At 42.9% G+C, this 70,994-nt stretch overlaps 3 protein-coding genes, 17 non-coding genes and 2 pseudogenes across 20 annotated transcripts; 3 read left to right on the forward strand and 19 right to left on the reverse strand.

The window, feature by feature from the left end:
- The first annotated feature begins 266 nt into the window (after nucleotides 1-266).
- LOC127316171 (putative F-box/LRR-repeat protein 9) lies at nucleotides 267-3,959 on the forward strand. The gene is made up of 2 exons (XM_051346608.2): nucleotides 267-799; nucleotides 3,055-3,959. Exons 1-2 carry the CDS (start codon nucleotides 414-416, stop codon nucleotides 3,722-3,724), a joined length of 1,056 nt encoding a protein of 351 aa, XP_051202568.1. The 5' UTR covers nucleotides 267-413; the 3' UTR covers nucleotides 3,725-3,959.
- A 1,235-nt stretch (nucleotides 3,960-5,194) lies between these two features.
- On the forward strand, nucleotides 5,195-12,591 carry LOC127316254 (uncharacterized). Its single transcript, XM_051346684.2, has 11 exons — nucleotides 5,195-5,341; nucleotides 5,420-5,485; nucleotides 5,569-5,757; nucleotides 6,612-6,743; nucleotides 7,125-7,264; nucleotides 7,903-7,986; nucleotides 8,344-8,472; nucleotides 10,904-11,011; nucleotides 11,803-11,973; nucleotides 12,063-12,142; nucleotides 12,366-12,591. Exons 1-11 carry the CDS (start codon nucleotides 5,314-5,316, stop codon nucleotides 12,415-12,417), a joined length of 1,179 nt encoding a protein of 392 aa, XP_051202644.1. The 5' UTR covers nucleotides 5,195-5,313; the 3' UTR covers nucleotides 12,418-12,591.
- A 4,877-nt stretch (nucleotides 12,592-17,468) lies between these two features.
- LOC139834035 (uncharacterized) lies at nucleotides 17,469-25,181 on the reverse strand (annotated as a pseudogene).
- Nucleotides 18,799-18,906, reverse strand: LOC127328027 (small nucleolar RNA SNORD14; annotated as a pseudogene).
- Nucleotides 18,962-19,098, reverse strand: LOC127328011 (small nucleolar RNA snoR2/U65). Its single transcript, XR_007868924.1, has one exon. It is a non-coding gene; the product is annotated as a small nucleolar RNA snoR2/U65 (small nucleolar RNA).
- Nucleotides 19,142-19,302, reverse strand: LOC127327982 (small nucleolar RNA Z112). Its single transcript, XR_007868897.1, has one exon. It is a non-coding gene; the product is annotated as a small nucleolar RNA Z112 (small nucleolar RNA).
- Nucleotides 20,021-20,112, reverse strand: LOC127327984 (small nucleolar RNA Z152/R70/R12). Its single transcript, XR_007868899.1, has one exon. It is a non-coding gene; the product is annotated as a small nucleolar RNA Z152/R70/R12 (small nucleolar RNA).
- LOC127327955 (small nucleolar RNA snR60/Z15/Z230/Z193/J17) lies at nucleotides 20,447-20,538 on the reverse strand. The gene has a single exon (XR_007868871.1). It is a non-coding gene; the product is annotated as a small nucleolar RNA snR60/Z15/Z230/Z193/J17 (small nucleolar RNA).
- LOC127328049 (small nucleolar RNA R38) lies at nucleotides 20,903-20,995 on the reverse strand. The gene has a single exon (XR_007868956.1). It is a non-coding gene; the product is annotated as a small nucleolar RNA R38 (small nucleolar RNA).
- On the reverse strand, nucleotides 21,176-21,288 carry LOC127327998 (small nucleolar RNA snoR80). Its single transcript, XR_007868911.1, has one exon. It is a non-coding gene; the product is annotated as a small nucleolar RNA snoR80 (small nucleolar RNA).
- On the reverse strand, nucleotides 21,352-21,445 carry LOC127327978 (small nucleolar RNA Z157/R69/R10). Its single transcript, XR_007868894.1, has one exon. It is a non-coding gene; the product is annotated as a small nucleolar RNA Z157/R69/R10 (small nucleolar RNA).
- LOC127327994 (small nucleolar RNA snoR100) lies at nucleotides 21,895-22,006 on the reverse strand. The gene has a single exon (XR_007868908.1). It is a non-coding gene; the product is annotated as a small nucleolar RNA snoR100 (small nucleolar RNA).
- On the reverse strand, nucleotides 22,164-22,243 carry LOC127327975 (small nucleolar RNA Z155). Its single transcript, XR_007868891.1, has one exon. It is a non-coding gene; the product is annotated as a small nucleolar RNA Z155 (small nucleolar RNA).
- LOC127328023 (small nucleolar RNA SNORD14) lies at nucleotides 22,543-22,663 on the reverse strand. Its single transcript, XR_007868932.1, has one exon. It is a non-coding gene; the product is annotated as a small nucleolar RNA SNORD14 (small nucleolar RNA).
- On the reverse strand, nucleotides 22,847-22,966 carry LOC127328021 (small nucleolar RNA SNORD14). Its single transcript, XR_007868930.1, has one exon. It is a non-coding gene; the product is annotated as a small nucleolar RNA SNORD14 (small nucleolar RNA).
- On the reverse strand, nucleotides 23,152-23,272 carry LOC127328020 (small nucleolar RNA SNORD14). Its single transcript, XR_007868929.1, has one exon. It is a non-coding gene; the product is annotated as a small nucleolar RNA SNORD14 (small nucleolar RNA).
- LOC127328024 (small nucleolar RNA SNORD14) lies at nucleotides 23,669-23,789 on the reverse strand. The gene has a single exon (XR_007868933.1). It is a non-coding gene; the product is annotated as a small nucleolar RNA SNORD14 (small nucleolar RNA).
- On the reverse strand, nucleotides 23,993-24,113 carry LOC127328025 (small nucleolar RNA SNORD14). The gene has a single exon (XR_007868934.1). It is a non-coding gene; the product is annotated as a small nucleolar RNA SNORD14 (small nucleolar RNA).
- Nucleotides 24,264-24,384, reverse strand: LOC127328022 (small nucleolar RNA SNORD14). The gene has a single exon (XR_007868931.1). It is a non-coding gene; the product is annotated as a small nucleolar RNA SNORD14 (small nucleolar RNA).
- On the reverse strand, nucleotides 24,780-24,864 carry LOC127328010 (small nucleolar RNA snoR27). The gene has a single exon (XR_007868923.1). It is a non-coding gene; the product is annotated as a small nucleolar RNA snoR27 (small nucleolar RNA).
- On the reverse strand, nucleotides 24,936-25,030 carry LOC127328009 (small nucleolar RNA snoR26). Its single transcript, XR_007868922.1, has one exon. It is a non-coding gene; the product is annotated as a small nucleolar RNA snoR26 (small nucleolar RNA).
- A 301-nt stretch (nucleotides 25,182-25,482) lies between the features above and the next one.
- On the forward strand, nucleotides 25,483-26,467 carry LOC127316340 (uncharacterized). Its single transcript, XM_051346766.1, has 2 exons — nucleotides 25,483-25,624; nucleotides 26,190-26,467. The coding sequence occupies exon 2, from the start codon at nucleotides 26,192-26,194 to the stop codon at nucleotides 26,426-26,428; it is 237 nt and encodes a 78-aa protein (XP_051202726.1). The 5' UTR covers nucleotides 25,483-25,624; nucleotides 26,190-26,191; the 3' UTR covers nucleotides 26,429-26,467.
- The last annotated feature ends 44,527 nt before the right edge of the window (nucleotides 26,468-70,994 follow it).

Here is a 70,994-nt window from a genome sequence, read left to right on the forward strand (position 1 = left end):
CTCTACCTCCTTGCTACCAACCTTGACAACAACAGCCGCATCGTGCCATCTGCCACATTCTTTGTCGCCACACACTTCATCTTCTTGACAACAATCTTAACCCTAAACCCTAAACCATATGCCACATTTTGATTTGATTTAATTAATCAAGATGTGTACACTAACTAGTCTAAAAAAAAAAGAGAAGATATAGCTAAAACAAAATCCGTGTTTATGTTTCTCGCGTAAATTTGCGGCACAGAACGATACCAAATTGCACGAGCACACACTATAATTTCGCAAGAAAACGACGGTGATTTATTTTCCTGATGAAAAATAGGGAAAACACATATCCGTGAGAACCGATCAGCCTAGCAGTCCATCAAACCAATTCGATCTCGCCCGGTTGACGCCACAGCTCCACATCGTGATCGATGCCGCTGTTATCGCCGCCGCCACCGCCGGCTCCCAGGGACGGAAGCTCGCGACGGCTGAGTCGGATCCGAAGGAGACGATCCAGGAGGAGGAACTGGGCGGCTCTGCCGCTGGATGCGCTGCTGCACGTCTTCCACAAGCTGGACCATGTCGACCTCATGTTCGGCGGAGCGTCGAGGGCGTGCCGGTCCTGGCGCAGCGCCGCGCGCGAGCCCGAGCTGTGGCGCCGCATCGACTTGCGCGGACACTCCCTGCTCTTCCGCGAGACTATCAGCCTCAACAGGATGGCGCGGTTTGCCATCTGGTTCAGCGCTGGGCAGTGCATGGAGTTCACGGGCGACCATGACTACGTCGATGAGGACCTCATCCTTTTCCTAGGCAATCAGTAAGATTTCTGTTCAACCCACCACCCGCATCTCTATTCATTACTATCATTAATTTGTTCTTCCGTCCTCGATTTGGTCTAAATGCATCGAGAAATTTGTGGTATATTTATGTCTATCGATTAGGTACTTCCTCTTCTCACTGCAAAAGAAGAATAAAAAGAAACACCTTTTCTTTACAAAACAAAGGCTTAATGCTTTGGAGTCGTGTCTAGCAGACGTAGTAATGTACGTTTACCAATGAATAGATATAGACAAGGTAGAGCAATACCATGCTTATATCCGTATAGCTCGGTGGGTACAAAACTATACCACACCGTATCAACAAGTATAAAACTTTGCACACACCATACATGGCGGTTACCCATACCTATTGGATACCGAACAGGCAGATCAAACAGGATATGAATGTTCACGATTTTACATTTATCAAATAGCATATTTAACCAAAAAAAATTAATTATTTCAACTTAACAACATATACATGAAAATTATCAGAGGCTTTGACAAACCCTTGCGCTCGTGTGTTGTTGGGCTGCATTGGTTGGACCTCTACGGTTCCACATGATAGGTATAAACGGGGCAGGGTATAGATGTCCTATCCATGACTTGACATATAGGGCATGTGTAATATCCACGGATATACAAATGCACTCATATCTTACCCACATATAGGTACGGTGCCTATGTGTACCTTTACCTATGGGTAAAATTACCATCTTTAGTTTTGTATAAATAGACGATGCCAAGAAAATCATGTTAAAATGAATACATAAATATGTGCATAGAAGTAACTAAAACTATTTTAAAAAATGAAAGAGTGTTCTCCGTTTACATTTTCTTAAATAGAACCTATGTAAGTATGTGACAAAGTAATGTATAAAAAGATATTTTCTTAATTAAACTCAGCGTAACACCATGTTTTAACAAAAAAATATGTGAATCATGAACTATATATGTTTGCCTAATCGTCCAACATATATACCATCAATGCAAAATTTAACATGTGACTAATGGGCACGGCTTCATTTCCGTGAATAAAAGGCATCATGACTTGATGATGTGGCATTGTTCACATGGATTGATTAATGCTGAAAAGGTAACTCATGGATACATGCATGACTCGCTCATATCACACCACTTCGATCACACGGCTATCAATAATTAAGGTGACGTGGAAGAATTAATGTGCAAAGAAATCTAAAAGAGTAAGACTAGTCACAATGAGAAGTATCATACACTAGTATCATGCACATGATACTAGTTTATGATACTACCCCACAATGCATAGTATCATAAGGTAGTATCATAGTATCATCATATTAAATGTTTTGTAGAATCTCAATACAAATTGGTGTACATGATGTGTTTGCTATTGAGTTTTCTAGTTTCACGTGCTATGACACGGTATCATATTATGATACCACTTCCATCTCTCACCTCATTAATTAGTGCGCCACATCAGATTTTTGCCAACATGACATGCATGATACTACTTATGATACTCTCATTGTGGCTAGTCTAACTTATGAAGTTATGGGTACATGTCTGACTTGCTTGCTGATATCACACAATTTCGACCGAACGGCTATCAAATAATTAAGGTGACGTGGAAGAACGCATGCACAAGGAAATCTAGCACAACTAGCTATTTACATATAGAAGATATGTAACCCATGTCTCTCAAAAGCATATACTACCATTAGGATTGGAACTCTCATTGTCTAAGTTCTGAAAATGTAGCACAATTTTGATAATGTTAGAAACAATACGACAACCATAATATTTAACAGAATAAGATTTTTTCGCTCGCCTTGTTCTCAGGGCGACGACATGATAAAACCCTAGCCATCGCCCTGTCCTCCTCCCACACTCCCCTTCTCACTATCAGTCACCCGTGATTGGCGGGTGAGCCTCACATAGGATAACCGCGGTTGCTGGAGAGGCGGCCCCAGCCTGGATTGATATGGGAAGGTCGCTGCAGTTAAGGATCATAGACAAAAAGTAATGCTAGTATTTGTCGTGCTTGATCATTGCAAACTAAATGTACTCCTTAAGAAACAATTCTATGAAAATGCAATGCTTGAGTATCCATAAAGTGATTTTTCTAGAGGAGCAGTAAGTGTTATTTTCCTTCTTCTGGATATTTCTCTTATTTCCGATTGCTCCCTGTGATTTTTTACTCTTTGGTCAATCGTGATGTTGTATATTTGACTGGCATATTACAAGCTACTTAAATCACGTGCTATTCTTGCAGGGCGCCCTTATTGAAGAGCCTTCGTCTTACAGAATTCTGTGTTAACAGTGGAGCATTCAGAGACGCAACAAAGAAGTGGCCCTTGTTGGAGGAGCTGGAGCTTTACCATTATTATGGTGGATGTGTCGCAGGGATTATTGAGCATGTTGCCACCACTTGTCCGCAACTGAAGCACTTGAGATGTTACAAAGGAGCAAGATACCCTCCCAACAACAGCGAAGCATTGGCCATTGGAAGGTTGCACGAGCTACGCTCCCTGCAGCTTTACGGCAGCAACCTTGACAACGAAGGACTAAAGATCATCCTTGACAACTGCCCTCACCTTGAGTTTTTTGACCTCCGTGGTTGCTACAATGTCCATATAGATAGCAGCCTGCGAGCCAGGGTCAAGACGATGAAGCTATATCACTATGCATATAATGACTTCGCCAGGTACTTCGAGACCGGTAGCCATCATTACTATGGTTATCACACATACTACAATTGCCTTGATGAGGGTGACTGTGACTTTTTGTACGCCGAGGGCTATTTGTATGCCGAGGGTTATGACTCCGAAGACTCCGACCACTCTTGCTGCTTTAGTCATGCTCAAGAGACCGATTTTGAAGAGCATGAAAGGAGTTTTGACAAGGTTCCACGTAGACGTCGACATAGGAACCTTAGAATCTAATTAATTGGTGATTTGAATGTTCGGATGGAAGTGCCTGACCGGATGCTTCTGCCTTCCACGATGTCCGGTATATTCTTGCGAGGATTTGAGTTTTCAGCTTGGGGATTTATTCACCTCTCTGCGTGGTGTTTAAAGCTTGTTCAACTCATCTATTTATGTAAGCAAGACAATAAGTGATATTGAGAACAACAAAAAATAGATTAGCAATGTTCTGTTCAGTTCGATAGGAGACTAGCAGCTTTACCCTTTCTGAACCAGAATTCTATATCTACTCTCGATCGTATCATCCGCTGCAAATAAATATTCATTCAAACCATGCAGGTTAATCAAAATGCATCAAATTAGTTCCAGTAGATCAGTTATATATATGTGCTTTTGATTTCGTCAATAAAATGCGTATGCCTTCGTATTACAAGTAATTTATGATATGATCACACGCAAATCTTTGTACTGACATGGGCTTGTCAGACTACACTTTTTGGGAGCATGCAGCATCATCATTTTGTAAGCGAATCTGTTTTATCTTGTTGAAATGCGAGTACGTACTACTAGTCTGTTTGACGTATCAGTTGTTTCCTTTTTATTTGTACGGGAGGCAGTGGATTCCCTTCAACATTTCAATACTTGCTCCAATTGTGGATTTTTTGTCGGTTCTAGTCAATTGTCTCAGGGTCTGAATAGCTTGTGTAGGTTAGATTTCTGTATCTCAACATAGAAATTTCAAAGATGAACCGCGCCCCACATCACAAGTTCCTTATGCAGATATAAGTAAACAAGACTCTCACCATTTAGCAGACACTAGTATGCATACACGGGTAATGCACTAATGCATGGTGTGAATTTGGTAAAGGAATAAAGGCACAGACTTGCTAATACTACTGGAGTAGATAAGTTCTCTGATACTCCCTCCGTTCTTTTTTAATTGACTCAAATTTAGTACAGTACAAGTTTATACTAAATCGGGGTGAACGGAGGGAGTACCTTGCAATCTCAGGTAGCACCGACTGCAGGGGCTGCCACATCCGAAGAATCGCATGATTCGTTTAGAGCATGTCTAACAGACCCCCTAAAAGGCCCAACCCCGTAAAATAACCGCCGATATACGGGGTAGGACACTACACGACCGTCTAGCAGACCCCGTAAAACTGGCCCCCGCGTCGATTTTTTACAGTTTTGGCTATGGGGCGGCTCTTCGCCCCTTACTTGTACGGGGCGGGAGGCTAAATACAGGGCCAACCCCTCATCCCATTTCAGCTAGGGCGCGCGGACATTTCAGAATTCCCAACCGTTTTCCCCGCGCCGCCGCCATAGCTACCCGCGCGCCGCCGCTGAAAACAGAATATTCCGTAGGATTCTGTTTTACGGGGTGGGGATACGGGATCTGCTAGCTCGGATGAGTTTTCGGCCGGTGGAAAGTGAATACAGGACCCTACTCGCATTTTACGAGGCAAAAAAAATAGAGGGTCTGTCTGCCTGGCGCTGGCCAATTTTTTCCTTTCCATTGGCGCGGATTGTTTGGTCTTCCTCCTGCCTCCTGCCCTTCCTTCCCTACCATAAACCCTACCATCTCCTGCTCCCCGATCGACGACATGGCGCCGCCGCGCGCACCCTTCACAGGTAAGCCCCTCCTACTGTCCACTTCTCATCAACTTCTCATCCCCAACCAAGCCAGACGCTAACGCTGCCTCTCCCCAGTCGGCGGGCTGATGTTGAACATGGTATTTCAGGCGGCGTCCGACGGCGATCTCCCTCTCCTCAAGGGTAAGCGGCCTTCTCCTCCGGCCCCTTCTCGATCTGTCGCTCCAAAGATCTACCGCTGACTCTCTAGATCCATCCCGTTGCAGAGCTGGTGATGAAGCTGGACACAGGCAGGGGCAGTCTCAAGGAGGCGGTGGAAGCGCTGAGGGTGGAAGATGTCGGGCTGCTACAGGGTCTCGGGCCACTGCACGTCGCCGCCAGCAGAGGGAGGCTGGAGGTGTGCAGGTACCTGGTCGAGGAGCTGCAGGTTGATGTCAATGGTGTCGACAAGGAAGGTCAGGGTCCCTCTGAATGAAACCCTATATCGATTTAGGATTTTGTCAACACGTACATTTCGTTTTAGTTTCTTCTTTCTAGGCAGTCTAAGAAAAAATATATATATATGAGTCTGTCAAATACTCAAATTTCACCAATTGCTATTTTATATTTGCAGTGGGCTCTGTTTTGGTTATAGGGATTTTATTTCATCTGCAGGGCTTAGTCATTATTTCATAATATGGTGCCTGATTATTTTGTGCTTGCTAGTATTTTCTAAGGTTATGCCTGCTAGTGTGAAGGAAATAGCATGGTTTCATGTTCTATTGTGCTCACTCATGATAATAACATCTATCTGCTGCTCTGTATATTTGCCACCCTGCAATTTATCTCATTAATGCTAACATATGTCCATACCTGCGTATTTTATAAAAACTGTCGAATGATATTGCTTCATAACAAAATAGAGTAGCCCAGACTCAGTTATTATATCTATCCTACGTAATAATGGCTAACATAAGTAGGCCCCATCGGTGGTAAATAATTATTGTCCAGGATTGTGTTATTTACTTTATTGCACACATGTGTATGCTGCAATTATTTACTATATGAAGTCAGCTCGCTTATTCATATTTTGGAGCTGGCTATACTGCACATTTGTGCCATCTTGTCTTGCGGAATACATCATCCTACTTCATATATATAGAAATTCAGTTGGTTTACTCAGTGTATCTCGAGTAGCTATTTCTACAGTTTATACTTTTCAGAAAAGATAGTGGTGTTACGACCCTAACTTGCTTATTTTTTGGGTGTGAAAGTTATGCTTTTAGAGATTTTTTTTAATCAATAAGCTACATTACTGTGTGCTTGACAGGTAGAACACCTCTGTTATTCGCAATACCTTCTAAGGGTGTGGGTATCGCCAAATATCTTCTTGATCATGGTGCCAATCCAAACAAGGCCAAACACGATGGGTGTTCCCCTTTACACGAAGCCGTTATATCAGGTCTACCTCTACAAACACATGCCTCTGTTATGCATTTGTGCGCTGTAATTTTTCTTATGTTGTCTTTTCAATTTAGTTCTATTATGGTGTGGTTAAGTATTGTTTTCTTACTAGGATCTATTTTCCTTCGTTTCACATGGTAATAGATGATGTAGCCACAGAGAATGTATTGGCTTTAGTTCCTACTATATCCATACAAGTCGTTATATATGGCACATGGTCAAGGCCGAGTGAGGTGCATAAGGCTTTTTCAAAAGAAAGAAATCGTCCAACGAAAATCCTATCCTCTGCTCCAGTAAATTTCTGATTGTATTTTCTTCAGAAATAAAATTTCACAGAAATACCTATCCTCTTATGGAGCAAGTTCATGCTTTTTTTCAGGAGATTGTGAAACTGTTAAACTGTTGCTTGCTAAAGGAGCCCATATTGATCTGGTAGCTTATTGCGGGACACCACTTCATTGCGCTGCTACTTATGGGCATGATGGCATTATGAAGATTTTATTAGACCACAATGCAGACGTAAGTTTATAAGTGCATATGTTTCTGCCTTTAGTTTCCCATTAGATACACAGCCCCAGATTTTCCGTATCGTTAACTGTGACATTGTAACTCTTGAAATCTTGATTACATTTTCTTTCTTCTTATCTGGTTCAGATTTTCATCGTAATAGGTAATGTACTATTAAATCTAGGATATATTTCCTTGCATTAGTAATAGTTCTGCTGCCAATGCATGTCTTCTACTTACTTATTTAATGGAATACAAGATATATACCACTGCACAGCTTGTCACTTCTGCTCTGCCGACATCGATTTTGAAAATAACTTCTTGCTGCAATTGTCTTTTGAATATTTTTCACAATATAATTTAGTCAATCTTGTTCTCATGCTCCCTTTTAAGGGACAGTGTCTTTCAAAATTTCAAGGATTCACCAAATGCTAGTAAGCTACAAAATAGGTTGTATCTATAATTTTACAATATGCTGATGCATTTTGTAATTACCTTGGAATCTGATCTATAATTTCACAGTATGCTTATGTATTTTGTATTGCCTTTAGAAGCCGTTTATTTTTAGTAATATACATGTATACATTTTATCTTAATCCCTTGATTACATTTTGACTATAAGCGCTGATATCTTAAATATTTGTCACCAGCGCAACAAAATGGTAAATGGTAAGACACCTCTCATCGCAGCTGTAGATGCTGACTCAAGGAAATGTATGCTTCTCCTGATTAGGGTATTGTACCTTCATCTCAGCCTTTTCAAGTTCTTAATTTTTTATGAGAACGTTCAACTCCCTGTGCTGACCTTTGTTTTGTGAACATTTACCAGTCGTAGTACACTGCAATTTGTCCACATGCAGTAGACACATTCTAAACCTTTTTTCCGACCTACTTGTCAATGTTGTTACCACAAGTATGATGAGACTGAACTCAACGAAATTAACTTGTTGAAAACTCATTATGAAACGCTGGCTTTATGGTTTCTATTCATTCCTGAAAATGTAGAAATTTAAGTTGCTACCCAGCTCATTTTGAGGACAGGCTTAACAAGGTTATCTTGAGGACACACAATTAATCTTTTTCTGTGATAGGCTGGTGCTGATACCAAGGGAGCTCTAACCTATGCTATGGGGAATCTCCATTCTGAAAAACTTGTTTCAACTGACTTCGTCAATTGCATTAAGGAGGACGTTGCTGCCGAACGTATTCTTCCTGATGATGTAAGATTTACTTCTTTTAAACCACATATATACTTGCAAGGTCTATTTATTTTTATGAACTCTACAAGCATACAACTTGGAACCTAGCATGGAATTAACAAGATTTAAATGACCACCACAAGGCAATATTTGTTCTCTCTAGGAACTCAACCTTTTCTCAAACCTATTCGCATTCATCGTACAAACTCGGTTTCGGAGTTTCCAAACATGAATCTGAATACCAAGATACTTAAATGTAAAAAATATCGTACACCACAACCAAAATGTTGACCATAGGTGTTTTCTCGTTCTTTGGCAGCCCCCAAAAATATAGCTCACTATTATGGAAATTTATTTTTAACCCAAAAAAGTTGCACGAATGCACTCAAAATTAGTTTTATGTTTGCAACCCTCTGTAAGTCATGGTCCATAAAAAGAATAGTATCACCGGAATATTCCAAAACGGAGAAACCATTGCCAACTAAATGTGGGATGACACCAGTTATCAGCCCTTCTTCCTTGCTATATATTGATTAAAATGTGGAGCATATCAACCACAATGTTAAAAATCATTGGTGATAGAGGACCGGCCCTTTTGAACCCCCATTTTTTACTGAAAGTATGAACCTCTAACATCATTAACTTTATGCGCGACACTTCCTTTTTGCATAAAGCTTTCTATCCATGCTCTCCATAAGGGTGCAAAACATTTCATTCGAAGAGTACATAAGGCCATCAAACCTTGCCCTGAGCCTTCTCAAAGTAAATTTTAAATATGACTCCATGTAGCTTCTTTGAGTGTACCTCATGAATCGCCTCATGTAAAATGACAACCCCTCCCAGTATATAACGCCAAATGACGTTGAGAGCAACATCATTTAATCTACTCATACTTGCCTTAGTGAAAATTTTCAAACTTGAACTCAATAGACATATGGGTCTATATTGTGGAATCTTAGTTACCCCAGGTTCCTTTGGTAACAAGCTTATTACTCCAAAATTCACTCGAAAACCATAGTATCATCGTTAATGACATCCCAACAAGTCTGATAAAATTCTGTGGGCATGGGCCTTTGTTTAATTCCATTTGCAAAACTTTGCTTGTCATTTTTTACACCATAAATTAGTTAAAATACATTCTCCTCAAAGGAGACTTGCAGAATATTATCGCATTGATGTTAGACCAGGAAAACGTGACTATCATCAATTCATCCTGAGGACCAAAAAGATCCTTGTAATAGTTTGTGATGTAAGCTTTCAGTTGAAGACTCTAGCATGAACAAAAACCTCATACCAGGTAAGGCTCCAGTACTTACATCGCATATTTGAATAGTTTCTACTGAAGAAAGGGATCAAAATTCCCAATTTCAATTGGATACTGGTATGGTGCAGTTGTACATATTTGAAATTAAACCCCAGGCCTTCATGGTTGGTGCATTAGCGAATGCAAGAAGCAAGGCAGTGGGATGAATTTGCAAGGAGAGAAAGGAGCAGACAAAGCAGTGTTTCTGGAACTCACTTGCGGCTCACCCTTACCACCATATTTGATCCACAGAGGATCACTATCTAGGCTGACAAAGCTGGTGTTAGTTAGAGATGTCAAGCTAGTTAGGCACCGGCACACCATTATACCAGGCTGATAGGTCAAAATCCTGAATGCGCAAGTTGTTTTCTAATGTTTTGATCCAAACAAATTCTTTTTTTAGTAATATCCAAACAATTTCCTATTCCAATCTTTGTAGGGATAGGTGAATACTGTTCACGTCAATATTTAGTTCATGTTACCAGATAAGAGACGGAAAGAAAAGAGAAGCTCACATGATTTCTGTGTCTGGTGGGGTTTTGTCAAACATAGGGGTAACGGGCAATAGCCAGTATCATAGTTGTAAAACTTGCGATTTAAAGATCGCACCATTTGAAATTTATTTCCACTGTTTCCTTTATAAGTATTTTGGAAAAATATGGTTCAAATCAAAGACAAGATTTACGTTAATTGAACAAAATGAATATTAAATAATGCCACTAGAGCCTGTAATCCCTGATTGTGAGCAGGAGGGTACATGGAAATTATTGTAGAAAATAGCAGATGGTGCATAGTATCCTACAATGTGCTTGCGGAGGTTTAGTGGAGAAATTCAGCACTGGTGAGGTTATATGTATTTAGATTGACGTACAAGGTTTATCTTCATAGTTACCAAAGCATTGTATTCACTGATGTGTACGAATTTAGTTTGCCATTTATGCAATAAATTCTTTATTTACAATTCCCCACGTAGCTGCTTGGATATACTCACAAGTATGCAATCATAAAATGTAAAAATAAATATTTGTATATAATCAGATCCTTATGTTTCAAGTTTTTGGATCACAATTCTACGTATTTTTGTTTAAAATTGTATGTAATTTTTCTGTATCTGAAGGCTTCACTAATTTTGATATCTTGATGATTCAGGATGAGCCTGTGTCTAAAAAAAAAATTAGAGCGGCAGGATTTAAGAAACTTGCGAATCACTCTTTCAAGAAGAAGGATTATTTTTCTGCTGCAGGATCCTACAGTTTGGTATGTTAAAGCATCATTACATTGTTCGTTTGCAACATTTCATTTAGCTCCATATGTTATAATTTATAGCATTCCCACTTTTTTGTTGCATAGCTCCCAACCTGAAGCAAGCAAGGTTCCTAATTTCGTAGATTATGATCTTGGTTTACATTATTCTTGAATGCAAACGCATTGATCTAAAGTATTATCTTGGACAAAACTTGTCCATATATCCAAATTCTCCCACGGAGCTGGGTGGCTTCACCATTTCGAGTCACAGAGTGGCAAGGTCCCTACCCAGAGGGTCTGCATCCTGAATGCTGAATTTGTTACTCCCTCCGTCTCGAAAAGGATGGTGTAGATTTGTCTAAATTCGAATGTACCTAAACACTATTTAGTATATAGATACAATCAAATTTAGATAAATCTCCGACATCATTTTCTGGACGGGGGAGTACCATGCATGCATAGGGAGAGTAAGCATTGTTGTGCTTCCAGCAAGTCAAACATGAAGTGGGTAGATTATCATGGTGTGTTCTCTGATTTTGAGGATAAATTCCGTATTTTATTTACCACTCATTAGTAGTATACTTGTATAACTGGACTGTCATTTAGGAGTTAGTACTTTCTGGGTCGGGTTAAGACATAGTGTATAACGAATGAAGTGATATTGGTAGTTGTATTTCAGGCTGAATGACTTAGTTTTCCAGGCTCATTCGTGGTTTAGTTATATACCGGCTCAAGTAATTATTCATACTATTTCCCCTCTCGGTGTTTATATACTAGTTGCCTTGTTGGAATGTTGGTTGTAGGCAATGGTGCTTGATCCGGATGATGCAACCATGTACTCAAACAGGAGTGTTTGCTCGCTTCTCATGGGTGACGGAGACAAGGCGTTGGTAGATGCTAACGAATGTAGAAAGATGCGCCCTGACTGGCCGAAGGCCTGTTACCGGCAGGGCGCGGCGCTGATGTTGCTGAAGGTTACATGGAGAGACTGTCGGATGTTCTTTCCTCTTTGTCAGTTTGTCTGCAAATTGTTTTTGACCATCAACTTGCTTTTTGTCATCAGGATTACAAGGCTGCATGCCAACGTTTCTTGGATGGACTCAAGTTGGACCCAGCCAACACTGAGATTGAGGAGGCATTAAGGTATCCTCTCTGGCAAACTCCTCATTGGTTACATTATACATTTCGGTTGGTGGTTAATTAGAGATGAACTGAAATTACTGTTCAGCGCACCTCATCATTAACTACACTACTACAGTATTGGCCACTTAACTATGCCGTATGTAGTACACGCTCATGTCTTCACAATGAGAACTTATGAAGATATAGAACCCAAGTATCTAATGGTTCTCCATTGAATATACAGGAAAGCTTATGCTGCGATGAAAGATGTTCCGAAGCAGAAGGTTGAGGCCTGAGGGCGTCTGTTTTGGAGTTGCTTGGGAAAGGACTCCTGGTTCTGGTCCATAATCGAGTTGCCTATGAGCGTTTCTCCTTGTGCTACTTTAATTCCTGAACTGAGTAATTCCGTTGGTAAACCAAAGTATTCGTGCTGTTGTAAGCATAGGGTCATGTTTGCATGACTACACCATGCGGTGAATATTCTTCTTTTTTTTTTACCTTATGTCTGGTGAATATTGTATGTCTTATATAGCACCTTCATTGGCGTTCCTAATAGCCCTTCGACACGCCTATTGGGGTATCTTACAAAAAAAACTCCAGCGACAGGCGGATGGCGATTTGCACAAAAATAACCCAAAAGTGAAAGAAAAGCACAGACTGACCCTTCGGCGAAACTATTTCACCCATCTAACCCTTTTGTGTGGCGCCCCTCTCATGGGCGCCACACGTGCCCATGTGGCGCCCGTCCTACCGGCGCCACAAACCCATCCGACGTGGCCCGTCGACGCTGAGCTGGTGAGCCGATCCGACGTGGCAAGGGCGCCACACGTCCACTTAAGTTTGGCCGCGCGCGCCCGCCCAGCCCGACCCAGTTTCTTTCTCCTCCCTTTGTTCTTCCTCTCCACAGGAGGCGCCCGGCTCTCTCTCTCCCCCCTCTCCCCCCCACCAAATCCACCACCAAATCATCAGATCTGTCCGTGGAGATCGTTCCCTACTCGTTCCTTGAGGTAATCTCCTCCGTTCCCCTTCTTTTCATCCATTGATTTTGTGTATTTGGTTGAATCTACATGTCAAACCTTAGATGTGGATTTGGTTGATTTGAGGGTGGAGATGGATTTGGTTGGATGTTAGGGTTGTTGAAGTATGAGAAATTGTAGTGTGCTAGTTTGTATGGGTACATTATGTTGATTATGGTAACTAATGAACACATGTGTGTATGTGTTGTTCCCATTATGCTAGGGGGATGGAAAGAATTGTTCATGTTCATCATGTGGACAAGGATGCTTTCTTGAAGGGAAACATAGAGCCGGACCCGGAAGAGGTTGACTTGGTGTTTGACCTTAGCCCTAGCTTTGCGGAGGTGGTAGCACAAGTGAGGGTTGAGTTGAAATGGAATGAGCCAAATGTTGGTGTTGAGCTAGAGGGAAGGCATAATGTGGGGTTTGGAATGCACACCCGTTGGAAGACAATGCGTATCAACTCCGAGCAACGTTGGTCCGTTTACAAGGAGACGGTGGCCGGGTCACAAGACAAGGCTTTGGAGTTGTTTGCAACCAAGATGGTTGATGCTCGTATCGAGCTTGACCTTAACCGGCCCTCCTCCCCCGTTCGAGAGAGGAGTCCACCACCCATGAGCCAAGAAGAAGGCACCCAATCTCCCATTGTCCAATCTCCCATTGCCCAACAACCTCCGTTGGACAATGAGTATGACGAGCATGACGATGGTGATGATGGTTTCGAGATGAATGGCAACAATGTCGGTGATTTGGATAAATATTGGACGCAAGGGGAGATGGACCACTCCATTCCTTATTCCCGATGCTATGCGTCAGACTCAGATGATGATGGACCCGAAGAGGAGGTTGACGAGGATGGCTTGACGGCTAAGGAAGCCGAAAGAGCCGAGATCTTCAAGAAGGTAACCGGACGGGATATCCGGGTACTATTGTTCCGTGATGTTAGTCTTGCGGATGGAGCCGTGGTTGATGGTGGCAAAAGTTTACTTCTTGGAGCTAGGCCAATTTCGAAGAGAGATGTGGATCGTAGCACATAGTTTCATACAATTTAAGATAGAATTCAAACAACACGTAGCAATGAAGATAGAGTTCACAACACTCTAAGTTCTAACTATCGGTGTCCGAGCCGGATTCGCCGGTGTGGTAGTGCACGTGGCAGGCTGTGTCGTCGAACACCTTGACGATCATCTCGCCGTCCCCCTCGTAGAGGAAGGTGAGCTGGCAGCCGGGCTCGAGCGCGAGGTCACGGGCGAACTTGTCCCACCCCGTGTGCAGGTACATCTTCCCCTGCCCGTCGAATAGGACCTCCACGGGCCAGCGGCAGAAGTTGCAGCTGGCCTTCCGTAGCTACAACTGCGCCGGCTCGACGCCATCGACGAACTCGGCGAACTTGTCCGGTAGCCGCTTGATGCCGAGTGGGTCGTCGTCGATGCGGAGGAGGAACTCGAAGCAGCGTTCGTCATGCGAAGACGAGGAGGGTGCAGGTGACGGTGAGCGTGGGGCCGTTGCTGCTCCACCACGGCGGCCCCTTCCCCGCCCCCGGGGGCGCCCAGGGCCGCGGCCTCGACCGCCTCGCCGGCCACCAGGACCGGCCATCCTACATGTTTACATCAAACACCATATTATGACCCATTCCACTAACAAATATGAGTTATTCCATCACAAATACTAGGCATATGTAAAACATTTGAATGCATTTCCTAGGTAAATATTACACATTTCAACACATACATAGGGTTTCAACACATACATGTGAAATTTCATATCTAGGTTTCAACAAATCTATGGTTCAAACACATGCATACATGAGGCTACGAATTTCAACACATACACTACAATATAGAGTGCACAAAAAAAAATTCCATGTCTAGGGTTCATGTCCAAATCTAGCAAGATCTATGAAATTAGTGGATGAATGGAAAAGATTCGAAGGAGATTACCTCAAGGAACGAGTAGGGAACGATCTCCACGGATAGATCTGATGATTTGGTGGTGGATTTGGTGGGCGGAGAGGGGGGGAGAGAGAGAGAGCCGGACGCCTCCTGTGGAGAGGAAGAACAGAGGGAGGAGAAAGAAACTGGGTCGGGCTGGGCGGGCGCGCGCGGCCAAACTTAAGTGGACGTGTGGCGCCCTTGCCACGGGCGCCACACTTTCAAAGTGTGGCGCCGGCGAGAGCGGCGCCACACGGCCTGCCACGTCGGATCGGCTCACCAGCTCAGCGTCGGCAGGCCACGTCGGATGGGTTTGTGGCGCCGGCAGGACGGGCGCCACATGGGCACGTGAGGGGCGCCACACAAAAGGGTTAGATGGGTGAAATAGTTTCGCCGGAGAGTCTGTGCTTTTCTTTCACTTTTGGGTTATTTTTGTGCAAATCGCCCTGGCGGATATTGTACTGTGGCGGCAACACAGGATGTTAAGTAGTACATCACATAATTTAATTCACACCTGCCTCGTCAGCTACCAATGTGGGAGTGGCCACTTCCCTTGTGGCCACGAGTAGCTTGAGCCAAGCCAGGGGCATAGGCATAGGGTGGGCCTGGTGGGCTGTGGCCTACCCGAAAATTTGAGAAAAAAATCTACCTTAGTTTGAAAAATATTAGCTACATATATTTGTTTGGCAAATTTTATCACAATTAAGGAACCCAAAAGAAAATGTAGGTGTACCCACCCTCTAATTATTTTCTATGTCCACCAGTGGCTCAAGCTAAACAATCTTGAAAGAGCTCTAAGCTCCCTGATTTTGAGAGCCTATGGTTGGTTCCTCCATATGGCGCTCGTCAGGGCCGGTCCATACATATTCAGGGCCCTAGGGCAAGACAATGAAAAAGGGCCCTTTTGAAAAAAATCGAATGCATTGTATTTCAAAATCAATCCAATAAATAAAATATATCGATGGTCTTTAAATTACAAAACTCACACCGCAAATTATATATTTATAATGGTCCAGAGAACTACACAATGACAGCAAGGATAGCTCTATAAAAGATCAATCTTCTAAGTGCCATAAATATACCCTCATTCCATCAACTAATCTGCATAAATGACCTTATCATCACTGATTTATAGTTGCAACTTAAAGCTTTTCCGCTACCTTGAGATGGACGCTAATGAATGAGAAATAACATGAGTTTCTATCTTCTTCAATTTGCTATGTTCTTCACCAGAATAGACTTTCTCCAAAGCTTCCTGGATAAGACATAGTAAAGCAAATTTAGCACTTGTTTATTATGGAGTAGTTTATACTATGATCATGATCAGATCTTAGAGTACTTGCATTATTTTATATGCTCCTCAATCTGACAATCAGCAATGTTCTTCATGCCATGCTCCACCAGAATAAAACTTCCCCAAAGTTTTCTACATAAGGCACAACAAAGCAACGTAAACACTTGGTTCTAAATTTTTGTCAATTGATCCTCTCTTAGATCATCTTTCTGTTTTTTCTCTTCCTTTTCTCGTTGCAACATAAAAAATTCTAGAAGACATGTCACCAAATTAGAGGTAATTAGGAAATTTAGGTTCTTTGACGAAAATTAACACACGATTTAGAAAGGTAATTTTCGTTGGTTTTGGACATAATAGCCCGCAGAGGAATGGCGTGAAATTAGAGGAATATTAGGAAATTTGGAATCTCCCCCAGATGACATCATTGGGAGGGAATAAAATAAAGGATCATACTTGCTTAGGTGGCAAAAAGAGGACTCCTAAATTTCAGGGACTAATATAAAAGTAGGAGCTATTCTATGCGGGAGCTACTCCCTAATTCTAGGATGTGACTAAATTGTTTAGTTGGAATAAGTGCAAAATGTGGATTTGATGTAAATTGTCTGTAGTACTTATAATACTTTGATAAGTCTGTTTATAGTGTAAATACGGATATTCAATTCGGCTATTGGGTGCATATGCTCCCTCCACCCAAAAAACATATTTCTAATTGTCAAAAAAAATTAACAAAAAAATTCGCACGTACATCGTGCAGTTTCGTGAAAATCCGATATTTTTTGTGGTCAATGTAAGAAAGATAAAATAAGTCTCACAAAAAAACCTTATTTTTAGCATTACATTTTGTCATTTTTACACGGGTCAAACTACAAGTTGATTTTTCATGGAAAGACTTTGCGTATACTTACCATGTCAAGAAATACAGGTGAATTTTTTGTTTAGAATTTTTTGACATTTTAAAATGTATCAAAATTGCAGTTCAAACTAAAGGGAGCATATGAGCCAAAACACGAACATCATCACTTTTTAATGATTCTTTTTTATGTCAATTTGCAACCAATCTTTAATAAAAATATTTCGTTTCAATTTATTCCAAACATGCATATGTCTCCAATCACATTCAAACATTTTGAGATGGAAGTGAAAATCAATATTTCACATTACCACGCTGCCACATCTTCACATGGTCACATCTTGATACATCTTTTCTTTGAAATACATCTAAATCAACAATATACACATTGGCGTCCAAGCCATGCCAGCGACCACTCCAGTTCAATCTCCCAGGGCCACGGCCACCACTTAGCCAGCGTTCTTCCACCAGAAGCCAGGGCAGAGGAGCTCATGCACAGCTTGTGAGGACCTATGGCTTGCCGATGTCTAGTCCAGTGAAAACACCACAACCATGGCCTTAAGGAAAGATGGATTCCTCAGAGTTGATGCCATGCAAAAGGACCTCAGCCAGCAAGCAGCAGCGCACCACTTCAGATCAGGGTCTCAGCGTGGTGGTTGTGCATGCAGCTCAAGGGCGTGGTGGTTGTGCATGCAGCTCAAGGGCGGGGAGGAGGCCAAGAAGAGGCGGAGGACAGATATAAGTAGCCTGTAAATGGGCATGGCTGGCCATGGCACCGCCTGTCCAAAAGTAAAGGGGACACCGGAAATTGTGGGGAAGTTGCTGAGCTGAGGAGAAAGAAGGCCCACCAGGTTGAGTGGCTTTGGGTTATTTTTCACCAAAAATCAGTTCTCACCAAGATGGAAGCTGGGGTCGGGCTGCTTCGGAAATTACACAGGAGGATCATCTGCGTTTGGAGAATAAACTGCGAAAATTAACCTCTCTGGTAGATTCTGCTTTTTCACAGCAGAAGTTGGCTTTAAAAGCTGAACCAAACGGAGGCAGACAATTTGAAAGAAGCAATAATTAATAACGTGTACCAAAGCTATGTAAAAAAATATCCATCCAGAAACCGTCAGTTATTTTTTCATACAATTGGGAACCGATCAAAGACAGATCCTAAAGAAAAATGTTTCAAGTAAAACATTTTTCCCAATGACCCAGAAACATCTCAGAGCAACACGAATCAAGATCAAAACAAACGACAAAGCAAACAGCTTACTGAATTAATATTGCATATACGGCCACCGCATAAAGCAAGGGTTTTCCTTTGCCTCAAATATTACTTTGAGACTGTCAAAGTTGACACAAAAAGAAAAGGCTAAGAACTAAGGGTGCCTTGGATCACAGTAGGTAATGATTTCTACAGTACTAAACAATTGCATCATCAACAACCATGACTTGGAAAAAGCCACAATAGAAGCATCAACTTGTGAAAAATACTTAGCTGCAAAGCAGACAGTAATATAGTTTGACACAGATTTTTATCAGCATTTGCAGTAAAGGTCATCAGCTAGGAGCAAAAAACTAAACTGGAAAAATTAGAATGGCTCAGACATCCAAGGAAGGAATTAGCAGCACTAGCTCTCAAGCCTGGCTGGGAGCAAGCTCTTAGGCGGCAACTGCGATAAGCCTTAGTTCTATCGTCATCACCAACAAGTGCCTTGCCCACATCCAAATCAAATGCAAGAATTGCTAGCTTACAGATTGTGGTGTAATCACAAAAAATGGCTCTGTGTAACCATAGATTTGCAGCCACAGGTTCCTATCAAATGTGAAACTTCTTCTTGGCACAATGTAGCATCTCCGGTCAATGCTTGTGGCTACCGGAGACGTGGCATCGGGCCAAAATAAGAGCAACCAAATATTAAGATAGAAAACATCCAATAAATCCCTCAGAGACCCGTTTAAAATCACGCACACAGCTGAATCAAGCCGGAGCAAATGGTATCCCATCCTAGACCAAACCACAGAGGTTATGATAAAGGATGGACACTTACAACGGCAGAGAAGCAGCTGCTGTTTACTAGGGTTGAAAACGAAACGGAAACGGACGGAAACATGTTTTATCGTTTTTGTTTCCCTCTATCTTGTCGGAATCAAAAATAGAAACGGAATCCCTGGAAACGAATATGAAAACAGAAATCATCGGATATGAATACGGAACGGATACGTAGCGGATACGTTACGAAAACAAATATTTGCCACAACACAATGCGGCATGATACCTTGGTTTGTAGACCAAAATACACATATAAAGAAAAGACAATAAAACATGATATAACATTTCACTTCGACATGCGGACATTCACATAAAGTAACTCACATAGTTTAACAGCTGCATGCACACTTGATATGTTGCCAAGCCTGGTTTCATGTGTAAATGTAGGTCTGCTAAAAGCAGGGCCGGCCTTTCTAGGTTATATTTCCGGAAACTTTTCGTATTTATTTTTTCGGAATTTCCTCTGCCGTTTCCGTTTCCGTCGGAAAGGGCTCCCTCGTTTTCTTTTCCGTTTCCGTTTATGCTTTTGCCGTTTCCGTTTCGTTTCCTCAAAATGCCACTTTCTTTTTTGTATTTGGCCCTCCATTTTCTTTTTCTTCGAAAACGGACGGAAAGTTTCCGTTTCGTTTTCAACCCTACTGTTTACAGTGTCGTACGGCACTTCCTGGTCAAGAGCTCCACTGAGAACAACTATAACAAAGATACAGGAAAGCAAATGTAGCAACAAACAAACAGCATAGACGGAAGTGGGAGGAATAGATGAAGGCAATGCTCAGTGGAAAGAGAAGTCGTTTTTGGTTTGTTGGCTCACGGTGACAATTGCCACCACTCAAAAACCTAAATGAATCATCATCACATCGCAAATCATAAAAAACAAATCAAAAACATAAAAAACAAATCAAATGGATGGAAGAGAATCCTACAATTTGATTTAGAGATACAAGAGACACAACAATAGGCAACATTCTACATGACATTAAATCCTACAATTTCAGAACCCAAACTTGCAAAGATACTTAATCTGTTTGGCAGATTTTATATTGATACAAAGGGAGAATTATTTCTTTATTAGATCAACTTGTGAAAAATATTTAAAATAGAGCAATGACAAACATAATTTGGAGACAAATTTTCAATGGCTGCGAAGCACACAGTAATATAGTTTGACACAGATTTTTACCAGCATTGGCAGTAAAGGTCATCAGCTAGGAGCGAAAGACTATTTGTTCAAGTAATCACAGTGAGATCATCTGAACTATGCACTTGTAATCATCATCCGACCTTATATGCCAATTTACTCCACAAAGCTGACATGGTTTAGAATAGCAAACGAAAGGGGTGGCAATTCAGCGTGACAAAACAACTTCAAACACATCCATTTTATAACACATTACCAGAAACATTAATAAATCAAAGACCTAAATTAACATCAGGTTTCCACAAGACAATTGAGACATATGCTTGTCTATATATCTAGTTTAATCAACAGAAACAAATCATTAAATACAATGAAAACAAAATATGTACATATAGGACTCGGAATTCGGGTAGTCGGCAAGGCAAACAAATGCCAGTTACGACAAATGAGACCAAATATCAATCATCCCAGTACTGTAAACGAAAGTCAAAACAACGATGTCCAATGAGGTAGATGTGTCAGATTATAAAGTATACTCAGCACCCTTCCGAAGAAGTAAGACAGGGATAACTGTATTTTACTTGTGATATCACCATCCACATATATTCAACAAAATAAGCTTCAGAATGAAATCAGTATCACAGAATTTGGAAGAATCTATCAGTTATACATATGAAACATTTAAAGAACTGTTGACACTGTCACCAGTAACACTTTCACTTTCAAAGTTCAACCTAATTTATTTTATATACAGAACTGAACCAAATAGTCAAAATAAACATTTAATTATATGTGGCGTTTCCAAGATCAGCTGGCATAATGAAAGCCACCAATCAGGATATACCACACATCAAGCCATTACACCATGAGGAACTTAAATCATCCTCTGGAATTGGTAATGGACGCATGACACCTTACAGACAAGGTCAATCAAATCTAAAGCAAAATGATTTGGTAAATCCTGGAGCTCAGACAGCCAAGGGTTTGTCTTCAAATACTACTGAAGTGGCAGTATCAGAAACTCTAGTCCACAATGTATCATCATCGCTCCAAAACCATAATTAGACACTACCAAACAGGGACAAAGGAAGATACAATAGACCAATAACAGATTGATCGATAATATTTGTTTAAATACTACTGAAAAGGTACTGCATTTCGAACCACCGCATATACCTTTCTAAAGAATTTGATATTTGATCATTGAAGTCTATTACCACAGACAGATGCACTAGTCACAAAGAACACCAAGAATCAGATCATTTCCAGCGTTGCCCATGCACTTTCTGTGTGTAAAGTATTTTCTAGCTTTTCTTCCTACCCCGTAAGAATAACAGAATCTGACTGCAGTCTACCCATTAGCTAGGACTCGTACCTTTGATCCTACACGAAATTTATATCAATCCATCTGAGCTGCTGGCAGAAGACAATCACAGCCTCCAGATACAGACAAGGCCATGCGCTGTGCAAACCCTGCCAAATGTTTAATATGGGATGAATAAACAATGTGTGTCAAATCCAGGCCCACGAGCTCAAGGCCAGAAAGCGTCAGGGCAAGCAGACATGCAGACAAGTTCAGTCGATCTCCGTGAACATTACGATGCATCCTTCCTCTTCTCATCCAGAGCAACAGCTTGCTGTGCACGAACGGCATCAGCAACCAGATAAAATACTGGCACAAAGTCTATTCAGATTAGGATTTTGCATCACCAATAGAAGAGGTTAAGATTCGGAGGAACAGGAGAAAAGATCAGTGCAGCAAATATTTCAGGAGTTGATCACATAATTGTAGTCTGTAATTTTAGTCAACACTAAATTTGATTTTCTGTGAAAGGTAATCATCACATCAACTGAACAAATCTTGCGATTTTCCATCGTTAACTAGAAGGCAAAAAAGAAAAAATGAAATTTACAAAAACATGTAGTAGCAACAGAGCAGAAATACAAAGATCCACCTCTCTGTAGATGGCCTAATCAATAATGGGGCAGTGAGAAAAGCAATCAATTAGAGAAAAGCCACTATTTAGAGACAAAAAAAAAGTTTTGCCCTGATGATATTATTAAAAGTAATCTACCATAAATAATGATAAAAACCAGCCCTAAACCTAAAACCAGCACAAGAAAAAAAAACATTAACCGGGGAAATCAGCATGGCTCAGACATCCAAGGAAGGAATTAGCAGCATCAGCTCTCAAGCCTGGCAGGGCGAAAGCTCTTAGGCGGCAACTGCGAATGTTTTGAGAAAAAAGCCTTAGTTATATCATCACCGCCATGAATTGACTTCCCACTTTCATACCAACCAGACTGCCAAAATATAATATAATAGTGCAAAATATAAGTATATAAATTGCATTGACGAAATTATTACAAGTGATCTATAAGTACCGATAAAAACAGACCATAAACCAAAAACCAGCACACGCAAAAAAAAAAACATGAACTGGGGAAATCAGCATGGCTCAGACATCCAAGGAAGGAATTAGTAGCATCAGCTCTCAAGCCTGGCAGGGCGAAAGCTCTTAGGCAGCAACTGCGAATGTTTTGAGAAACAAGCCTAGTTTTATCATCATCGCCATGAATTGACTACCCACTTTCATACCAACCAGACTGCCAGAATATAATATAATTGTGCAAAATATATGCAAAACATATTGCATTGATGATATTATTGCAAGTAATCTACCAGAAATAATGATAAAAACCGACCCTAAACCTAAAACCAGCAAAAGCAAAAAAAAACATTAACCGGGGAAATCTGCATGGCTCAGACATCCAAGGAAGGAATTAGCAGCATCAGCTCTCAAGCCTGGCAGGGCGAAAGCTCTTAGGCGGCAACTGCGAATGTTTTGAGAAACAAGCCTTAGTTTTATCATCACCGCCATGAATTGACTTCCCACTTTCATACCAACTATTCAGAAGAATTGCGTAGAGGGACCATTGAGAAACTCGAAAAAGCTCAGATTCGATTACAGAAAGTCGAACTAGAGGCGGATGAGTATCGAATGAATGGATACTCTGATATAGAACGAGAAAAAGCAAATTTGATTAATGCTACTTCTATTAGTTTGGAACAATTAGAAAAGTCTAAAAATGAAACCCTTTATTTTGAAAAACAAAGGGCAATGAATCAGGTAGACTGCCAAAATATAATATAATAGTGCAAAATATATGTATATAAATTGCATTGATGATATAGTGATCTCTAAGTACCGATAAAAACAGACTCTAAACCAAAAACCAGCACACGCAAAAAAAACATGAACTGGGGAAATCAGCATGGCTCAGACATCCAAGGAAGGAATTAGCAGCATCAGCTCTCAAGCCTGGCAGGGCGAATGCTCTTAGGCGGCAACTGCGAATGTTTTGAGAAACAAGCCTTAGTTTTATCATCACCGCCATGAATTGAATTCCCCACTTTCATACAAACAAGAGTGCAAGAATGTAATTACGATTGTGCATAATATATGTAAGATGTCTATATATAAATAACACAACTAAATGTTTGCATTGATGATATTATTACAAGTGATCTATCAGTAGTGATAAAAACACACCATAACTGAAAACAATCAGACGGGAAAAAAAACTGGGGAAATCAGCATGTCTCAGACATCCAAGGAAGGAATTAGCAGCATCAGCTCTCAAACCTGGCAGGGCGAAAGCTCTTAGGCGGCAACTGCGAATGTACTGAGAAACAAGCCTTAGTTTTATCATCATCGCCATGAATTGACTTCCCACTTTCATACAACCAGACTACCAGCATATAATATAATTGTGCAAAATATATGGAAGATGTTTGTAGTAATGATAAAGCACACCCTAAACCGAAAACCAGCACAAGCAAAGAAAAAGATAAACTGGGGAAATCAGCATGGCTCAGACATCCAAGGAAGGAATTAGCAGCATCAGCTCTCAAACCTGGCAGGGCGAAAGCTCTTAGGCGGCAACTGCGAATGAACAGAGAAACAAGCCTTAGTTTTATCATCATCGCCATATATTGATTTCCCCAATTTCAGATCAACCAGAATAGAGAGATATAATGGGCATAATGTATGTAAGAGCCACTGTGCCCTTAGGCGAGAGGCGCATCCTAGGGGCACGACAATAAGAAGCTCAGGATACAACAGGTCAATGTTGCTTCAAGGGAACGAGTCGATTGGGAACCGATCAGTCAGAAACTGATCCTCCCGATGACCAGATGACGAAGCACAGAACAATCAAAAGTCAGAGCAAAAACGAATCAATGAAGATAAAAAAAAAAGACGATAAGTAAACAAAGAACCGACTGCATCGTGACACTAATTTTACATAGTACAAGCCGCCACATTAATCATAGGTGATCATATAAAACAAAACAAAACAAAAAAGTTCGAAAGCTTCAAGCGCTCCTTGGATCTCAGTAAACTATGGTGTCTTCAGTACTTAGAAGTTCAAGAAAGATAACGCAGTTAATATTCGCATCATCGATCCACGACTTGAAGCAACACAAAGCCGCAAACAAAACAAACAAACAAAAAAAATCAACAAGAAATAGAAGAACGCGAGAGCATCTCAGACTACATATTCCCCAATGTTTGTCTTCACTGTCGAACCTCAAAGTGCAAGGATGATTAACTGGATGTAACATCACGGATGCTCTCGAGACGAAATCAGAACGGCAGATGCAATCTCGCAGCAACGAAACAGCGGTAAACTAATCGGGCGGATCGGTTAGAGGATGGAGACGACAAGTAGCGGCGGACGCGTGCGTACCTCGGCGGAATCGAGGTCCGCTGCCGGCAGACTCGGGTTCTTACCTGGGACGAACGGATCGAGGTTTCTACGGCGCAATGGCGGCTGGGTGGCTCTGGGGTTATAAAGGAGGCGTCCTAACCCTAGACGTGGGGGAGCCGGACTCTATCGCAGGATCTTACCGACACGGCACGGCCCGGTCAGTCGGGCAGGCCCATGTTTCGCCACGCCAGCCCAACTTACAGGCCCATGTTGCACGCGGCCCGTTCTTCGGCCGTCCAACTCAGAATTGGAATCGGCCTGCTTCGTAGCGTCCGTCTCCGGCTCCCACACCCTGATCGTCTTCTCCTCGGTCTCTATTTCTCTTCTGTCGGACCACCCAGAGCCCTTCTCCAACGGCGGAATCCATCTTCGTCCTCCGCGCGAGCCGGCGACGTAGCTCCGGTGCCGGCGTGGAGTTACCGCGATCCGTTCAGACTAGGCTGAATTTCCTGTTTTGCAGGTAAGAAACCCTACCTCGCTGTCTGATTCGTTCCAGAGTTCGATGGGTTCATATTTTTCTTCTCCGCGCGATCGATAAATGTCAGTTCGCCCGTAGGATTTTGTGCATGGGGTATGGTGTGTGCATTTTTCTTCGTACACGAGTATGCTTATCTCAGAGTAATTCAGACAAGTTTCAATAGGAAATGCCTGTTTGCGTCAGATTAATTTGGTACACCCACAGGTAGTACATGGTATGGGCTCCCTTAATGGAAGGGCGGTGGCTGCACTATGGTGTATCAATTCAAAACAGCAAAGACAACATTGTTGTTCAGTAATCCTCCTAGGCTCCTGACCCCTGTATCTATCCAGCGCTACGGCGGCATATTGTGCTACCGGCTTAAGTGCACAATACATCATTCAGTTATAGGTTGTTTGGTAGAAGAAAAAAATGGCAATTGTTATTTTGCTTGTGTAATTGTGCACTTCAACTGAACACGGTTGCAACCAACGATAAAGATTATTTCGTAAAGCATACCGTTATGCACTCTTTTCATTGTGACCGATGTCCAACTTTCATTTTGCAGACATGGGGCTGTGGACAGTTCTTCAGGGTTTCCTACTAATAGCCAACGCTTTTGCCATATTGAATGAAGACCGTTTTCTTACTCCCAGAGGATGGAGCTTCGCTGATGTTGGAGGCGCCCATGGAGCAAACACCTTCAAAGGACAGATCATTGGCCTCATCTACGCGACTCAATACATGAGACTTCCCTTGATCCTTCTTAACGGAATCACCATAGTTGTCAAGTTCGTTTCATTCTGACAGTGGCAAATGTAGCAGTGTGCATACACTTCTTCTTTCTGCTTACTTTCACTGTAAATTTCTCTTCATGCCTAACAAAAGCATAGTATAGCATGTCTTGTATATGCACCAATGTTTTAAATAGCATGCTAAGATAAAATAGACAACCCTTAAAATATGTTGTTGTGATACTATATGGCGCTATAGATGTCGATTGTACACACATTTCATTTAGTGGAACATTGCTCAGAACGCTAGATGTAGCGCGATATCAAAAGCGCTATAGCGATATGCGCACTTGTTGCTATGTTCAGTTGAGCCCGGCTAGTGATTTATTGGAAAACTGCAATGAAGATAATATATTGATGCCTGATTATGATCTTCCAAAATACTTTCTACATGATGTTGCGTCTATGTAGACTTTATTGTTCTTCTCTTTGAGTTTTGTGTATGATGTCTTTTAAAGTTTTAAGTAGATCCTTGTATGAGAATTTTAGTTCCAAACAGTGGAAGATTCTTGTTTCCATTTTCATAGAAACAACAAAGAAGTACTTATTACATGATTTGGAGCATTCTCCTAATCCAGTGACTATCTTCAGATTTCATTCGTTCAAATATCCGGTGAAGTCAATATGTTTCAACCCAAATAGTTGTCAAACCTTTGTGTCATTCATTTGACAATATCGGAGTCGTTGGTCTAAATATCATATTCCAAACATTGTTAAAGTTTTGAGGAGACTGGGGCGATTGTTGGGAGGCCACAAGTAAAACCCCTCTACATGATTTAGAGTTCTCTCCTAATCCAGTAACTATCTTCAGATTTCATTCGTTCAAAGATCTGGTGAAGTCAATATGTTTCTACCCAAATAGTTGTCAAACCTTTGCGTCATTCATTTGACAAAATCGAAGTGTTTGGTCTAAATATCATATTCCAAACATTGTTAAGGTTTTGAGGAGGCTGAGGCGATTGTTGGGAGGCAATAAGTAAAACTCCTCTAGGGCCCTCTAGAATTCCGTCTCCCTCGCTGGCGATGCCGTTGGCCCGCTCCGCCTCCGGTGGCCTTGTGGTCTTGGAGGTGTGACGAACCATGGCCCATCTCGAGCAGGAGGGTTTCCGTTCTTTGGTTAGGTTGTTTTCCGGTGTCTTTTTGGGATGGTGAGGCGAAAGCTACATCTTGAAGTCAGAATAAGGTCATCCCGCCCTTTCCTTGCTCCTGTGGTGCATCTAGGGCCGGCGGAGGATGCGTGGCATATGCCCGGCGGATCTCCTAGAATCCGGCCATTTTTCGGGTTTGTTGGTGTGATTTCATGGCAGTCTATTTCGACCTACCATTGTCATCGGTGACGATGGTTGTTGCTCTGATGCGTTGATCCTTTGGGGTCTTAGCACGACGACTTCCCGTATGTCTACTACAACTAGCATACTACGACAAGTTTTGCCCGGTTCCGGTGATGGAGGGGCGAGGACGGCGGCGAACTTTCGGCTCGCGCAAGTGTTTATAGTCGTCGCTAGGTCATCCAAATACCTATTTTTCATTTTTATTACTTTTGGGGTTGTTTGTACCGCGGCTAATGATTATTAATAGATCAGCGGATTTTCACAAAAAAGGGCTTTGAGAAGCACAATTTACGATTTTATTTTCACATGAAATCCTGAATACTCTTAGAAACTGTAGTTGTGCAAAATTATTCAATTTATAAGCTTTCTCCCTTTTCATTCTCATGCTCATACCTCTGCTGAAGATGCAAAAGCTTAGAAGCCAAATAAGGATTATGATTTGCACACTATGAATCTCTCCCATGTGGATCCCAGGCAGGGCGGGCCCATTGGGGTAGGTTAGAGGAGGCTCACCTACGGTGACCCAGCATACCACTACATATTGTAGTACGCAAGTCATTGACATAACACCAATAAAACACCGTTCCACCAGTATTACATTATTCAGAGTGGTAGTATAATAAGATATTTTAGCTTTTAGTAAATTCATCTATTTTGGTATGTATCTAGTATACTTTTAGTACGTAGATTCACTCGATATGGTGTGTCCAATCTCGCTCCCGGAATCTCCACCGAGGATACCTGAAGTTGGGTATATCGTGTACCCAATCTCGCTCCCGGAATCTCCATCGTCGCTCCTTCCCGAAACCCAAATCTACAATCCGTAGGCATTGGCGAGGCGATCCCTCTTCACCGGATTGTGGACAAGAGCGACACGAAAGACTGGCAGTATCATGTGGTCGGTGAACCTATGTTATCGTGGGAGGAGTACCTACGGTACCTGGTGATATGAAGAGTCTGCATGACCTCAATCTGAAAGAGGAAAGGCGTCTTATATGTATGGAATATCCAACATACCCGCTTTTTGTCGTCAATGTTCCTAAGGGCTTAGACTTTGTTGATAAACACCCTGCGGACGTGTTTTTCCTGAGATTTCAATACGTATTCTCCATGTTTCACATGCATAGACTCCACCGAAACTTTGTTCGCATATTTACGCTTGTTTAGTCCTACCAGGTCAGAAAAGAGCAAGAGTTATCCCCGAGCTTGGCGATAGCGGATCCCTACTACCTGTATGAGAGCTACTTCATCAACTATGAGAACAGACTCAATGTGATGTATTACATTGAAAATCTCTTCTTGGCGAATAAGGATAAAGAAATGTTTGTCCTTCCTTATTTTCCCGAGTAAGTCACTTGCTAGCGCCACAAGATGTTTTCTGAAAGTTCAGAGATGGTAAACCTAGAGGGAGGTGAATAGGTTTCTACAGATTTTAATTCTTTCTTTGCAATATTAGGCTTTGCGGAATATAAAGATGAGCCTAATGCAAACTAGGTGAAACAACCTACATGTGGATACAAGTAACTCAAGCACGAAGGCTCTCACAGGCAGTTATATCACAAGTAAGGAGTTCGGTTAGAGATAACCGATAGCACGCGGAGACGAGGATGTATTCCCGTGTTCCCTTCCTTTGCAAGAAGGTACGTCACGTTTGGAGGAGTGGAGGTCCCACGAAGGATTCCCCGCGCCACGAAGGCTCACCCTATTCTCCGGAGCCTATCCCACGAAGGAATAGCTCACTCACTTGTGGTAGACTTTGAGGTAGCCTCCAAACCTTCACAATCTTGTCAGGAACAAATCCACAGCCCGGATGCTTCCGGACCACTCTTGCCCACCTAGGGTTTCCAAGGAACCCTAGAGAGCAAGCTTCTTGATGAATACAAGGGGGAATGAGATTTGGCTCGGTAGAACAGTAGATCGGGTCCTCCTCTATCGTTTCCCCGGAGGGATTTAAGTTTGGGTGGAGGAGGAGGGAGATCTGAGGCTTTTGGTGTTTCTAGCAATGGAGTATGAGAGAGAGAGAGCTCAAGAACAGCTTGTAGTGTAGTGTCTACCCCTTCAGAGGTAGGAGAAGGGGTATTTATAGTGTCACTTGAAATATGGGCGTTGCTCACTTGCCAACTCAGCTTTCTCCCGAAAATCCCGGTCAACCAGACCACAGACCGGAGCGTCCGGCGCACGGGCCGGTCGGACCGGACCAGGGACCGGACGCGCCGGTCCAAACCGGGCGGCAGACCGGAGCCCAACCGGAGCCTTGAAATGCCGCGCAGTACTCCCTCCGGTTGCTATCAGCGCAGAGCCCGGTTGGCGTCGGGGCGCCCGGTCGAGGGCCCGGTCGGACCGGGCCATGGACCGGACCCTGATGTCTACGCACGCTTCTATTCCTGTAGACAGTGTTGGGCCTCCAAGAGCAGAGGTGTGTAGAACAACAGCAAGTTTCCCTTAAGTGAATCACCCAAGGTTTATCGAACTCAGGGAGGTAGAGGTCAAGGATATCCCTCTCAAGCAACCCTGCAATTAAGATACAAGAAGTCTCTTGTGTCCCCAACACACCTAATACACTTGTCAGATGTATAGGTGCACTAGTTCGGCAAAGAGATAGTGAAATACAAGTAATATGGATGATTATAAGTAGTAATTGCAATCTGAAATAAAAATGGCAGCAAGCAAACATGTAGCAGAACTTGTTGTAAATGGTGTTTCAATGCTTAGAAACAAGGCCTAGGGATCATACTTTCACTAGTGGACACTCTCAACAATGATCACATAATTGAATAAGTAAATGCTACTCTCAAACACTCTCTTGTTGGATAACAAACACCATTCATTGTGTAGGGCTACAAAAGCACACCTCAAGCCGGAGTAAACAAGCTCCACAACTTCATAAAGGAATCACACACGATGCGCACACCGTCACCATCACACCGTGGAGAGTGACTCCAGAGTTCATATTAAACTAACCTCTAAAGTTCATAATAGACAAGAGTAACATCTACATATTCAACTAGATCACAAAGCTCATGATCACATAAAGATCACACCATGGGAGAGAGAGATGAACCACATAGCTACCGGTAGAGCCCTCAACCTCGGGGGAGAACTACTCCCTCCTCATCATGGGAGGCAGCAACAGCGATGAAGATGGCGATGGAGTCGATGGAGATGGATTCCGGGGGCACTTCCCCGTCCCGGCGGCGTGCCGGAACAGAGACTTCTGTCCCCCGAAGTTGTCTTCGCGATGGCGGCGGCTACGTAACTTTTCGTGGAATATGACTGATTCTCCTAGGGTTTTTACTTATGGGAGAATATATAGGTGATGTCTACGCACGCTTCTATTCCTGTAGACAGTGTTGGGCCTCCAAGAGCAGAGGTTTGTAGAACAGCAGCAAGTTTCCCTTAAGTGAATCACCCAAGGTTTATCGAACTCAAGGAGGTAGAGGTCAAAGATATTCCTCTCAAGCAACCCTGCAATTACGATACAAGAAGTCTCTTGTGTCCCCAACACACCTAATACACTTGTCAGATGTATAGATGCACTAGTTCGGCGAAGAGATAGTGAAATACAAGTAATATGGATGAATATGAGTGGTAATATGTAACATCCCAAATTTCAATAAAAGGAAGAAGAAGAATTCCAGAGATCCAAAATTGAGAACCAACAAAAACTTTTAAATTTGCATATAGTACCCTGCATAGGACTTGTGCATTTTGAGTGATATGCCATGGTGATTGTTTTAGTGTTTATGTGATAAACTTTAAGACCCAAATGTGATCAAGTGAAGATCACCAATCAAATAGATTAAAAAGAGAAAGAAATCAAATAGAAATAAAACCCTAAAAACCCTAACATATGGCCTATGCCATTTTTGAAAATTTGATCCTAAACCCATTTGATCTTCACCATTACTTGAAATATGATATTCAAGAGTTATTACAACTTTGGGAATCAAAGAAATACCATTTAAACCAAATTCAAAACTCAAAATATGATCACATGAGATAATGGTCATTTTTGACTTTTATATTCTGGTCACCACTTTGAGCCTCTATATTTCAAGATTTCTAAACTAAACAAATTCAAATCTTTGCATGTCATCCAAGTACACAACAAGATGAACAACTTTTGTAAAGATCATCATACCAAATTCTTTTTGAATCAAAAGTTATGATCAAGTGAAGATGAGACATTGAAACATATGCAACATTCCCAATTTTTCAAATGTGATCAAACCAGGCCAAGTCTTGACCCTCACCTGCCCTAGCATTGACCCCTGGACACTCCTACACCTAGCCCATGCAAAGAAAACCAAGGAGAGGGCCAGACATGGCGTGGACATGGCCATGCCGGCCACGTTCGCCATCGACGCGCCTCCCCTCTCTTCTCTCCACGGCAGCCCTCACCACCTTGTCAAACACGTAGCCCTTGATCTCCTGGATTCGCCAGTACACGCCCTTGACCGCGAGGACGACGCCACGACTCGCCATGGTCGCGCCCAGTACGTCCCAGGTACACCGCCAGCGGCATGGCGACGTCATCGGCGCACGGACGCGCGCGACACGGCCACGCGGCGTTCGCCGTACCTCGTCGTACCCCGACCAACCCCGCTCGCCCTGGTACCTCTCTCGCCACGCATAGCCCGCCGGACATGCTCACGTCATGCCTTGGCGACCACGGTCGCTGGAGAGGACGAGCGCGCCCGCCACGGCCGCGCCAGTACGAGCAAGGACCCGACCATCGTACGCGTCACATTAACTCGCCGCGGACGCTCGCGGATTCGCCGTACCCTCCCGATCGTCGCTGCGTCATCGCCTAGCTCCCTAGCTCGCCGGAGACGCCGCGCCCGCGATGACCCGCACCATGCCTCGCAGCACCCCCTCCCTCCTATAAATAGAGCACTCCCCGGACACAACTAAGCACACCACCATGACCACCTCTCACCACCGCTTCGCCTAGCACCGTTAGCCACCTCAATCGTCGCCGGAGCAAGCTCAATCGGAAGATCGGAGCCGCGGAAGCTCTGCAGCAATCGCCGTCGATCCAGGCCTCCCCGAGCGACGCCACTGCTACAGGCTGCTTCGTCGTCGTCCACAACTTCACCGAGCACACTGCCAACCCTAGCTGGAGCCACGGTGAGCCTCCGACCCCCTACCCGAGCCGCCGGCGAGTCCCTCTCTCGCCGTCGACGATGATGAACGTGCGTCGTTAGATCCTGTTCTAATCCAACGCTCCTCGTTGATCCATACCGCTTCGGGCGTTAAGCGTCGCTGACGGGTGGAGCCCCCTGTCAGGCAGCCCACGCGTGCGTGGACGCGTGGTGGGCTGGCCTTGGGCCGTTTTAAACGTTTAGGCCCAGTTAGTTTTCCCGCCGGCCTTTTTAATTCAAATCTCGTTTAATAAATTTAATTCAAATTCAATACTGGACCCAACTTTGAAAATTCATATAATCGGTTTGGCTTGGCCAAATTTAACAATTTTTGTATATTTGGAAAGCTAGTGAAAAGTTCTACAACATGCCACTGGTCCCACCTCAAGATCTGTTGTAGAAATAAAATGATAAAAAGAAGAAGGCATGGACTTTTTCATATTCAAATAATTATTAAAAATTAACCAAAATAGATATTTAATTAATTCCAACTCCTATAGCTCACATTTGACTTACACCAATTGTTTCTGCAAGAAAATGGTGTGGGCACCTTGCATGATCATGCCCTAGTTTAATTAATGGACAATCTGGCTAGTTTAGTTAAGTGATATTGTCCAAAACCATTATGTAAATCATATGAAGTATTTTACTTCATTTAAATCTTGTCTCAAGTGAATTCATGTGATGTTTGAACCCCTGGTCAAACACTCTTATATGAATACTTGGAGATTTAAATCATTTGTGGAATTATAAAATGGTATGAGGTGATCTACCTCATTTAAATCATTTTCTCAAATGATGATAATGAATGTTTGACTTAGGTCAATATGAATTCATGTATGATTATTTGAGAAGTTAAATCTTAAGAAGATTTCAATGAGAGGAAATTAGTTCTCTCAAGAACTAAATAGAAATTATTAATTACATATGTAATGAGAGGAAATTACTTTTCATTAATAAAGAAAACCAATGCACCTAATTATTTTATGTGTGTGCTTAGCATAGTTTGTGTGAAGTAATGATGTGCTTAGTATAGCTCTTGAGCTTGTTGAGTGATTATACCTCGTATTCCAATTTAGACGCTAGCACCAGAGAATACCAAGAGGAAGAAGGATTCTACCCAGAAGAGGAAGAAGAAAACCTAGAGAGCTACCAAGGCAAGCTAATACTCTTGCAAAGTGCAAAGTCCTCTTTGGACAAGGCACCATGATTCTTATATTTCTTAACACAAGCCTATCCTAAGTGTACACCATACAAATTTACTTGTTGTTTTAAAAGAGTTGATTTACTTTGGTTTAGGTGAATAAGATTACTAGAGTAGCAAAGTTAGTCTCAAAGATAGCAAAGCAATGTAGCACCCTTCATGATTAGTGCTAGTGCTAAAATACTAAAACTTGACTACTCTAGATGGGAACCTATGACTTGTTGAATTTGAAACCTCGGAATGATGAAACATTCCATTGAATGATTTGAGGTTGAATGTGAACAAGAGAAGATAGTGATTTTTGATATAAACCTGATATTGGTTTGGATGCGATATCTTTCCAATTTTGAGTACCCCCACAATACCTGATTATGGGTAGGGTTTAACTGGAAGTTTATACATTTTAGTATGGGTTCCCTCTGAACACACATCATAGGGGTTATGCCGAGGCTGCCTCCGTTGTTGAGAAATGATGTGAATTGAGGTGAATTGTACGGCCAAGCCCTGTGCAGTTCCCAGGTTAACAGTTGGTTTTCACTGGGAGGCCAAGCTCATGGGGAGAGGTGCTCATACTAGGATTTGTAAGTGAAAGGTTATGGTTGATGATCCGCGTACTGTGTTACGATGATTCGGAGTTATTCCGACGGATGAAATCAAATGTTGTGGCACAAGTGTGCAACCTCTGCAGAGTGTAAATCTATTCGAATAGCCGTGTCCACGGTTACGGACGGTTGGAAAGGCCATACAGTTTCCGGTGTCAGATTTTTGAAAACCTTAATGAATGTGAATGGTGACTTGGTGACTTGTTGGAATTACAACCAATGTTGTGGGAATGACACTAATGTTCCCACTTGAGTAGTTAGCACATGATCAATTGCTTGTGAACTAAAATTTGGCTTATGCAAATTAAACTAGAGCTTAGCTCATTTATTCAAAGAGTTGGCATTTACATTAGTGTTAGTTTGCAAGTACTTAAAGTACTTACGGCTTTGTCCCTGGCTATTCAAATGGCCAGAGTATAACGATGAACAGAACTATCACGAAGATGACCAGCAGGACGCCTACGACAACTAGGAGTTTCTGACGTCAAACGTTGGCCTGTGGACTAGAGAGTCCATTTGTTGTTACGCTTCCGCTATGTATGAACTTATGTTTGTGGGTTGATCGATAGATCAACTATTTGTAAGATGAATCATGTGATTCAATGTTGTAAGACAATATGGCTTGTAATAAATAATGACTGTGATATTCGACTATTATGCCTCGCAACAACATTATCCTGGGATTGCGATGAATGACATAATAGGCATCCGGACTTAAAAATCCGGGTGTTGACAAGTTGGTATCAGAGCCATTGTTTGACCTTAGAAAACCTTATTTAGAATGGGCGTTCATAAAAAAACTAACTTTGAAATCAAAATGAAGAGAATATTTATGAAAAGTTACTCATATTCTTTTCTTGGAGGCTTTTTCGAAATTTGATAAATCATGCTCTTTCTTATTGTGTCTACTTAAAATTTTGCCACACTTGTTCACTCTCTAACTTACTCTCCCAATTCACTTTCAGATGGAGCCCAACGCACCCGTCAACACCAAGTTTTATCAACTTGGTAACGGAGGGAGCTTGATCTTCGAGCACGATCTCACCGCTGTCTCGAACTTTCTGGGACGCCTCCAGCCCGAGTTCCACGGGATCCAGGTGAATGATCAGCCTGGCGGCGAGCTGCAGTGGATCATTGATACGTCTCCAACGTATCGATAATTTCTTATGTTCCATGCCACATTATTGATGTTATCTACATGTTTTATGCACACTTTATGTCATATTCGTGCATTTTCTGGAACTAACCTATTAACAAGATGCCGAAGTGCCAGTTGCTATTTTCTGCTGTTTTTTGGTTTCAGAAATCCTAGTAACGAAATATTCTCGGAATTGGACGAAATCAACGCCCAGGGGCCTATTTTTCCACGAAGCTTCCAGAAGTCCGAAGACGAAACGAAGTGGGGCCACAGGGTGGCCAAACCCTAGGGCGGCGCGGCCCACCCCTGGCCGCGCCGACCTATGGTGTGGGGCCCCTGTGCCCCCTCCTGACTTGCCCTTCCGCCTACTTAAAGCCTCCGTGACGAAACCCCCAGTATCGAGAGCCACGATACGGAAAACCTTAGTGAGACGCCGCCGCCGCCGATCCCATCTCGGGGGATCCAGGAGATCGCCTCCGCACTTCGCCGGGAGAGGGGATTCATCTCCCGGAGGACTCTACGCCGCCATGGTCGCCTCCGGAGTGATGTGTGAGTAGTCTACCCCTGGACTATGGGTCCATAGCAGTAGCTAGATGGTTGTCTTCTCCCCATTGTGCTATCATTGTCGGATCTTGTGAGCTGCCTAACATGATCAAGATCATCTATCTGTAATTCTATATGTTGCGTTTGTTGGGATCCGATGAATAGAGAATACTTGTTATGTTGATTATCAAAGTTATATCTATGTGTTGTTTATGATCTTGCATGCTCTCCGTTATTAGTAGATGCTCTGGCCAAGTTGATGCTAGTAACTCCAAGAGGGAGTATTTATGCTCGATAGTGGGTTCATGTCTCCGTGAATCTGGAGGGGTGACAAGAACCACTAAGGTTACGGATGTGCTGTTGCCACTAGGGATAAAACATTGGTGCTATGTTCAAGGATGTAGTCACTAGTTACATTACGCGCAATACTTAATGCAATTGTCTGTTGTTAGCAACTTAATACCGGAGGGGGTTCGGATGATAACTCGAAGGTGGACTTTAGGCATAGATGCATCTTGGATGGCGGTCTATGTACTTTGTCGTAATGCCCAATTAAATCTCACTATACTCATCATGATATGTATGTGCATGGTCATGCTCTCTTTATTTGTCAATTGCCCAACTGTAATTTGTTCACCCAACATGCTGTTTATCTTATGGGAGAGACACCTCTAGTGAACTGTGGACCCCGGTCCAATTCTCTTTACTGAAATACAATCTACTGCAATACTTGTTCTCTTGTTTCGCAAACAATCATCTTCCACACAATACGGTTAATCCTTTGTTACAGCAAGCCGGTGAGATTGACAACCTCACTGTTTCGTTGGGGCAAAGTACTTTGGTTGTGTTGTGCAGGTTCCACGTTGGCGCCGGAATCCCTGGTGTTGCGCCGCACTACATCTCGCCGCCATCAACCTTCAACATGCTTCTTGACTCCTACTGGTTCGATAAACCTTGGTTTCTTACTGAGGGAAACTTGCTGCTGTACGCATCACACCTTCCACTTGGGGTTCCCAACGAGCGTGTGCTTTACGCGTCATCAAGCTAAATTTCTGGCGCCGTTGCCGGGGAGATCAAGACACGCTGCAAGGGGAGTCTCCACTTCTCAATCTCTTTACTTTGTTTTAGTCTTGCTTAGTTTTATTTACTACTTTGTTTGCTGCACTAAATCAAAATACAAAAAAAATTAGTTGCTAGTTTTACTTTATTTGCTATCTTGTTTCCTATATCGAAAACACAAAAAAATTAGTTTACTTGCATTTACTTTATCTAGTTTGCTTTATTTACTGTTGCTAAAATGGCCAACGCTGAAAATACTAAGTTGTGTGACTTCACAACCACAAATAATAATGATTTCTTATGCACACCTATTGCTCCACCTGCTACTACAGCAGAATTCTTTGAAATTAAACCTGCTTTACTGAATCTTGTTATGCGAGAGCAATTTTTTGGTGTTAGTTCTGATGATGCTGCTGCCCATCTTAATAATTTTGTTGAATTATGTGAAATGCAAAAATATAAGGATGTAGATGGTGACATTATAAAATTAAAATTGTTCCCTTTCTCATTAAGAGGAAGAGCTAAAGATTGGTTGCTATCTCTGCCTAAGAATAGTATTGATTCATGGACTAAATGCAAGGATGCTTTTATTGGTAGATATTATCCCCCTGCTAAAATTATATCTTTGAGGAGTAGCATAATGAATTTTAAACAATTAGATACTGAACATGTTGCTCAAGCTTGGGAAAGAATGAAATCTCTGGTTAAAAATTGCCCAACCCATGGACTGACTACTTGGATGATCATCCAAACCTTCTATGCAGGACTAATTTTTTCTTCATGGAATTTATTGGATTCAGCTGCTGGAGGTACCTTTATGTCCATCACTCTTGGTGAAGCAACAAAGCTTCTTGATAATATGATGATCAACTACTCTGAATGGCACACGGAAAGAGCTCCACAAGGTAAGAAGGTAAATTCTCGAATAAACCTCTTCCTTGAGTGATAAGATTGATGCTATTATGTCTATGCTTGTGAATGATAGGACTAATATTGATCCTAATAATGTTCCATTAGCTTCATTGGTTGCACAAGAAGAACATGTTGATGTAAACTTCATTAAAAATAATAATTTCAACAACAATGCTTACCGGAACAATTCTAGTAACAACTATAGGCCATATCCTTATAATAATGGCAACGGCTATGGTAATTCTTATGGGAATTCTTACAACAATCATAGGAGTTCACCCCCTGGACTTGAAGCCATGCTTAAAGAATTTATTAGTACACAAACTGCTTTTAACAAATCTGTTGAAGAAAAGCTTGGGAAAATTGATATACTTGCTTCTAAAGTCGATAGTCTTGCTGCTGATGTTGATCTTTTGAAATCGAAAGTTATGCCTAATGAAAATCATCATAATAAAATTGTTACTACAGCAAATGCCATTCAAGTTAGAATTAATGAGAATATAAGATTAATGGCTGAACTGCGTGCTAGGTGGGATAGAGAAGAAAATGAAAAACTAGCTAAAGAGAAGAATGTAGCTAAAGTTTGGACTATTACCACCACTTGTAATGCTAATGCTACACATGTTGCTGCACCTCCTACTAATACTAATAAAAGAATTGGTGTTAGCAATGTTTCCACTTCTAATGCAAAGCGCGAGAAACTGCCTGAAACTGCTAAAACTGTTGAAACTGCCTGTGATAAAGCTGCTGAAATTTTTTCCAACATTGGGGATGATGACCCCATTGCTTTAGATTATAATGGTTTGAATTTTGATGATTGCCACATCTCTGAAGTTATAAAGTTCTTGCAAAAACTTGCTAAAAGTCCCAATGCTAGTGCTATAAATTTGGCTTTCACACATCATATTACAAATGCTCTCATAAAAGCTAGAGAAGAGAAATTAGAGCGTGAAGCCTCTATTCCTAAAAAGCTAGAGGATGGTTGGGAGCCCATCATTAAGATGAAGGTTAAAGATTTTGATTGTAATGCTTTATGTGATCTTGGTTCAAGTATTTCTGTTATGCCTAAGAAAATTTATAATATGCTTGACTTGCCACCGCTGAAAAATTGTTATTTGGATGTTAATCTTGCTGATCATTCTACAAAGAAACCTTTGGGTAAAGTTGATAATGTTCGTATTACCGTTAACAATAACCTTGTTCCCGTTGATTTTGTTGTCTTGGATATTGAATGCAATGCATCTTGTCCCATTATATTGGAAAGACCTTTTCTTCGAACTGTTGGTGCTATTATTGATATGAAGGAAGGTAATATAAAATATCAATTTCCTCTCAAGAAAGGTATGGAACACTTCCCTAGAAAGAGAATGAAGTTACCTTTTGATTCTATTATGAGAACAAATTATGATGTTGACACTTCTTCTCTTGATAATACTTGATACACACTTTCTGCGCCTAGCTGAAAGGCGTTAAAGAAAAGCGCTTATGGGAGACAACCCATGTTTTTACCTATAGTACTTTGTTTTTAATTTGTGTCTTGGAAGTTGTTTACTACTATAGCAACCCCTCCTTATCTTAGTTTTGTGTTTTGTTGTGCCAAGTTAAGCCGTTGATAGAAAAGTAAGTACTAGATTTGGATTACTGCGCAGTTCCAGATTTCTTTGCTGTCACGAATCTGGGTCTACCTCCCTGTAGGTAGCTCATAAAATTAAGCCAATTTACGTGCATGATCTTCAGATATGTACGCAACTTTCATTCAATTTGAGCATTTTCATTTGAGCAAGTCTGGTGCCATTTTAAAATTCGTCAATACAAACTGTTCTGTTTTGACAGATTCTGCCTTTTATTTTGCATTGCCTCTTTTGCTATGATGGATGAATTTCTTTGATCCACTAATGTCCAGTAGCGTTATGCAATGTCCAGAAGTGTTAAGAATGATTGTGTCACCTCTGAATATGTTAATTTTTATTGTGCACTAACCCTCTAATGAGTTGTTTCGAGTTTGGTGTGGAGGAAGTTTTCAGGGATCAAGAGAGGAGTATGATGCAACATGATCAAGGAGAGTGAAAGCTCTAAGCTTGGGGATGCCCCGGTGGTTCACCCCTGCATATATCAAGAAGACTCAAGCGTCTAAGCTTGGGGATGCCCAAGGCATCCCCTTCTTCATCGACAACATTATCAGGTTCCTCCCCTGAAACTATATTTTTATTCCATCACATCTTATGTGCTTTTTCTTGGAGCGTCGGTTTGTTTTTGTTTTTGTTTTGTTTGAATAAAATGGATCCTAGCATTCACTTTATGGGAGAGAGACACGCTCCGCTGTAGCATATAGACAAGTATGTCCTTGGTTTCTACTCATAGTATTCATGGCGAAGTTTCTCCTTCGTTAAATTGTTATATGGTTGGAATTGGAAAATGATACATGTAGTAATTGCTATAAATGTCTTGGGTAATGTGATACTTGGCAATTGTTGTGCTCATGATTAAGCTCTTGCATCATATGCTTTGCACCCATTAATGAAGAAATACATAGAGCATGCTAAAATTTGGTTTGCATATTTGGTCTCTCTAAGGTCTAGATAATTTCTAGTATTGAGTTTGAACAACAAGGAAGACGGTGTAGAGTCTTATAATGTCTTCAATATGTCTTTTATGTGAGTTTTGCTGCACCGGTTCATCCTTGTGTTTGTTTCAAATAAGCCTTGCTAGCCTAAACCTTGTATCGAGAGGGAATACTTCTCATGCATCCAAAATACTTGAGCCAACCACTATGCCATTCGTGTCCACCATACCTACCTACTACATGGTATTTCTCCGCCATTCCAAAGTAAATTGCTTGAGTGCTACCTTTAAAAATTCCATCATTCACCTTTGCAATATATAGCTCATGGGACAAATAGCTTAAAAACTATTGTGGTATTGAATATGTAATTATGCACTTTATCTCTTATTAAGTTGCTTGTTGTGCGATAACCATGTTTTCTGGGGACGCCATCAACTATTCCTTGTTGAATTTCATGTGAGTTGCTATGCATGTTCGTCTTGTCTGAAGTAAGAGCGATCTACCACCCTATGGTTAAGCATGCATATTGTTAGAGAAGAACATTGGGCCGCTAACTAAAGCCATGATCCATGGTGGAAGTTTCAGTTTTGGACAAATATCCTCAATCTCAAATGAGAAAATTATTAATTGTTGTTACATGCTTATGCATAAAAGAGGAGTCCATTATCTGTTGTCTATGTTGTCCCGGTATGGATGTCTAAGTTGAAGAATAATCAATAGCGAGAAATCCAATGCGAGCTTTCTCCTTAGACCTTTGTACAAAGTGCATAGAGGTACCCCTTTGTGACACTTGGTCAAAACATGTGCATTGTGATGATCCGGTAGTCCAAGCTAATTAGGACAAGGTGCGGGCACTATTAGTACACTATGCATGAGGCTTGCAACTTATAAGATATAATTTACATGATGCATATGCTTTATTACTACCGTTGACAAAATTGTTTCATGTTTTCAAAATCAAAGCTCTAGCACAAATATAGCAATCGATGCTTTTCCTCTATGGAGGACAATTCTTTTACTTTCAATGTTGAGTCAGTTCACCTATTTCTTTCCACCTCAAGAAGCAAACACTTGTGTGAACTATGCATTGATTCCTACATACTTGCTTATTGCACTTATTATATTACTCTATGTTGACAATATCCATGAGATATACATGTTACAAGTTGAAAGCAACCGCTGAAACTTAATCTTCTTTTGTGTTGCTTCAATGCTTTTACTTTGAATTATTGCTTTATGAGTTAACTCTTATGCAAGACTTATTGATGCTTGTCTTGAAGTACTATTCATGAAAAGTCTTTGCTATATGATTCACTTGTTTACTCATGTCATATACATTGTTTTGATCGCTGCATTCACTACATATGCTTTACAAATAGTATGATCAAGATTATGATGGCATGTCACTCCGTAAATTATCTCGTGTTATCGTTTTACCTGCTGGACGAGCAGAACTAAGCTTGGGGATGCTGAGACGCCTCCAACGTATCGAGAATCTCTTATGTTCCATGCCACATTATTGATGTTATCTACATGTTTTATGCACACTTTATGTCATATTCGTGCATTTTCGGAACTAACCTATTAACAAGATGCCGAAGTGCCGATTCTTTGTTTCTGCTGTTTTTGGTTTCAGAAATCCTAGTAACGAAATATTCTCGGAATTGGACGAAATCAACGCCCAGGGGCCTATTTTTCCACGAAGCTTCCAGAAGTCCGAAGACGAAACGAAGTGGGGCCACAGGGTGGCCAAACCCTAGGGCGGCGCGGCCCACCCCTCGGCCGCGCCGACCTATGGTGTGGGGCCCCCGTGCCCCCTCGACTTGCCCTTTCGCCTACTTAAAGCCTCCGTGACGAAACCCCCAGTACCGAGAGCCACGATACGGAAAACCTTACTGAGACGCCGCCGCCGCCGATCCCATCTCGGGGGATCCAGGAGATCGCCTCCGGCACCCTACCGGAGAGGGGATTCATCTCCCGGAGGACTCTACGCCGCCATGGTCGCCTCCGGAGTGATGTGTGAGTAGTCTACCCCTGGACTATGGGTCCATAGCAGTAGCTAGATGGTTGTCTTCTCCCCATTGTGCTATCATTGTCTGGATCTTGTGAGCTGCCTAACATGATCAAGATCATCTATCTCGTAATTCTATATGTTGCGTTTGTTGGGATCCGATGAATAGAGAATACTTGTTATGTTGATTATCAAAGTTATATCTATGTGTTGTTTATGATCTTGCATGCTCTCCGTTATTAGTAGATGCTCTGGCCAAGTTGATGCTAGTAACTCCAAGAGGGAGTATTTATGCTTGATAGTGGGTTCATGTCTCCGTGAATCTGGAGGGGTGACAAGAACCACTAAGGTTACGGATGTGCTGTTGCCACTAGGGATAAAACATTGGTGCTATGTTCAAGGATGTAGTCACTAGTTACATTACGCGCAATACTTAATGCAATTGTCTGTTGTTAGCAACTTAATACTGGAGGGGGTTCGGATGATAACCTGAAGGTGGACTTTTTAGGCATAGATGCATGCTGGATGGCGGTCTATGTACTTTGTCGTAATGCCCAATTAAATCTCACTATACTCATCATGATATGTATGTGCATGGTCATGCTCTCTTTATTTGTCAATTGCCCAACTGTAATTTGTTCACCCAACATGCTGTTTATCTTATGGGAGAGACACCTCTAGTGAACTGTGGACCCCGGTCCAATTCTCTTTCTTGAAATACAATCCATCGCAATCTTGTTCTACCGTTTTTCGCAAACAATCATCTTCCACACAAGACGCTTAATCCTTTTTTACATCAAGCCGGTGAGATTGACAACCTCACCAAGCTTCGTTGGGGCAAAGTACTTTGGTTGTGTTGTGCAGGTTCCACGTTGGCGCCGGAATCCCTGGTGTTGCGCCGCACTACATCTTGCCGCCATCAACCTTCAACGTGCTTCTTGACTCCTACTGGTTCGATAAACCTTGGTTTCTTACTGAGGGAAACTTGCTGCTGTACGCATCACACCTTCCACTTGGGGTTCCCAACGAGCGTGTGCTTTACGCGTCATCAATCATCACCGCAGATCTGAGGGGAAACATGGAGTCTCCCACCTCGGAGAGAATCCTTTTCTCCTTCCGTGAGAGCAACTGGCTCGATGGGCTCGCACGTGGCCTGTAGGAGGCACTGGCACGCCTCTGTGGACAGAATGCGGTGCGCCTGCTTGCATCCCGTTTCGCTCACCTGGTGAAGCGTGATGCCGCAGGAGTGCCCATGGCTCTGCAGTCTCACCCTGAGTTGAGGCACCACGCTGAGCACCTGGATTTCATGTTGTATCACACTCAGCAGGATCTGGACAACGCCCGTGCGTACGCGAACCAGACTCACCTCGCACTGGCCACTCATGGTGATGCCATCAAGATGCTGTCCAAGGACCGCAACAAGCTTCGCCTGCAGCGTGCCAAGAGGGATGCTACTATTGTGCGCCTTCGCGCCCAGATAGCGTCACTAGAGGCCACTGTCAAGGCCCAGGAGGATCAGCTGAGAGAGATGGAGGATGAGGAGGCTGCCATCGACATTCAGGGAGGAGACGCCTTCCTGAGTGACGATGACGACTTTGAGGAGGACGGTTTCACTGAGGAGGAGGACTACGCGTTCTTGGAGCCCGGACCTGACGATGTCGTTCCTATCGACATTGAGGATGAGGGTAGTTGCACTTGAGCACTGATGTAGGTGTGAGTTGTATCCCGCCCCTTTGTATCGTAGCATGAAAATGGTTCTTAAAACCATGGGAAGTGTCGAACTGTTAGCTTGTAATGTGGTATGTTGAATGAATGAATGTTGTGTTTGTCATCAAAAGCATTCAAGTTTTACAAGTTTGAAACTCACTCAAAATAAACCATAGAAATTTCCCTCTTATCTTATAATCTTCTGTATATTCAGATGGCCCCTCCCAATCACAACAACAACGATGCCATGATGCAACTGCTGCAAACCCTGCTTCAAGACAGGGAGACTGAAAGAGCTGAACGTCAAGCCAACATCGCAGCATTGCAAAACCTTGCTAACCAAGGCCATGGGAATCATGATCATCCCGGATCCAAGCTCAAGAACTTCCAGAACACCAACCCTCCGGTGTTCAGCAAGACTGAAGAACCCCTCGACGCTGACGACTGGCTCCAGACTATGGAGAACAACTTGGAAGTCGCCGGAGTAGAAGCCAATGAGAAGGTCCTGTTTGCAACCCACTACCTTGCTGGACCAGCCCGAGCCTGGTGGACTAGCACCCGTGCCATGAACGGAGGTCAAGTCATGACTTGGGCAGATTTCAAGCTCAAGTTCAGCAAGTACCATGTGCCCCCAGGTCTTATCAAGAAGATGCGAGATGAGTTTCGCGAACTCAAGCAAGGACGGATAACGGTGGTAGAATACCGCGACAGGTTCCTTACACTGTCAAGGTACGCCCCCGATGAGACCGACACCACTGAGAAGAGGCAGGAGAGATTCCTGAACGGACTGCATGATGAGATGCAGACTGTCCTAGTCAACATCCCCTTTGCCGACCTTGAAGCCCTTGTTGACTCCGCCATTCAGATGGAGGGCAAGTTGAACCAAGCCAATGAGAACCGCAAACGCCGCATGATGCACCAGAGTGGGCCCAACAATACTCCAAAGTATCGCCCTAGCTCAAGCGGAGGTTTTGCCCCCAGAAACAACAAGCCCCAGATGCAGACTTCACGCCCGGTTTTCAGAATCGGAGTGGAGGAAACCCCAGGCCAGGAGGCCATTCCAACAACAACCCCAATTAACAGAGCAACACCAACCACTTCAACCGTGCCCCAATGAGAGCCCCCAACCCCAACAACAACAACACCAACACCGCTCCAAGGACTGGGAGCAACGCTATCCCCGTCGCAACCAAGGACAAGTCCACCATCACTTGCTATGAGTGTGGTGTGGTGGGACACTACTCCAACGAGTGCCCCAAGAGACTCACCAAGCTCGCCGGCAACCCTGCTACACCTGTTCAGCAGCAACGCCGCGTTTCCACCGGAAAGAAGTTCGCCCCCAACAACCCCAATAACCGCAACGGCCGTCTCTTCCACATGAACGCCGAAGAAGCCCAGGAAGCACCAGATGTTGTACTGGGTATGTTTCCTGTCAACTCAGTACCTGCCAGAGTGTTGTTTGATTCCGGAGCATCTCATTCTTTTGTCACTGAAGACTTTGCATCAACAAGTAAAATTCAACCTCTCAGTTTGAAACATGTCATGATAGTTCAAATCCCCGGATCAACCACTAAGGCCAGAAAATTTTGTAAAAATGTACCCATCAGAATACATGAAGTAGATTTCTATGCCAATCTGATAATTCTGGGAACCAAAGGTTTGGAAATAGTGTTGGGAATGGATTGGATGGCCAAACATCATGGAATGATTGACTGTGCTAAGAAAGCCATCACCATGACCAGTAGCACCGGTATCATAGTAGAACATGTCTCTGAACTACTACCCAGAAAATTTACCTGCAACCAGAGTGTAGCCAAGCCAACTTCGGATCAGATCAGGGTTGTCTGTCGATACCCTGATGTGTTTCCTGATGGTTTACCCGGTATGCCCCCAGATCGGGATATCGAGTTTATCATCGAGTTAATCCCCGGAACCGGACCTATAGCCCAGAGAGCCTATAGCATGAACCCTAGTGGAACTGAAGAAGCAACTGGATGAACTGTTAGCCAAAGGTCTGATTCGACCAAGTGCGTCACCTTGGAGATCCCCAGTTTTGTTTGTGGATAAGAAGGATGGTGCTAGTCGTTTATGTACGGACTATCGTAAGCTTAACGATGTCACCATCAAGAACAAATACCCCTTGCCAAAGATAGAAGACCTGTTTGACCAGCTGACCGGTGCAGTAGTATTCTCGAAGATTGATCTTAGGACTGGATACCATCAATTGAAGATTCGTGCATCGGACATTCCCAAAACTGCCTTTACCACCAGATATGGATTGTACGAGTACAATGTCATGTCATTTGGATTGACCAATGCCCCCGCTTATTTCATGAATCTCATGAATAAGATCTTCATGAACTTTCTGGATAAGTTTGTTGTCGTTTTCATCGATGACATCCTAATCTACTCCAAGTCTGAGGAGGAACATGAACAACACCTAGAAGCTGTCCTGGAGACCCTGAGGGAGCATAAGCTGTATGCTAAGTTTAGCAAATGTGAGTTTTGGCTGAAGGAAGTAGGATTCCTGGGACATATCTTGTCTGCAGGAGGAATTGCCGTAGATCCCGCCAAGATCAAGACTGTTGCCGAATGGAAAGCCCCAACCACCCAGACCGAGGTCCGCGCTTTTCTTGGATTAGCCGGATATTACCGTAGATTTGTAGAAGGCTTTTCAAGCATCGCTCGACCCATGACCCAATTGTTGAAGAAGGATAAGAAGTTCGAATGGACCGACAAATGTGAGGAGAGTTTCCAACAACTCAAGCTTAGACTGACCTCAGCCCCAATTCTGATCATGCCAGACATCACCAAACCCTTTGATGTCTACTGTGATGCATCCAAGATTGGTCTCGGATGTGTGCTGATGCAGGAAGGCAAAGTGATATCTTATCTGTCCCGGCAACTGAAGCAGCATGAGCAGAATTACCCAACCCATGACCTCGAGCTCGCAGCCGTAGTTTTAGCACTGAAGGTGTGGCGTCATTACCTCATGGGTAATCGCTGCGAGATCTATTCGGAACACAAGAGCCTGAAGTATATCTTCACCCAGAAGGAGCTGAATATGAGGCAAAGAAGATGGTTAGAATTGATCAAGGATTATGATATGGAGATTCACTACCACCCCGGCAAGGCCAATGTGGTAGCGGATGCGTTGAGTAGACTGCCGTGTCAGTTGAACTCAATGATAGCCGAAGAACAACCCAGCCTATATCAGGAGTTTGAGCAGTTTAGAATGGAGTTAGTCAGTGAAGGATTCCTAGCCAGCATGGAGCTACAACCCACCTTGATTGGTCAGATCAAGGAAGCTCGGAAGGGAAATGCCAGCATTGATGGAATCAAGACCCAGATAGCCGCAGGAAAAGCACCCGGATTCACCGTAGATGAAGAAGGAGTTCTTTGGTACAACGGACGCCTGTGTGTACCGTCGGACTCAGAGTTGAAGCAAGTTATTCTGAAGGAAGCCCATGACACCTTATACTCTATTCATCCCGGAGGTACAAAGATGTATCAAGACTTGAAGGAACAATTCTGGTGGCATGGAATGAAAAGGGAGATCGGAAGCTACATCGCCAAGTGTGATATCTGTCAGCGAGTCAAGGCAGAACATCAGCAACCCGTGCTGGCGTGTAGTTGACGTGGGAGATAGAAATCTTTGTGGTGTAACTTTTCTTCAGGTCCCCGGCAACGGCGCCAGAAATTTAGCTTGATGACGCGTAAAGCACACGCTCGTTGGGAACCCCAAGTGGAAGGTGTGATGCGTACAGCAGCAAGTTTCCTCGCAAGAAACCAAGGTTTATCGAACCAAAGAGGGAGTCAAGAAGCACGTTGAAGGTTGATGGCGGCGAGATGTAGTGCGGCGCAACACCAGGGATTCCGGCGCCAACGTGGAACCCGCACAACACAACCAAAGTACTTTGCCCCAACGAAACAGCTGAGGTTGTCAATCTCACCGGCTTGCCGTAACAAAGGATTAACCGTATTGTGTGGAAGATGATTGTTTGCAGAAAACAAGAGAACAAAGATTGCAGTAGATTGTATTTCAGTAAAGAGAATTGGACCGGGGTCCACAGTTCACTAGAGGTGTCTCTCCCATAAGATAAACAGCATGTTGGGTGAACAAATTACAGTTGGGCAATTGACAAATAAAGAGAGCATGGCCATGCACATACATATCATGATGAGTATAGTGAGATTTAATTGGGCATTACGACAAAGTACATAGACCGCCATCCAGCATGCATCTATGCCTAAAAAGTCCACCTTCAGGTTATCATCCGAACCCTCCGCATTAAGTTGCTAACAACAGACAATTGCATTAAGTATTGCGCGTAATGTAACTAGTGACTACATCCTTGAACATAGCACCAATGTTTTATCCCTAGTGGCAACAGCACATCCGTAACCTTAGTGGTTCTTGTCACCCCTCCAGATTCACGGAGACATGAACCCACTATCGAGCATAAATACTCCCTCTTGGAGTTACTAGCATCAACTTGGCCAGAGCATCTACTAATAACGGAGAGCATGCAAGATCATAAACAACACATAGATATAACTTTGATAATCAACATAACAAGTATTCTCTATTCATCGGATCCCAACAAACGCAACATATAGAATTACAGATAGATGATCTTGATCATGTTAGGCAGCTCACAAGATCCGACAATGATAGCACAATGGGGAGAAGACAACCATCTAGCTACTGCTATGGACCCATAGTCCAGGGGTAGACTACTCACACATCACTCCGGAGGCGACCATGGCGGCGTGGAGTCCTCCGGGAGATGAATCCCCTCTCCGGCAGGGTGCCGGAGGCGATCTCCTGGATCCCCCGAGATGGGATCGGCGGCGGCGGCGTCTCAGTAAGGTTTTCCGTATCGTGGCTCTCGGTACTGGGGGTTTCGTCACGGAGGCTTTAAGTAGGCGGAAGGGCAAGTCAGGAGGGGGCACAGGGGCCCCACACCATAGGTCGACGCGGCCAGGGGGTGGGCCGCGCCGCCCTAGGGTTTGGCCACCCTGTGGCCCCACTTCATTTCGTCTTTGGACTTCTGGAAGCTTCGTGGAAAAATAGGCCCCTAGGCGTTGATTTCGTCCAATTCCGAGAATATTTCGTTACTAGGATTTCTGAAACCAAAAACAGCAGAAAATAGCAACTGGCACTTCGGCATCTTGTTAATAGGTTAGTTCCAGAAAATGCACGAATATGACATAAAGTGTGCATAAAACATGTAGATAACATCAATAATGTGGCATGGAACATAAGAAATTATCGATACGTCGGAGACGTATCAACCCGCAAGACTGCTGCAACCACTACAGATTCCAGAATGGAAGTGGGACTCTTTAGGAATGGACTTTATCACAGGTTTGCCCAAATCCAGCAAAGGAAATGATTCCATATGGGTAGTTGTTGATAGATTGACCAAGGTAGCCTATTTCATCGCTGTCAAGACCACCTATCAGGGCCCGAAGTTAGCTGAGCTGTACATCTCTAGAATAGTCGCCCTGCACGGAACCCCGAAGTCAATAGTGTCAGACAGAGGATCACAATTCACCTCAAGATTTTGGCAGAAAGTGCATGAAGGACTAGGAACCAGTCTGAATTTCAGCACCGCCTATCACCCGCAGACAGATGGACAGACCGAGAGAGTTAACCAGATATTGGAGGACATGCTGAGAGCATGTGTACTGGAATATGGATCCAAGTGGGAAGACTGTCTGCCTTACGCAGAATTCTCTTACAACAACAGTTACCAAGCCAGTTTACAGATGGCCCCCTTTGAAGCCCTGTACGGAAAGAAGTGCCGTACCCCCTGAATTGGTTGGAAGTCGGAGAAAGTCAAGTTTTTGGACCTGATGTTCTTCGTGAAGCTGAAGAGAAGGTGCACAAGATTCGTGAATACCTCAAGACGGCGCAATCAAGGCAGAAGAGTTACGCCGACAAGAGACGCCGAGAGATGACCTTCGAGATCGGAGATTTTGTCTATCTCAAAGTATCTCCCCTGAAAGGAATGCAGAGATTTCACCTGATATTGGTTTGGATGCGATACCTTTCCAATTTTGAGTACCCCCACAATACCTGATTATGGGTAGGGCTTAACTGGAAGTTTATACATTTTAGTATGGGTTCCCTCTGAACACACATCATAGGGGTTATGCCGAGGCTGCCTCCGTTGTTGAGAAATGATGTGAATTGAGGTGAATTGTACGGCCAAGCCCTGTGCAGTTCCCAGGTTAACAGTTGGTTTTCACTGGGAGACCAAGCTCATGGGGAGAGGTGCTCATACTAGGATTTGTAAGTGAAAGGTTATGGTTGATGATCCGCGTACTGTGTTACGATGATTCAGAGTTATTCCGACGGATGAAATCAAATGTTGTGGCACAAGTGTGCAACCTCTGCAGAGTGTAAATCTATTCGAATAGCCGTGTCCACGGTTACGGACGGTTGGAAAGGCCATACAGTTTCCGGTGTCAGATTTTTGAAAACCTTAATGAATGTGAATGGTGACTTGGTGACTTGTTGGAATTACAACCAATGTTGTGGGAATGACACTAATGTTCCCACTTGAGTAGTTAGCACATGATCAATTGCTTGTGAACTAAAATTTGGCTTATGCAAATTAAACTAGAGCTTAGCTCATTTATTCAAAGAGTTGGCATTTACATTAGTGTTAGTTTGCAAGTACTTAAAGTACTTACGGCTTTGTCCCTGGCTATTCAAATGGCCAGAGTATGACGATGAACAGAACTATCACGAAGATGACCAGCAGGACGCCTACGACAACTAGGAGTTTCTGACGTTAAACGTTGGCCTGTGGACTAGAGAGTCCATTTGTTGTTACGCTTCCGCTATGTATGAACTTATGTTTGTGGGTTGATCGATAGATCAACTATTTGTAAGATGAATCATGTGATTCAATGTTGTAAGACAATATGGCTTGTAATAAATAATGACTGTGATATTCGACTATTATGCCTCGCAACAACATTATCCTGGGATTGCGATGAATGACATAATAGGCATCCGGACTTAAAAATCCGGGTGTTGACATAATAGCAATCTGAAATAAAGATGGCAGCAAGCAAACATGTAACAGAACTTGTTGGAACGGTGTTTCAATGCTTAGAAACAAGGCATAGGGATCATACTTTCACTAGTGGACACTCTCAACAATGATCACATAAATAAATAACTTCTCTTCTCTTATGCTACTTTCAAAGACTCTATTGTTGGATAACAAACACCATTCATTGTGTAGGGCTACGAGAGCACACCTCAAGCCGGAGTTAACAAGCTCCACAACGTCATAAAGGAAACACACACGATGCACACACTGTCACCATTACACCGTGGAGAGTGAATCCGGAGTTCATATTAAAGTAACCTCTAGAGTGCATAGTAATAGTTAACTTCATAATCTACTAGAGATCACAATCATAACCTACGCCAAGTACTACATGATGCACACACTGTCACCATTACATCATGAAGGAGGAATAGACTACTTTAATAACATCACTAGAGTAGCACATAGATTAATAGTGATACAAAGCTCATGATCACATAAAGATCACATGGGAGAGAGAGATGAACCACATAGCTACCGGTACAGCCCTTAGCCTCGAGGGAGAACTACTCCCTCCTCATCATAGGAGACAGCAATGGCGATGAAGATGGCGATGGTGTCGATGGAGATGCCTTCCGGGGGCACTTCCCCGTCCCGGCGGCGTGCCGGAAAAGAGACTTCTGTCCCCCGAACTTGGCTTCGCGATGACGGCGGCTGCGTAACTTTTCTCGTCCCGTGGCTTATGTTTTTAGGGTTTTCGAGGCAGAGAGAATATATAGGCGGAAGGGCAGCCTCGGAGGAGTCCTGGTGGGGCCACACCATAGGGGGGCGCCCCCCTTGGCCGCGCCGCCTTGTGGGGTGGGGCCCCCTGGCTCCCCTCTAGCCCCTCTTCGGTGCTCTGGAAGCTTCCGGGAAAAATAAGATATTGGGCGTTGATTTCGTCCAATTCCGAGAATATTTCCTTTGTAGGATTTCTAAAACCAAAAACAGCACAAAACAGGAACTGACACTTCGGCATCTCGTTAATATGTTAGTTCCGGAAAATGCATCAAAACGATATAAAGTATGAATAAAACATGTAGGTATTGTCATAAAACTAGCATGGAACATAAGAAATTATAGATACGTTGGAGACGTATCAAGCATCCCCAAGCTTAGTTCCTACTCGCCCTCGAGTAGGTAAACGATAACAAGGATAATTTCTTAAGTGACATGCTACCAACATGATCTTGATCAATACTATTGTAAAGCATATGAGATGAATGAAGTGATTCAAAGCAATGGTAAAGATAATGACTAAACAACTGAATCATATAGCAAAGACTTTTCATGAATAGTACTTTCAAGACAAGCATCAATAAGTCTTGCATAAGAGTTAACTCATAAAGCAATAGATTCAAAGTAGAAGGCATTGAAGCAACACAAAGGATGATTAAGTTTCAGCAATTGCTTTCAACTTGTAACATGTATATCTCATGGATAGTTGTCAACATAAAGCAATATAACAAGTGCAATAAGTAAACATGTAAGAATCAATGCACACAGTTGACACAAGTGTTTGTTTCTAAGATAGAAAGAAGTAGGTAAACTGACTCAACATAAAGTAAAAGAATGGGCCCTTTGCAGAGGGAAGCATGGATTACTATTTTTGTGCTAGAGCTTTTCATTTTGAAAACATAGAAACAATTTTGTCAACGGTAGTAATAATTCATATGTGTTATGTATAAGACATCCTATAAGTTGCAAGCCTCATGCATAGAATACCAATAGTGCTCGCACCTTGTCCTAATTAGCTTGGATTTACATGGATTATCATTGTATAACATATGTTTCAACCAAGTGTCACAAAGGGGTACCTCTATGCCGCATGTACAAAGGTCCAAGGAGATAGATCACATTTGATTTCTCGTTTTTGATAGATCTCAACTAAGGACATCCATACCGGGACAACATAGAAAACAGATAATGGACTCCTCTTTAATGCATAAGCATTCAACAACAGATAATATTCTCATAAGAGATTGAGGATTAGTGTCCAAACTGAAACTTCCACCATGATTCATGGCTTTAGTTAGCGGCCCAATGTTCTTCTCTAACAATATGCATACTCAAACCATTTAATCATGATAAATCACCCTTACTTCAGACAAGACGAACATGCATAGCAACTCACATGATATTCAACAAAAGTGTAATAGTTGATGGCGTCCCCAGAAACATGGTTACCGCTCAACAAGCAACTTATAAGAAATAAGATACATAAGCTACATATTCTTTACCACAATTGTTTTAAAGCTATTTTCCCATGAGCTATATATTGCAAAGACAAGGAATGAAATTTTAAAGGTAGCACTCAAGTAATTTACTTTGGAATGGCAGAGAAATACCACATAGTAGGTAGGTATGGTGGACACAAATGGCATAGTTTTTGGCTCAAGGATTTGGATGCACGAGAAGTATTTCCTCTCAGTACAAGGCTTTGGCTAGCAAGGTTGTTTGAAGCAAACACAAGTATGAACCGGTACAACAAAATTTACATAAGAACATATTGCAAGCATTATCAGACTCTACACTGTCTTCCTTGTTGTTCAAACACCTTAACCAGAAAATATCTAGACTCGGAGAGACCAATCATGCAAACCAAATTTTAACAAGCTCTATGTAGTTCTTCATTAATAGGTGCAAAGTACATGATGCAAGAGCTTAAACATGATCTATATGAGCACAACAATTGCCAAGTATCAAATTATTCAAGACATTATACCAATTACCACATGAAGCATTTCCTGTTTCCAACCAAATAGCAATTAACGAAGCGGTTTTCAACTCCGCCATGAACATTAAAGATAGAACTAAGAACACCAGTGTTCATATGAAAAAGCGGAGCGTGTCTCTCTCCCACACAAGCATGAATTTATTCAGAGAATGAAAATAACAAAACAAAAATAAAAACACACAGACGCTCCAAGTAAAGTACATAAGATGTGATGGAATAAAAATATAGTTTCACTAGAGATGACCTGATAAGTTGTTGATGAAGAAGGGGATGCCTTGGGCATCCCCAAGCTTAGACGCTTGGGTCTTCTTGAAATATGCAGGGATGAACCACGGGGGCATCCCCAAGCTTAGACTTTTCACTCTTCTTGATCATATTGTATCATCCTCCTCTCTTGACCCTTGAAAACTTCCTCCACACCAAACTCGAAACAAACTCATTAGAGGGTTAGTGCATAATCAAAAATTCACATGTTCAGAGGTAACACAATCATTCTTAACACTTCTGGACATTGCCCAAAGCAACTGGAAGTTAATGGAACAAAGAAATCCATTCAACATAGCAAAAGAGGCAATGCAAAATAAAAGACAGAATCTGTCAAAACAGAACAGTCCGTAAAGACAAATTTTTCAGGGGCACTTAACTTGCTCAGATGAAAAAGCTCAAATTGAATGAAAGTTGCGTACATATCTGAGGATCACGCACGTAAATTGGCATATTTTTCTGTGTTAGCTACAGACGGAGCTGCTCAATTTCGTGACAGTAAGAAATCTGTTTCTGCGCAGTAATCCAAATCTAGTATCAACCTTACTATCAAAGACTTTACTTGGCACAACAATGCAATAAAATAAAGATAAGGAGAGGTTGATACAGTAGTAACAACTTCCAAGACACAACAAAACAGTAGCAAAATAAAAACATGGGTTATCTCCCAAGAAGTGCTTTCTTTATAGCCATTAAGATGGGCTCAGTAATTTTAATGATGCTCGCGCAAGAAATAAGAGTTGAAGCAAAAGAGAGCATCAAGAAGCAAATTCAAAACACATTTAAGCCTAACCCACTTCCTATGCATAAGAATCTTGTACACAAATAAATTCATGAGGAGCAAAGTGACAAGCATAGGAAGATAAAACACGAGTAACTTCAAGATTCTCAACATAAAGAGGGGAAACTTAATATTATTAAGATGCATATAACCATGTTTCCCTCTCTCATAATAACTTTCAGTAGCATCATGAACAAACTCAACAATATAACTATCACATGAAACATTCTTATCATGAGCTACATGCATAAAATTATTACTCACCACATAAGCATAATCAATTTTATTAGTAATAGTGGGAGTAAAACTACCATAACCATCATTGTAATCATAAATTGCACGCATGGTATAATCATAATAACCTTTATCCTCCATAGTGGGTGGCACCAAAATACCACTATCATTATAATCATCATAAATAGGAGGTAAAGTATCATCAAAGAAAATTTTCTCCTCAAAACTTGGGGGACTAAAAATATCATGCTCATCAAAACCAGCTTCCCCAAGCTTAGAATTTTCCATAGCATTAGCAACAATGGTGTTCAAAGCATTCATACTAATAACATTCCCATTAGCATGCATATCAAGTTCCATGGGTTTTTTAATTCTCTCTTCAAACACATCATGTCCTAATTCAAGATAAAGTTCATAAAGATCTCTCATTTTGTTGTTGTTTTCCATTAAGCCTAACTAGTGAAAACAAGAAACAAAAAGATATAATTGCAGGATCTAAAGGAAATATCTGCGAGCACTCACACACCGGCAATAGTGCTAGGAAATAGCTTAGTAGTCGGAGGATGTGAATACCTTTTACCTTACCTCCCCGGCAACGGCGCCAGAAAATAGCTTGATGTCTACGCACGCTTCTATTCCTGTAGACAGTGTTGGGCCTCCAAGAGCAGAGGTTTGTACAACAGCAGCAAGTTTCCCTTAAGTGAATCACCCAAGGTTTATCGAACTCAGGGAGGTAGAGGTCAAAGATATTCCTCTCAAGCAACCCTGCAATTACGATACAAGAAGTCTCTTGTGTCCCCAACACACCTAATACACTTGTCAGATGTATAGGTGCACTAGTTCGGCGAAGAGATAGTGAAATACAAGTAATATGGATGAATATGAGTGGTAATAGCAATCTGAAATAAAGATGGCAGCAAGCAAACATGTAACATAACTTGTTGGAAACGGTGTTTCAATGCTTAGAAACAAGGCCTAGGGATCATACTTTCACTAGTGGACACTCTCAACAATGATCACATAAATAAATAACTTCTCTTCTCTTATGCTACTTTCAAAGACTCTATTGTTGGATAACAAACACCATTCATTGTGTAGGGCTACGAGAGCACACCTCAAGCCGGAGTTAACAAGCTCCACAACGTCATAAAGGAAACACACACGATGCACACACTGTCACCATTACACCGTGGAGAGTGAATCCGGAGTTCATATTAAAGTAACCTCTAGAGTGCATAGTAATAGTTAACTTCATAATCTACAAGAGATCACAATCATAACCTACGCCAAGTACTACATGATGCACACACTGTCACCATTACATCATGAAGGAGGAATAGACTACTTTAATAACATCACTAGAGTAGCACATAGATTAATAGTGATACAAAGCTCATGATCACATAAAGATCACATGGGAGAGAGAGATGAACCACATAGCTACCGGTACATCCCTTAGCCTCGAGGGAGAACTACTCCCTCCTCATCATAGGAGACAGCAATGGCGATGAAGATGGCGATGGTGTCGATGGAGATGCCTTCCGGGGGCACTTCCCCATCCCGGCGGCGTGCCGGAACAGAGACTTCTGTCCCCCGAACTTGGATTCGCGATGGCGGCGGCTGCGTAACTTTTCTCGTCCCGTGGCTTATGTTTTTAGGGTTTTCGAGGCGGAGAGAATATATAGGCGGAAGGGCAGCCTCGGAGGAGTCCTGGTGGGGCCACGCCATAGGGGGGCGCCCCCCTGGCCGTGCCGCCTTGTGGGGTGGGCCCCCCTGGCTCCCCTCTGGCCCCTCTTCGGTGCTCTGGAAGCTTACGGGAAAAATAAGATATTGGGCGTTGATTTCGTCCAATTCCGAGAATATTTCCTTTGTAGGATTTCTGAAACCAAAAACAGCACAAAACAGGAACTGGCACTTCGGCATCTCATTAATAGGTTAGTTCCGGAAAATGCATCAAAACGATATAAAGTATGAATAAAACATGTAGGTATTGTCATAAAACTAGCATGGAACATAAGAAATTATAGATACGTTGGAGACGTATCAATAGGCGGAAGGGTGATGGCGCATGATGCACACGTCCGTTGGGAACCCCAAGAGGAAGGTGTGATGCGCACAATAGTAAGTTTTCCCTCAGAAAGAAACCAAGGTTATCGAACCAGTAGGAGATGAAGGCCACGTGAAGGTTGTTGGTGGAGGAGTGTAGTGCGGCGCAACACCAGGGATTCCGGCGCCAACGTGGAACCTGCACAACACAATCAAAATACTTTGCCCCAACTTAACAGTGAGGTTGTCAATCTCACCGGCTTGCTGTAAACAAAAGGATTAAATGTATGGTGTGGAGAATGATGTTTGTTTGCGAACAACAACACATAACAGAGATTGCAGTAGATTGTATTTCAGATGTAAAAGAATGGACCGGGGTCCACAGTTCACTAGTGGTGTCTCTCCAATAAGATAAATAGCATGTTGGGTGAACAAATTACAGTTGGGCAATTGACAAATAGAGAGGGCATAACAATGCACATACATATCATGATGACTACTATGATATTTACTTAGGGCATTACGACAAAGAACATAGACCGCTATCCAGCATGCATCTATGCCTAAAAAGTCCACCTTCGGGTTAGCATCCGCACCCCTTCCAGTATTAAGTTGCAAACAATAGACAATTGCATTAAGTACTGTGCGTAATGTAATCAACACAAATATCCTTAGACAAAGCATCGATGTTTTATCCCTAGTGGCAACAGCACATCCACAACCTTAGAACTTTCTCACACCGTCCTGCATTCAATGGAGGCATGAACCCACTATCGAGCATAAATACTCCCTCTTGGAGTTACAAGTATCAACTTGGCCAGAGCCTCTACTAGCAACGGAGAGCATGCAAGAACATAAACAACACATATATGATAGATCAATTAATCAACTTGACATAGTATTCTATATTCATCGGATCCCAACAAACACAACATGTAAAGACGACTAAACGGGTTTGCTTAAGACTTATTTATTATTAATATTAACCACCAGACGGCTCGAGATCATCAATTTTGAAGTGAGAAGAGAAGGATCCACTCTTCCCCAATAAATAAACTATCAACCTTCAAAAAAGTTTAATTAATTTAATTACTATATTAGAATTAGATTAGCAATATATTTCTTTCCTTAAGAAAAAAAAAGAACTATAGTAACTAACATAAAATACTCCAATGAAAAGCATTACAAATAGACGATCTTGATCATGATAGGCAGCTCACAAGATCTAAACATGATAGCACAAGAGGAGAAGACAACCATCTAGCTACTGCTATGGACCCATAGTCCAAGGATGAACTACTCACACATCAATCCGGAGGTGGGCATGATGATGTACAACCCTCCGGTGATGATTCCCCTCTCCGGCAGGGTGCCGGAGGCGATCTCCTGAATCCCCCGAGATGGGATTGGCGGCGGCGACGTCTATGGAACTTTTCTCGTATCGTGGCTCTCGGTGATAGGGTTTTCGCGACGGAGAGAATATATAGGCGAAGGGGCAGAGTCGGGGGACGCTCGAGGGGCCCACCCCATAGGGCGGCGCGGCCAGGGGTGGGGCCACGCCCCCCTAGGGTGTGGCTGCCTCATCGCTCCTCTTCGTCTCCTCTTCGGACTTCTGGAAGGCTCCGTGCAAAATAAGACCGTGGGCTTTTGTTTCGTCCAATTCCGAGAATATTTCCTGTGTAGGATTTCTGAAACCAAAAACAGCAGAAAACAGGAAATGGCGCTTCGGCATCTTGTTAATAGGTTAGTGCCGGAAAGTGCATAAAAATGATGTAAAGTGTATATAAAACATGTGAGTATTGCCATATAACTAGCATGGAACATAAGAAATTATAGATACGTTTGAGACGTATCAAGCATCCCCAAGCTTAGTTCCTACTCGCCCTCGAGTAGGTAAACGAAAACAAGGATAATTTCTGAAGTGACATGCTACTATCATAATCTTGATCAATACTATTGTAAAGCATATGAAGTGAATGAAGTGATTCAAAGCAATGGTAAAGATAATGACTAAACAACTGAATCATATAGCAAAGACTTTTCATGAATAGTACTTTCAAGACAAGCATCAATAAGTCTTGCATAAGAGTTAACTCATAAAGCAATAGATTCTTAATAGAAGGTTTTGAAGCAACACAAAGGATGATTAAAGTTCCAGCAATTGCTTTCAACTTGTAACATGTATATCTCATGGATAGTTGTCAACATAAAGCAATATAACAAGTGCAATAGGTAAACATGTAAGAATCAATGCACACAGTTGACACAAATGTTTGGTTGTAAGATAGAAAGAAGTAGGTAAACTGACTCAACATAAAGTAAAAGAAAGGCCCTTCGCAGAGGGAAGCATGGATTACTCATGTGCTAGAGCTTTTTATTTTGAAAACATGGAAACAATTTTGTCAACGGTAGTAATAATTCATATGTGTTATGCATAAAACCTCCTATAAGTTGCAAGCCTCATGCATCGAATACCAATAGTGCCCGCACCTTGTCCTAATTAGCTCGGATTTCCATGGATTATCATTGCATTACATATGTTTCAACCAAGTGTCACAAAGGGGTCGGGTACCTCTATGCCACCTGTACAAAGGTCCAAGGAGATAGATCGCATTTCATTTCTCAGTTCTGATAGATCTCAACTTGAGGACATCCATACCGGGACAACATAGAAAACAGATAATGGACTCCTCTTTTTAATGCTTAAGCATTCAACAACAGATAATATTCTCATAAGAGATTGAAGATTAATGTCCAAGCTAAAACTTCCACCATGATACATGGCTTTGGTTGGTGGCCCAATGTTCTTCTCTAACAATATGCATACTCAAACCATTTAATCATGATAAATCACCCTTACTTCAGACAAGACGAACATGCATAGCAACTCACATGATATTCAACAAAGGTGTAAAAAGTTGATGGCGTCCCCAGAAATATGGTTACCGCTCAACAAGCAACTTATAAAAAATGAGATACATAAGCAACATATTCAATACCACAATAGTTTTTAAGCTATTTTCCCATGAGCTATGTATTGCAAAGACAAGGAATGAAATTTTAAAGGTAGCACACAAGCAAATTACTTTGGAATGGCAGAAAAATACCACATAGTAGGTAGTTATGGTGGACACAAAGGGCATGAGTTTTGGCTCAAGGTTTTTGGATGCACGAGAAGCATTTCCTCTCAGTACAAGGCTTTGGCTAGCAAGGTTGTTTGAAGCAAACACAAGTATGAACCGGTACAGCAAAACTTACATAAGAACATATTGCAAGCATTATAAGACTCTACACTGTCTCCTTGTTGCTCAAACACTTTTACCAGAAAATATCTAGACTGTAGAGATATCAATCATGCAATCCAAATTTCAACAAGCTCTACGGTAGTTCTCCACTAATAGGTTTAAACTACATGATGCAAGAGCTTAAACATGATCTATTTGAGCTCAAAACAATTGCCAAGTATCAAATTATTCAAGACCATATACCATTTACCACATGAAGTATTTTCTGTTTCCAACCAAATAACAATCAACGAAGCGGTTTTCAACCTTCGCCATGAACATTAAAGTAAAGCTAAGAACACCAATGTTCATATGAAAAAGCGAAGCGTGTCTTTCTCCAACACAAGGAATGCTAGGATCCAATTTTATTCAAACAAAAACAAAAACAAACAGACGCTCCAAGTAAAGAACATAAGATGTGACGGAATAAAAATATAGTTTCACTAGAGGTGACCTGATAAGTTGTCGATGAAGAAGGGGATGCCTTGGGCCCCAAGCTTAGATGCTTGAGTCTTCTTGAAATATGCAGGGATGAACCACGCGGGCATCCCCAAGCTTAGACTTTTCACTCTTCTTGATCATATTATATCATCCTCCTCTCTTGACCCTTGAAAACTTCCTCCACACCAAACTCACAACAAACTCATTAGAGAGTTAGTGCATAATCATAAATTCACATGTTCAGAGAGGACATAATCATTCTTAACACTTCTGGAAATTACCAAAGGCTACTGAAAGTTAATGGAACAAAGAAATCCACTCAACACAGTAAAGGAGGCAATGTGAAATAAAAGGCAAAATCTGTAAAAAAGAACAGTCCGTAAAAAAGAATTTTTTCGAGACACTTAACAGGCTCAGATGAAAAAGCTCAAATTGAATGAAAGTTGCGTACATATCTGAGGATCACGCATGAATTTTTTCAGCATTTTACGAGTTTCCTACAGAGAGATCTACTCAAATTCGTGACAGGTAAAAATCTGTTTCTGCGCAGGAATCCAAATCTAGTATCAACTTTACTATCAAAGACTTTACTTGGCACAACAATATGATAAGGAGAGGTTGCTACAGTAGTAACAACTTCCAAGACACAACAAAACAGTAGTAAAATAAAAACATCATGGGTTATCTCCCAAGAAGTGCTTTTCTTTAACGTCTTTCAGCTAGGTGCAGAAAGTGCAAATCAAGTATTATCAAAAGAGGAAGCATCAACATTATAATTTGTTCTAATAATAGAATCAAAAGGCAACTTCATTCTCTTTCTAGGGAAGTGTTCCATACCTTTCTTGAGAGGGAATTGATACTTAATATTTCCTTCCTTCATATCAATAATAGCACCAACAGTTCGAAGAAAGGGTCTTCCCAAAATAATAGGACAAGATGCATTGCATTCAATATCCAAGACAACAAAATCAACGGGGACAAGGTTATTGTTAACCTTAATGTGAACATTATCAATTCTCTCCAAAGGTTTCTTTACAGAAATACTTGCACCAAGATCACATAAAGCATTACAATCAAAATCATTGACCTTCATTTTAATGATGGGCTCCCAACCATCTTCCAACTTCCTAGGAATAAAAGTTTCAAGTTTTAATTTCTCTTCTCTAGCTTTAATGAGAGCATTTGTAATATGTTTTGTAAAGGCCAAGTTTATAGCACTAGCATTAGGACTTCTAGCAAGTTTTTGTAAGAACTTAATAACTTCAGAGATATGACAACTATCAAAATCTAAACCATTATGATCTAAAGCAATGGGATCATTGTCCACAATATCCTGAAAAATTTTAGCACTTTTATCACAAACAGTTTCAGCAGTTTCGGGCAATTTTGCATGCTTTGTACTAGGAGTAGAAACATTGCCAACACCAATTATTTTACCATTGATAGTAGGAGGTTTAGCAACATGTGAAGCATCAACATTACTAGTGGTGGTAATAGTCCAAACTTTAGCTACATTACTCTCTTTAGCAAGTTTTTCTTCTCTTTCCCACCTAGCATGCAATTCAGCCATCAATCTAATATTATCATTAATTCGAACTTGTATGGCGTTTGCTGTAGAAAATGACTTAATATATTTATCTTCATTAGGTATAACTTTCAATTTTAAAAGATCAACATCAGCAGCAAGACTATCAACCTTAGAAGCAAGAACATCAATTTTACCAAGCTTTTCTTCAACAGATTTGTTAAAAGCAGTTTGTGTACTAATAAATTCTTTAAGCATGACTTCAAGACCAGAGGGTGTACTCCTACTATTGTTATAAGAATTACCATAAGAATTACCATAACCATTACCATTATTAGAAGGATATGGCCTATAGTTGTTACCAAAATTATTCCTATAAGCATTGTTGTTGAAATTATTATTTTTAATGAAGTTCACATCAACATGCTCTTCTTGAGCAACCAATGAAGCTAAAGGAACATTATTAGGATCAACATTAGATCTATCATTAACAAGCATAGACATAATAACATCAATCTTATCACTCAAGGAGGAGGTTTCTTCAACAGAATTTACCTTCTTACCTTGCGGAGTCCTTTCAGTGTGCCATTCAGAGTAGTTGATCATCATATCATCAAGAAGTTTTGTTGCAGCACCCAAAGTGATGGACATAAAAGTACCTCCAGCAGCTGAATCCAGTAGGTTCTTCGAAGAAAAATTTAATCCTGCATAGAAGGTTTGGATGATCATCCAAGTAGTTAGTCCATGGGTAGGGCAATTCTTCACCAAAGATTTCATTCTTTCCCATGCTTGGGCAACATGTTCATTATCCAATTGCTTAAAATTCATAATGCTACTTCTCAAAGATATAATTTCAGCAGGAGGATACTATCTACCAATGAAAGCATCTTTACATTTAGTCCATGAATCAATACTATTCTTAGGCAAAGATAGCAACCAATCTTTAGCTCTTCCTCTTAAGGAGAAAGGAAACAATTTCAGTTTTATAATATCTCCATCTACATCCTTATACTTTTGCATTTCACAAAGTTCAACAAAATTATTAAGATGGGCAGCAGCATCATCAGTACTAACACCAGAAAATTGCTCTCTCATAACAAGATTTAGTAAAGCAGGTTTAATTTCATAAAATTCTGGTGTAGTAGCAAGTGGAGAAATAGGAGTGCATATAAAATCATTATTATTGGTGCTAGTGAAGTCACACAACTTAGTGTTCTCAGGAGTATTCATTTTAACAGTAATAAAAACAAGTAAAGCAAACTAAATTAAGTAAAGTAAAACAAGTAACTAATTTTTTTGTGTTTTTGATATAAGAAAGCAAACAAGACAGAAAATAAAATAAAGTAAAGCAAGACAATAAACAAAGTAAAGAGATTGGATGTGAGAGACTCCCCTTGCAGCGTGTCTTGATCTCCCCGGCAACGGCGCCAGAAAACAGTCTTGATGGCGCATGATGCACACGTCCGTTGGGAACCCCAAGAGGAAGGTGTGATGCGCACATCAGTAAGTTTTCCCTCAGAAAGAAACCAAGGTTATCGAACCAGTAGGAGATGAAGGCCACGTGAAGGTTGTTGGTGGAGGAGTGTAGTGCGGCGCAACACCAGGGATTCCGGCGCCAACGTGGAACCTGCACAACACAATCAAAATACTTTGCCCCAACTTAACAGTGAGGTTGTCAATCTCACCGGCTTGCTGTAAACAAAAGGATTAAACGTATGGTGTGGAGAATGATGTTTGTTTGCGAACAACAACACATAACAGAGATTGCAGTAGATTGTATTTCAGATGTAAAAGAATGGACCGGGGTCCACAGTTCACTAGTGGTGTCTCTCCAATAAGATAAATAGCATGTTGGGTGAACAAATTACAGTTGGGCAATTGACAAATAGAGAGGGCATAACAATGCACATACATATCATGATGACTACTATGAGATTTACTTAGGGCATTACGACAAAGAACATAGACCGCTATCCAGCATGCATCTATGCCTAAAAAGTCCACCTTCGGGTTAGCATCCGCACCCCTTCCAGTATTAAGTTGCAAACAACAGACAATTGCATTAAGTACTATGCGTAATGTAATCAACACAAATATCCTTAGACAAAGCATCGATGTTTTATCCCTAGTGGCAACAGCGCATCCACAACCTTAGAACTTTCTGTCACTGTCCCAGATTCAATGGAGGCATGAACCCACTATCGAGCATAAATACTCCCTCTTGGAGTTACAAGTATCAACTGGACAAGAGCCTCTACTAGCAACGGAGTGTTGACTGCCAAAACCCACCGGCGGGCAGCGGCCTGTCAACACAGGTAGAGCCGGGAAGAGCCTAGAGCTGCGGCTGGCTGAGACCCCTCCGAGCGACGGCCCGCAATGCTCTTCTGGTCACACGCGGCGATGCGAAGTGCAAGGGCGTGCCACCTGACCTATACCTGGTCAGGAAGGTGATGGGGATGCCTCGCTTAGTTCCTGCATGGCATACACGTAAACATTAAATACGAGCCTCGATCGGCTCTCAGGTTATCCTGTGAATCGGCTCAAAGAGCCGATCCACCCATGATTCGTACGGGGTGCATGAATACTTGGTGATCCTGCTTGATCAAAATATAGCTAATGAGATCTACGACGATTTAGGGTTTTCACCGCATAATCGGATCATCCTACTCCAGGTTGGGCCTTGCGGCCACGCACGGTGCTCATAAGCCGATCCTAAACAAGGCCTAAAAACCAACATGACGTTGATCCTCGGAACATCCTGTTTAGGACTTGCGAACGCCACCCTACGTGCCGCTGGATCCTCCCCCCCTTTGTAAGGCCTAACTATTGCAGATATTAAACTAATCCTTGCAGAACAAGGAGCAATCGTAACGGATCAGATCTACTAGATGATGAACAAGCAGGGTGCCGCCCCCACACCTGAGATAGGCGTGAGGGCGGCTAGACATGCAAGGGTTGCACTACGTAAGCATGTTATACGAAGAACTATGCTAACCCTAACACATCTATGATAACTACGTTGCTCGCCATCAAAGACGCTTCAGTACGAGCAACGCATGAACAACGTGGAGCTTGTGCTGCCTAGATCGCAAGATGCGATCTAGGCAGCATGTCGCTTACCTGATTGAAACCCTCGAGATGAAGGAGTTGGCGATGCGCCGAGATTGGTTTGTTTTGGGTTGAACGTGAGTTGTTGTTTATTCCATAAACCCTAGATACATATTTATAGTCCAGGGGACTTTCTAACGTGGGAATATCCCACCATGCACGATACAAACTCTAATCTTGATCTAGAACATAATCTACTATAATTAAAGATACACGGGCAAACTAGCCCAAATTCTCCGTGCAAGGCCGCTTCAGAGATCTTCCACGTGTAGTCTTCCAAGCCCATCTCTCTTACGGCCCACCTCTGGATTTGTCCAAAATCTGGTGATAACACATGCCCCCTGGTTTTGGAAATAATTTTTCCAAAATCATTATGCTTTCCTTCGTCGGGTCATGTCGTGGCAGAGCAGAGTTGTTGCAGTATCCGTTATCATTATGCCCTGTCTTCTCAGCTTCTCTGCAAAATTCGATAGCTCCGGCGTCATCTCCTTGGAAACCGTAATGACATTAAATTTCCACCAGGCTTCCCATTATTTAACCGTGCCGATCAACTAGCTTTCTTCATCCCCTTCCTCTGTTCCAGCCATCGGCACCCAAAAACCCTCTTCTCCCCAGCCATGTCTTCCTCTTCCTCCTCCTTCTCAAACCTCTTCCCCCATTCTCGCCGAAGAAGAACGAGGACAAGCCTCATTCCGAGGTGAACCCCTCCCTCCGATAATGAGAAGAAAGAAGGAGAAGTAGCGAAGGCCAAGACCTTCCCTCCGCCAAGCTCCCGCTGAAGAAGCGCTCCCGTATGTGGGCGGACAGCGAGGATGAAGATGACGACGAAGAAGAAGAAGAGGAGGAGGAAGATGAATCTTCCTCTTCCGCCGGGTACCCGCCAACCAAGCGCTTCCGCTCCTGGGCGGACAGCGAGGACGATGATGATGACGAGGAGGAAGAAGCTCCGGCCACGGGCTTGGGTAGCAGCGACGAGGAGCTCCCTGGGAGCAGCGCCGACGACATCGACGGCGGTGACGACGAGGACAGCGACGACTAGTAGAATAGGACTAGTAGTAGTAGTGCGCCAGGTACTAGATCCCTCTTTTGAGAGCCAATCGGCTCTTTCTTGTAAAGCCGCTCCTCGAATTAATGAAATTGTTCTTTTGATTCATCCTTCAATTGCCCCAATTTCATTCCTTCCGCTTTGTCTTGTCAAGACCGATAGCAATGTATCGGATTTTTTCTTTTGGACGCCCATGAAGCCGGACCCTCATGTCGATAAGCTCGTAGGCCAAGAACTTCTCAATTTCAGGCTGCGATTTGGTATCTGACCACAATTTTTCGCAATCCCTTAGCCGATGACTATTCATCGGCTATTTTGAGAATCTAGTCCCTTTCTTCCTCTTGCAGCGACAAGACGGTCCAAACTTGTAAAAACTGACGGCCTCCTACCCCGATTCAGAGGAGATCACAATGCAGGCCGCCGATGCGACTCCAATCGGCTTTCCAAAACAGAGCGATCACCAGCCAGCTGCCCCCGAGTCTCGCCGAGGCGAGAACGGTAATGGATCAGCCGAATGTGCCGCCTACGCAGAGTTAGCCAATTTCAACAAAATCGGCTCCCCAAAGCAGAGAACCTTCGTGGTGAGCTGCCCCCCGGCTTCTTCGGTCTACTTCGCGCCTTGTAGGTCGATCGGCTCCTTCCTGTGGTGGATCCGATGCATCCCATCCTTAACCTGATCTGCACATTACTCGTAAAAAAGAAACCAGAGGTTCTTGAAGAGAAAACCGAAGTCATCAAGCCACTCAACTGAGGAGCTCTTCCATTAGAATCTCTCTTCGTGACTCACTTCCTGCTCCATTGACCCTTTCTGCTCATAACAGCTGTTCCTCTTGAGTCGATGGCCACGTATCTGCATCGGCTAAACCTTTTTTTTTTTTATTTGGCCGATTTTTTAGAATGAATCGGCCCCCAATATTCCACTGCACGCATGTCTGCACATGTTTATCTGCATATGTCCATCTGACTATATGCCCCCCGAGCCGAATCTGCCAAATGACTGCAGATATCGGCTTTCATGGTTAGTCGTGCACCGCACTTGCACATCGGCTTCGCAAAGATTCATGCTGACTTTCATCTGCCGACGTGGCCGCTGCCCAAGAGATCGTTGTCGACCACAAACAGAATATGTGCAGAAGATAACTTTGGCCGATTGCTGGAATCGGCCTCCACATTGCTTGCTCGATGAAGGTTTTGTAATGTCCCTCCATAAATTTTTTGGGGCCGATCACAAGGATCAGCCTCACCCGGTTTGCTCATTGGTTTAGTCTTGCTACTCGGTTAGGCTGGATAAAACCAACCCAACCTCTGACTTGATGCGCCTGCTGTCGTCCACCTTGAGTGCATCGTATAATCGTGGAGCACTAAGCTCTATCGGCAAGACGAGCACCATGTTTGTGCCAGCCGATGTTTCATCATCGGCTCTCCTTTGTTTGGGGCGCCACTCCATTTTTCGTGGACGACCCTCTTCATCCAGGGCCCGCTGAACCTTTGCAGCCAGATCAGGCCGTGCCTTCCTTAGCGTGTGCAAGTATAACCTTTCGGCTTCCTCCAGGCCGCGCAACCGCTGAACCCTACGTTTTTGTGAACGGCTGAGTCCGTCAGGGCACCACCTTGGACGGTGGTACCTGTCTTCTTCTTCTGGTCCCTCGTCTTCGGAATCCTCAAGATCTGCCCAACGAGTTGACTCAGCGCGTTTGCTTTGTGGCGGGAGAGGCCCTAAGCGCTCGAACACAGACACGTTGGCTGCCCCCTTCTTCTTCTGGTTGCATTCTGGGCAATTGCCGATTGTGGGCAATCGGCTCATTCCTGAATCCCAGCAGTGTCTGAAGAAAGGGCAGTCCCAGTGTCTGGCGTTGTCATCTTGCTCCCTTGATGTGTCCGTGGCACGGCGCTCGTGCTCCTCCTCATCGCGATCCTGCCGACGATGTATTCTGGCTTCTCTAGCCAGACGATCTCCTTCATCATCATAGTTGGACCGTCGGCGTTGGTCATACTGACTCACATATTTGTTGAGGAGGTGATCAGAGAGAGGTCGTTGATATCTTATATTCTTCACTTCCCCCTCTGTGACGTAGCGCTTGCCATCATGATGGAGCCGATCGCGTGGAGCGGCCTCCTCTGTGTCCTTGCTATGAGAGCAGTTGCCCTCATCTCCATTTTTGCCAGAGTGGTTCCCAGGTCCTACCATGTTGATGCTGAACGTGGGACCTGGCTGGCAACCCTCAGGGTAGGTGACTTCCACCATGTTAACGGCGGGGAAGGGTTGGGTGTCGACCTTCATGGCGTACTGGTTGAAAATTAAACGCCCCTTCTCTATCTCCGCTTGGATGTGCTGACGCCACACCCTGCAGTCGTTGGTGGCATGGGAGAGCGAGTTGTGGAATTTGCAAGACGGCTTTCCGTTTAGCTCTTGCGCCGTGGGGAACTTGAGACCTTCAGAATCGTCAACCTGTTTCTCCTTGAGCAGGAGGTCGAAGATTTGTTCAGTCTTGGTCACGTCAAAATCAAATCCCCGGGCGGCCCTGGTGGCTTTACCCATTTGCAGGACACGGGGTTCCTCCCCGAGTCCATTCAGCCCATCGCTACTTCTTGGTCTCCGCAGCACTTCACCTTCCCCGTGTATCGACCATGACTATCGCACGCTTGAACTTGTCTTGGTACAGTCCGGTGGCGCTGTTCATATGCCGATAGTTTCTGAACCATGTGCGCCGCCGAGGGATAATCTGCTTGGGAGGCCATGTCCTTGAGCTGTGTTGCAAGGCCAGCTACGCCAACTCGATCGCTTCCTTTTCAGCTTATACGAACCGAATAACATCGGTTCCTAAGATTCTGAAGCGCCGGATGTACTCTGTCACCGTTTCTCCGCGCTTCGACGTAGTTGTGCTAGATCGGCAATGCTAGACTCGGAAGCTTCGAATGGTATTGCGTATGGAATTGTTCTTCCAATTGCTTCCAAGACTGGATGGAGTTTGTCGCAGAGAGGTGTACCATCCAAAAGCCGATCCCGTGAGGGATCGTGAAACGAGCCTCACGCGTAGCTGATCCGACACCGAAGCCGGTCCTAGTTGCGCCAAATATCGGCCGACGTGCTCGATGGAGCTGGAGCCATCCGATCCATCGAATTTGGAGAAGTCGTGGAGCCGATATTTAGGTGGCAGCGGGATCATCTCGTACTCGTCGGGCACGGCTTGGAATAGCCGATTGCCCTTCTTTCGGCACCATGCCGAACTGGTCTCTCGCATGGTATCGATCTGATCCGCTGTGCTGGCTGCGTGTTGCACTCGAAGATTCGCCGGGTGGCGTACTTAGCCAGCCATGCTTGCTTTTCCAGCTCGAGCCAACCGCAGAGCTGGGCTCGGAGTTTCGTCGGGGTGGCGTACTTAGTTAGCCACGTCTGCTTTCAAGTTCTGTCGCCGACGTTTCTCCTGTTTTCGCCGGAGTCCCCGATGTTGTGGCCTGGTTTGAGAGTGCCCGATTGCCACAATCCGGCACATACGTGCACGCGTATCCTTGAGGGATCTCCTTAGGCGCCTCGGTCAAGAACCGGTAGTCACTAGGATCACCACCAATCTTGTAGACGACGAATGCCGGTGTAGCCGGCACTTCAGTGGTGCTGCCAACGCATATGGCAGCGGTGGACGGGATCGGAGCGGCAACTCTCCTTGATGCGTCCCGAGAGCTGGTCCCGACGGCGAGTACCGGTGGCTCATGATCTCTCGGATCACGCGCAGAGCGAGACGCTCCAACACGTTGACCAAGTTTTCGAGTGGCGGTGTAGTGAGTGAGCC

This window comes from Lolium perenne, chromosome 1 (assembly GCF_019359855.2).
Source record: "Lolium perenne isolate Kyuss_39 chromosome 1, Kyuss_2.0, whole genome shotgun sequence".
Lineage (NCBI taxonomy): Eukaryota > Viridiplantae > Streptophyta > Magnoliopsida > Poales > Poaceae > Lolium > Lolium perenne.

Coding starts and splice junctions, on each gene's coding strand:
- LOC127316171 (XM_051346608.2), top strand. CDS start 414: ATGCCGCTGTTATCGCCGCCGCCACCGCCGGCTCCCAGGGACGGAAGC. Junction 800..3,054: donor ATCCTTTTCCTAGGCAATCA/GTAAGATTTCTG, acceptor CTATTCTTGCAG/GGCGCCCTTATTGAAGAGCC.
- LOC127316254 (XM_051346684.2), top strand. CDS start 5,314: ATGGCGCCGCCGCGCGCACCCTTCACAG. Junction 8,473..10,903: donor AACGTATTCTTCCTGATGAT/GTAAGATTTACT, acceptor TTGATGATTCAG/GATGAGCCTGTGTCTAAAAA. Junction 11,974..12,062: donor CGGCGCTGATGTTGCTGAAG/GTTACATGGAGA, acceptor TTTTGTCATCAG/GATTACAAGGCTGCATGCCA.
- LOC127316340 (XM_051346766.1), top strand. CDS start 26,192: ATGGGGCTGTGGACAGTTCTTCAGGGTTTCCTACTAATAGCCAACGCT.